Source organism: Cricetulus griseus, chromosome 6 (genome assembly GCF_003668045.3).
Source record: "Cricetulus griseus strain 17A/GY chromosome 6, alternate assembly CriGri-PICRH-1.0, whole genome shotgun sequence".
In the NCBI taxonomy this organism is placed as follows: Eukaryota; Metazoa; Chordata; class Mammalia; order Rodentia; family Cricetidae; genus Cricetulus; species Cricetulus griseus.
In genome coordinates this window covers 58,899,999-58,958,427 of record NC_048599.1, presented here as the reverse complement: position 1 = coordinate 58,958,427, position 58,429 = coordinate 58,899,999, and the positions used below count along the sequence as shown (strand labels likewise).

At 43.3% G+C, this 58,429-nt stretch overlaps 2 protein-coding genes across 5 annotated transcripts; one reads left to right on the top strand and one right to left on the bottom strand.

The window, feature by feature from the left end:
- Positions 1-464: 464 nt before the first annotated feature.
- Positions 465-30,092, bottom strand: Exd1 (exonuclease 3'-5' domain containing 1). Of its 3 annotated transcripts, XM_035446929.1 has the most exons (12): positions 29,883-30,092; positions 22,978-23,162; positions 21,024-21,092; positions 20,730-20,787; positions 20,337-20,464; positions 17,044-17,102; positions 12,860-12,946; positions 11,375-11,479; positions 11,215-11,295; positions 5,804-5,947; positions 4,257-4,448; positions 465-1,956 (listed from the first exon to the last, which is right to left on the bottom strand). In XM_035446929.1, exons 2-12 carry the CDS (start codon positions 23,153-23,155, stop codon positions 1,297-1,299), a joined length of 1,761 nt encoding a protein of 586 aa, XP_035302820.1. In that variant the 5' UTR covers positions 23,156-23,162; positions 29,883-30,092; the 3' UTR covers positions 465-1,296. The 3 variants fall into 3 exon arrangements, with proteins under 3 accessions (XP_035302820.1, XP_035302821.1, XP_027277964.1); XM_035446930.1 differs by lacking the exon at positions 20,730-20,787; XM_027422163.1 differs by lacking the exons at positions 20,730-20,787; positions 21,024-21,092; positions 22,978-23,162; positions 29,883-30,092 and adding an exon at positions 13,334-15,223 and having other exon boundaries at positions 20,337-20,416.
- On the top strand, positions 29,758-57,254 carry Chp1 (calcineurin like EF-hand protein 1). 2 transcript variants are annotated; one of them, XM_035446931.1, is made up of 8 exons: positions 29,758-29,857; positions 30,298-30,405; positions 38,856-38,928; positions 42,647-42,727; positions 48,085-48,212; positions 51,742-51,803; positions 54,587-54,709; positions 55,334-55,474. In XM_035446931.1, the coding sequence occupies exons 2-8, from the start codon at positions 30,339-30,341 to the stop codon at positions 55,385-55,387; spliced, it is 588 nt and encodes a 195-aa protein (XP_035302822.1). In that variant the 5' UTR covers positions 29,758-29,857; positions 30,298-30,338; the 3' UTR covers positions 55,388-55,474. The 2 variants fall into 2 exon arrangements, with proteins under 2 accessions (XP_035302822.1, XP_027277962.1); XM_027422161.2 differs by lacking the exon at positions 29,758-29,857 and having other exon boundaries at positions 55,334-57,254.
- Positions 57,255-58,429: the final 1,175 nt, after the last annotated feature.

Sequence of the window (58,429 nt, the reverse complement as noted above, 5' to 3'; positions counted from 1 at the left end):
TGCTCAGGCAGGCTTTGAGCTCACTATAGAGCTGAAAATGACCTTGAAGTTTGGATTGCCCAGCTTCTTCCTCCTAAGTGCTAGGATTATAGTGGTGGGCCACGACACCTGCTTTGGGTCTGGAATCTGAGAGGGAACACCATTCCTTCAGTGACACTCAAAAACAACTGGCTGTCCAGTGATGTTGCTGATCCTGGACTATCCCCACATCCCCAAGATGCGGTAACAGTCCGGTAACAGGTGGTAAACAGATTTTAGAAATTAGTGAAGCCTGGTATTCTCATGAAGCATAAGCTGGCCTCAAACTGCTACTTTCCTGCCTAAGCTCCCAAAGGCTGGGACAGAGGTATGCACCCGGTGTCTATCTAGAGTACAGATTTCTAAGTAAGACTCCAGACCTAGGAATTCAGATATTACTCTAAAACTTCCACACTCTCACACCACAAGGGAAAAAGAGAGACGACTTTATGCCAAAGCAGGTTTATTGGTTGTTTTACACAAAAGACTAATGAGTGACTCTGAGCAACACAAATACCCCCCTTTCCAGCCGTTTTTCTTTCTCTCTGTGCAGATACCATGGACTCAGATTTTACATTTACACCAAGGGGCAACAACAAAGAAACCAGCACCCCTGCTCTGCTAGGAAAATGAACAAAACCTTAAGGTTAATGAAATATAAAGAAAATTGAGAGACTGAACCCTATAATGGCATTACTTATTCTCTGCCTACAATACACAAAAATTCACAATTCAAGTAATATTTTAAGGAGAAAAGTGCTGATGAAATTGGATGATATCCATTTTTTAACCTAGAAGTAGGGTTTTTAGATTAATTTCACTCTAAAGGCCAAAAAACCAAACTGAGCCCAAACAAACAGATAAAAAATACAACTTTTGTTTTTTGGTGATACCGCAGACTGAAGCCATGACCTGTTCAGGCTGTATTAGCTCTACCATTCACAGGAGCTGTCCACAATCTCCCTACACTAAATCCTCCCAGACACTGAGCCCAAACATTTTCACTTCTTTAAATCATCTAAGCCTAAACTATGAGAATTAATTACTCAGGGAATATTTCTGCATATACTGACAGAATCAGAACTTTGACTTGGTCCATTATTTCACTTATTCCTTCCATTCTAATCCAGACACCAGGACGAAGCACTAAGCCAAAGGCTATCATTTTCCCAGAAGCCTGTGGCTGAGACCTAACCCACCCTACCCCAGGAGGAACTCACACAGACTCTGTTGGCAGAGCAGATGAGTCCCCTTCATGGCCTCAGCAAACCTAAAGTCCTAAAACAGATTGGGAGAGGGACTTATCCATGAATCTGTCTTCTCCAGGGCTGGGCAGGGTGGGAGTGTAGAAATCATAGCTTTTTCGGGAAGATGGAAGGTGTTACTTGGTGTCACCCACGTTTCCTGAGGAAGAGGAGACACCAAAGTGTCTTCATTTGGGCTTTGTAAAGCTCCCTTGTTTTCTACCATCAGCAACTGCTCTATCTCCTCTTTCAAAGAAAAATGTGATGGCAGCTCATGTGTGGGAGTCAGGGAGCAAGCTTTCTGGGTTCTCAGGTCTTCTGGCCCTGTTGACTCCCAACATACTGGTTTGTCCTCAGAATCCTCACTGGCTTTGCCTTCCTTCATGGGAGGCAGAATATGAGACTTTGCTGTGGTTTGTTTAGATGCTTTATCCAAAAAACTCTCATCTTTGAGATGAGATTCATGACATAGAAAGCGTGGAGCTTTGTCCACGCCAGAAGTTTTACAAAATAAAAAGCCATTGACTCGGTCCTCTTTCCCTGCTGTGCGAGTCCCTGGCTTCTTTGGGTGCAGCAAGGGCCTTATGAGGAGACCCTGCGCATTCACCCTGTACTCCTTGGCAGCTCTCTCTCGCCGCTGCTTCTGGAAGTCCTGGAGCTGAAGTAGCTCTTCTGGCAGCTCCATACATGCAGGCTGGGGAAGCAAACAGGCACAGGTTTACAGAGGCCAAACATGGTCCCTAAAATCCCTCCTATTACCCGAGGAGACTAGACAAGTGAGTTTATCCAAACGTGCTCCTACAGTGCCCTCTAGTGCTTCCAATATAATACTAGCTTTAAATTTTGATTGTATTGTTTTGAGTAATTTAAATATTTAAGAAAATTCAATATTTTAGTGTGTGTGTGTGTGTGTGTGTGTGTGTGTGTGTGTGTGTGTGTAAAAATAGGAAATGTAAGATTCCCAGCCTGGCTTAAATTGACTTAGAAGGTGCACTCTTAGAAGGTGCCTTTAATCCCAGCACTCACAAGGCAGGTGGGTCTCTGTGAGCTCAAGGCCAGCCTGGTCCACAGAGCTAGTTCCAGGGCAGCCAGAGCTGTTATACAGAGAAACCCCGTCTTGAAAAACAAAGCAACAACAAAAAGCACACCCTCTGAAAATCTGTAATATCCAGGTACAGTCAGTGTACATGTGATCTCAGGGGTGTGTGTGTGTGGGGGGAGTAGTGTCTAATTTATCTTTATCCTCTTCTACTCTATGTGCTGAGGCAAAATTACTGCTCACTATCCCCACCTCTATCAGGTCAGGTGCAATTTTTTAAATTTTATTTATTTATTATGTACACAGTGTTTGTATTCCTGAATGTCAGAAGAGGTCACCAGATCTCATTGTTGTGAGCCACCATGTGGTTGCTGGGAATTGAACTCAGGACCTCTGAAAGAGCAGCCATTGCATTTAACCTCTGAGCCATCTCTCCAGCCGCAGGTGCAATTTTTTTTTTCTTGAGACAGAGTTTTTCTGTAGCTTTGGGGCCTGTCCTGGAACTCACACTGTAGACCAGGCTGGCCTCAAACTCACAGAGATCCATCGGTCTCTGCCTCCTGAGTGATGGGATTAAAGGCATGTGCCACCATGCCCAGCTCCATCTTATTATTTTTAATTAAAAAAATCTGTCTTAGCCTGGAAGTAGTGGAGCACACCTTTAATCCCAACATTCGAGAGGCAGAGGCTGGTGGATCTCTGTGAGTTTGAGGCCACCCTGATCTACAGAGTGAGTTCCAGGACAGTCAGGGCTACACAGGGAAACTCTGTCTGGAAAAACCAAAGTTGGGGGTGTGGGGGAAGTAAAATGAAGAACAGCAGGAGGAAATATAAACTGATCTCTAGCCTCCATAATCTCAAATACAGGCTAGCACTCCATATGTACAAACATGGACATATCAAACAGACATGCATGCACAGGACACAGACACACACAGACAGACAGACAGACAGACAGACAGACAGACAGACAGACAGACACACAATGTATTAATCTCAACATGGTGGCAAATGCTTGTAAGGCATTCAAGATCACATACACACACACACACACACACACACACACACACACACACACACACACACACACACAGAGTTCAAGATCAGTCTTGGATATATAAAACTTTGTTGAAAAAACAAAATGAGGAGGTGGAGAAAAGGCTCACTAAGAGAAATTGCTGCTCTTCTGGAGGACCCAGGGTTTGGTTCCCAACACCCACATGATGGCTAATAACTATCCATAACTCCACTTCCTAGGGATCTGGTGCCCTCTGCTGGCCTCCATTCATACTCCCCACTCATGCATATACACATTCGGACACCTACAGACTATATATATATATATATATATGTATATGTATATGTATATGTATATGTATATATATATACATATATATTTTTTTAAGGCAAAAAGAGGAGGATCTAGGTTGTAGTTCATTGGCAGGATATTTAGTTGCCTAGAATGAATGAACCCTGAGTTTGATATGCAGCATTACAAAAACAGGACACGGTGGCACATGCCTACAACCCAGCATTGGGCAGATGAGGGCAGAAGGATCAGAAACTGAGTTACATAGCAAGTTTGAGAGAAGCAGGGAAGAAAAAAAGATTTACCAGAAGGCTACCCCATGAAAATTGCTGTATTTGTGAAGAGTAGGCATCACAGTCAAATCTGGTGTCCTAAGACTGTAATCCTAGCTGCTCAAGAAGGATGCAGGACAGAGATTAAGGCCATCCTAGACAACACAACCATATTTTTTCTTAAAACAAACAAAAAAATTAGAAAGGGCTGTGCATGTCGTTCATTAGCAGAGTGTTTGCTGAGAATTTATGAAGTCCTGTGTTTGATCTCTGACACTGCAAACACACAAGGGAGTCCCCATTCCAACAGTGGGTAGCACTATGTGAGAAAGAGACAGTAAATACAGAACACAATCTCAGAAAGCTGCACCTACCTCTGTGCCTGCAAGTCGGTCTGCAGAACCTTCTCGATAGGTGTTCAGGTACCCGTCCACCAGTGTGGTTAAGTCTGACATCATCTCATCTAAGAGTACCAAGCGGAGTGGAAGCAAGTAGGTTGTTTCCAAGGCCAGGATTTTCAATAAAGGGGGTAGAAGAGGTCTTGTCAACCATACTTCTGGATTTTCCTAGAGAAAGAAAACCATTTTTTTTTTCCAAGACAGGGTTTCTTTGTGTAAATCAGGCTGGCTTCAAACTTACAGAGATCTGCCTGCCTCTGCCTCCTGACTGAAAGTGCTGGGATTAAATGCGCAAACTACCACTGCCCAGCCATTTTTAATTAATAATCAGTAAAATTTAGCCAGGCAGTGGTGGCGCACACCTTTAATCTGAGCACTCAGGAGGCAGAGGCAGGCGGATCTCTGTAAGTTTGAGGCCAGCATGGTCTACAGAGTGAGTTCCATGACAGCCAGGGCTGCAGCCAGAGAAAACAAACTAAATTTAAAACCCTGCCATTGCTGTCTACTACTTTCTACTTTCCTATTATCAGTAGCCCCTGAGAAGGTATGTACACCCCACATATACAGTGTCTGTGAGTCAGAGACAAGCAGGGTTGGGAGGGAGGCTGGTGTATCAGGATTTCTCCCTCAAAGTTGGAGGATGCAGGCCAGTTATGTAGCTTGCCTACTATGTCTAGGAGCCTAGGTTTTATTGCCAGTACCACAAAAGTCCACAAAGTTGGAGGGAGGGTTTGGGGTATAGTATAGCTCAGTGGCAGAGCACCTGCCTACCGTATACAAAGTCCCCAGCACCACTGAAGGGGAAAGTGCTAGAGTGAACAGATTTTAGCAATGACCAACTTTATAGGAAATACATTCACAACCCAGGTTTGCATGTAAGTGTGATCGTTTGAAAGAAAATGGCCCCCAAAATGAGTGGCACTTTTAGGAGGTGTGGAGGTGTGTCACTGTGGAGGTGGGCTTTGAGGTCTCATCTATGCTCAAGCCTCACCCAGTGTCTCCGTTCACTTCTTGCTGCCTGCAAGATGTAGGAGTCTCAGCTCCTTCTCCAGCACCATGTCAGCTTGCATGCTGCCTCATCCCTCCATGATGATAATGGACTCTGAAACTGTAAGCCACCCCATCAATTGTTTTCCTTTATAAGAGTTGCTGTGGTACATGTGGTCATAGTGTCTCTTCACACCAATAGTACCCTGAGACATGCATTAAAGAAAATTTATATAGCTTTAGGAAAAGCAACTAAAATGACTTTGGTTCCAATGTCTTAGTTCAAATTTCCATATAAAATTTCCCCCTATCCCAACTTGAAAATTTATTTCAGAGTACTTTTTAATTTATAATCAACAAATCTAGCTTCTGGCTTCTATCCACTTGAAACCACAAACTGTTCCTCACTGGCACAGCTAAGATTCTGCAATGCCCATGCTTATAAGATATGGCAGCTGTCACTTTTCTACTGATTGGGCTAACAGCCCTGAGCAGAGCCCACCTGGAAGCTTACGTGACACATCTTTACCACTCACCTGAATAAGTTTTTGTCTCTCTTCTAAAAAGGAGAGGTATTTAGGCGCAACTTTAAGGTGTCTGATTAAACTTTCCTGCAAAGTACTGATACAGTTCGGAAGGAAACCACCCGTTTCCATGGAAAACTGAAGGACATCTGCTACCTGAGATATGAAACAGAAAACAATCAATCTTACAACAATAAATAAAAATGAAGCTATCTCATCCCATCCCATGTGAAGGGATGCTCTCTTGGCCTGGACACATGGGGAAGGGCCTAGGCCTGGCCCAGGATGATGTGGTGGACTTTGGGGAGCCCTTTTGAGAGCCTTACTCTGCCTGGGGAGTGGAGGGGGGATGCTAGGGGCAGGTGGGATGTTGGGGGGAGGAGAGGGAAAGGGAGAAGGGATTGACATGTGAAGCAAGCTTGTTCCTAATTTGAACTAATAAAATAAAATAAAATAAATGGCAATAGAAAAAAAAAAACTATCTCATGTCAGAAATACCTTGAGAGACGTTACCTGCAAGCATCTGGGTGTAGCTCTGCTGGTACCATGCTTACCCAGCATGTCCCAGACCCTGGGCTCCACCCAAGCAAAAACTAGACTTTCTGATACAAGCCTGAAATCTCAGTACTTGGGAGGCAGAGGCAGGAGGATTATCATCTAAGACATGGGGAAGTGGCGGCCAGCCTGGACTACATAAGATGAGAAAGACAGAAACGTACAGACAGACACAGAAAGACAGAGGGGATCTTTACCACTTCCCTGAGGCCATGCCATAGATGCCATAGGTAAATTTAAAGCAGGTCAGTCAATTTATTTTGGAAAAAAAAATAAAGCTAGGAGATAACATAGCTCTGCATTGTTTGTTTTCTTTACTTTTTGTTATTACACCTTGGTGCCTTTAGAGATTGGAAAAACAAAGAATTTAAGATTTTTTTTCTTCAGAATAGAAAAGACAAGTTTATTGAACAAGGACGAAGTATGCAGGATAAAGGCTGCAGAGCTGGCTGCTCAAAAACTAACAGCCACTCTGGCAACATGATAAAGAACATGAATAAAATGAGGAATTACTGTAGTGGGCCGGGGAGATGGCTCAGTGAGCAAAGCATGTGCCATGTGTGTAGGAGAATCTGAATCCACTTAAAGCAAGCTATGGCAGATAGGATTCTTGTCTGTAATCCCAGTGCCCCTAGGGCAAGAGAGGATCCTAGAAGGTCACAGTTGAGCTAGCCTGGTGTACGCAGTGGTGAACAGCAAGAGACTATTGCAAAGAGGAAGGCAAGGACCTATCCCTCAGGCTGTCTCCTGACCTCCACATGTGCACACAGTCCCTTTGTGCCTACACTCTCATGCAACATGTACAGGGACTTTAAAAAAAAAAAGCTGCAACAGTAATTTATCTGGATGCCACAGGCTGAATGACTCCAAGCTATCTATGTCTATGCTGGGTACGGTGGAGCTTGTCAGTATCCCAGTATTTGGGAGGTGGAGGCAGGAGAATCTGGACTTCACGGTCATCCTCAGTTTGAGGCCAGTCTGGGTGGCATGAGATCCCGTCTTTAAACAGAGAAAACCAAACCAAAGACAGTAATTTCTTAATCCCTAGATCTGATTAAGGTTCTTCAGATGAATTATCCTAAATCATTAGAGCAGGTCTAAATAAAATAAAGTGTTTTGTTCTGAGACAGAGTCTCAAAATGTAGCCCAAGCTGGCTTTTAGAACTATGTAACTGAGGCTGGCCTTGGCAGGGAGCTCCCTCACCTCCGTTTCCCCGTGTTAGAACTGCGGGCTTGTATCATCGTAACCAGCTTACCCCTGCTCTTTTAAAGACACAGATGGCGACTTCACTGTGGCCAGGTGAAGGTGACAGCAGTGGGTGACAATGTTCTGTTACTTCCCATCGAGGTGGGGCACATGCATGCCATCTTGCACTTGTGAAGGCCACAAGACAACTTGTGGGATTTTTTTCTCTCCTTTTATCATGTGAGTCATAGGAACTGTGTTCAGGATTGGCAGCAAATGCCATTACCTGGTGAAAACATCTACTTTTTCTCTCTTTTTTGTTTTGGATTTTTGAGGCGGGATTCTCTGTGTAACAGCCCCAGCTCCTACTGTTTCTTTTACCTTTATTTTCTAAAAAGTATTTATTTAGAGATGGGATCTTACTTAGTAACCCTGACTATTGTGAAACTCACTCTGTAGACCAAACTGGACTCAAACTCACAGAGATCCACCTGCCTCTGTTTCTCAAGAACTGGGATTAAGCTGGGCAGTGATGGTACACATCTCTAATTCCAGCACTTGGGAGGCAGAGGCAGGTGGATCTCTGTGAGTTTGAGGGCAGCCTAGTCTACAGTGTGAGTCCCAAGACAATCAGAGTTACATCAAGAAACCCCATATCAAAAACAAAACAAAACACCTGGGATTAAAAGCAATCACCACCCCTGGCCAGAAACTTTTTTGGTTTTTTTTGTTTGTTTGTTTGTTTGTTTTGTTTTTCAAGTCAGGGTTTCTCTGATTAACAGTCCTGACTGTCCTGGAACTTGATTTGTAGACCAGGCTGGCCTCGAACTCACAAAGATTCACCTGCCTCTGCCTTCCAAGTACTGGGTGCCACCACCACCCAGCCCTGAGATTTATTTTTAAAATTTTAAAGACGTATCTAATTTTGTTTCATATGTATGAACATTTTTCCTGCATGTATGTATGTGCAATTAAGTGTTTGCCTGTTGCCTAAGGCCAGAAGAGGATACTAGATCCTCTGGAACTGGAGTTATGGAGAGATGTAAGTCACTATGTGGTTGGTAAGAACCAAACTCGTCCTCTGCAAGGGAAGCAAGTGCTCGTAACCACTGAGCTGCCTCTCAGACTTTTTATATACATGTGTATGTGTTTATGTTAGTACATGCATATGTGTATACAGATGTTTGCATCTAGATGTGCACGTGAAGGCCAGAAGAGGACACTGGCAGGCATCCTCTATCACTCTATCCCCCTTCTCCTGAGGCAGGGTCTCTTTCTGAACCTGGGGCTGTGGTTTCTCAGCCTCAGAGAGCTTGCTGTCTCTGCCTCCCTCAGAGCTGGGGCTACAGATGCTTACGGGGACACTCAGCTTATTATGTGGCTGCTGGGATCCAAACTCCAATCCTCAATCCTCACCATTATACAGCAAGCATTTTTAACTGATGAATCATTTTCCAGTCTCCATCTCCCCCCTCTTCCCCGACCCCCCCCCCAGGGCCTTATGTAGTCCTGGCTAGCCTTGTACTCACTAGCCTTGAAATCCCGAATCCTCCTGCTTCCTACCTACAGAATGACACGCTTTGAAGAGGGAGAAAGGGACATAAACCAACAAATGTAAGTGGCTACTAGCTACTAAAAATGCAATGGAGTCAGGAGGTGAAGAATTAGTAGTTCAGGATCATCCTTGGCTACATATAGAGTTTGAGGTCAGGGCTACATGAACCCCATCTCAAAAAACAATCAAAACTCCACTAAAGATGGTAGGTTTGGTAGAGCAAGCCCACAATATCAGCACTGGGGATGCAGAAGAAGGTGGGTAGCTGCAAAGGTGAGGCCAGACTAGGCTCCAGAGCAAGTATCCAGACCTACACAGGAAAACCCAGTCCAAAGGTCTTTTTAAGCAGCCACTCCCAGATAACCTCTAAAACAATCTGTTGACGTCCTGACTCAGAAAAAGTGATGTGAACCTTCTCATCTTCAGAACTGTAAGAGAATAAAGTAAGCCTGTCACACTAAATTTGTGATCAGTTATAACGACAATTCTTAGCTTCTACGCAAGGCCCTGAACTCATTCCATAGCAAGGAAAAAAAAATATTTATGCTGAAAAAAAAAGCTGGGCAGTGGTGGTACATGCCTCTGATCCCAGCACTTGGGAGGCAGAAGCAGGTGGATCTCTGTAAATGTGAGGCCAGCCTGGTCTACAGAGTGAGTTCCAGGACAAGCTACAAAGCTACAAAGAAACCCTGTCTGGAAAACGAAAACAAAAACAAAAAAGAAATAATAATAAAATGCTGATGGTTTCATGGGAACAAGAAGACTCCTTGAAGACTCCTCTGAGACTTCTGAGTAAGCATGGCACACCGGCAGTGTCAATACTGTAGACTGAAAGACTCTAAGAGAGGCCCAAAGCAACTGCACACATAAGAAATGTACAAACTCTATAAGCACAGACATGAAAAGTAAAAGCCAGCTACATATTTAAACAAGAAATGGAACTTAGGAATTGATCCTCAAAAATAATAGTCAATCCCTGGTACCAAAAGGAAAAAAGAAAGACCAAGGAAAGGGAGGGAAGAAAGAAGTAAGAAGAGAGGGCAGGAGAGAAACCATACGGAGGCAGTGGTTTTAGCACTTTCAGAGTCAATTCAGAAACCAGATGAGTTTTAAGAGCAGAGCTAAGGCAAGGCATTTCTCATTTTCTTCAGGTCTCTTGCAGGAGTCAAATCAGATCTCATCAAGTGAGTATTTTGAGCCAGATAGTTTTTTTTTTTTTTTTTTTAAGAAATAATTTATTCACTTTTTTTTTTTTTTTTTTTTTGAGACAGGGTTTCTCTGTGTAGCTTTGGAGCCTATCCTGGCACTTGCTCTGGAGACCAGGCTGGCCTCGAATTCACAGAGATCTACCTGCCTCTGCCTCCCAAGTGCTGGGATTAAAGGCGTGTGCCACCAACGCCCGGCTATGTTTATATGCATGTATGTGTACCATGTAAGTGTGCCCGTAGAGGTCAGAAGAGGCCATCAGTCCCCTGGAACCAGTTACTGATGGATATGTGGGCACTGGGAACAAAACTCAGGTCCTTTGCAGTAGCAATAAGTGCTCTTACCCACTAATCATCTTGCTAGCCCCATAAACAGGGTTTCGTTGTTTTTAAGGGATGTAATAGCCTGAAAAACTATACCCCTGGGGTAAACACATGATGAAGGAGAGATGTGCTTATTCACTTCATCTTAAGTCTCCACATCAGACTTCTGAATGACCTTTAACATCCTTAAGTTTCTGAATGTTGTGGCATAACCAGCTTCCTTCTTACTTTTACAGTCGAACAAAAAGAGAAGACTTCCTCCTAAAAGATTCTAAGTAACTTTCTATACAATTTTTATAATTCTTACATGTTATATCCATAATTCATGTAAGAAACAGGCAGGAATGGGTACCAGTAAAAATAGGCTCAGTTATTTTTTAGGGTCTCCCTGTGTAGCACTGGAAGATGTGGAACTCTCTATGTAGACCAAGCTGGCCTTCAGCTCACAGAGATCCACAGAGATCCACTTGCCTCTGCTTCTCAAACTCTGGGAGTAAAGACATGTGCCACCACACTTGGCACAATCAGTTCTTAGACTGGAAATCTTTTCTACTAGGATCCATGTGTGCAGGCTTGACTCCAGAGTTACCCTTCATACCTGCGTATCAAAGACATTGTTCAGCATGATTCCATACTGATGTGACAGGCAATCAGAAAGCCATCGACAGTCATGGATGACCTAAGGAGTCAGAAGATGGAGACAGGTGTTAGAACCTGGCCACTACCTCATTACAGCAGGAATCAGCTTCTATACCCACCTTTAAGATTCTCTTATCTTCTAAGATCATCTGGAGTCCGTTGTTGAAAGCACGACTTCCCAGAAGGAAAATATCAAACAAGTAAACTCGGCTGTTTGTGGCCACCTACAACAGACAATACCAAGGGATGAGGAAAGATCAGAGGAGGGATCTGAGAACCAAAAGAAGACACCGATGAAAATGGTGAGCATTCTCACTGTTAAGATGGCAGCAGTCATTCAAGTGGTATTTTGGAAAAACAGCTTTAAATTGATACTAAATTTAAAAAAAAAAAAAAGACACACTGGAGCTTATGGGTGTGCCTCTGTGGTAGAGTTTGCTTAATATGAGTGAAGTTCTGGGTATCTCTGATTTGCTATTGACATCTTTGATACTGATACTGCAATTATTAAGATTAAAGAAACAATTACTAGGATTTTCAGAAGGAAAGAAAAGCATAAACAGGTAAACTTGCTATGTTGACTAGGAAAGCTTAGTAAATTTGCTATGTTGACTAGGAAAGTGGGTTTTTTTCTTTTTCTTTTTTTCAAGACAGGGTTTCTCTGTAACTTTAGAGCCTATCCTGGACCTGGCTTTGTAGACCAGGCTGTCCTCAAACTCACAGAGATCCACCTGCCTCTGCCTCCTGAGTGCTGAGACTAAAGGCATGTGCCACCACCACCTAGGTATTTTTAATTTTTAAAATATTATGTGTATGGATGCTCTGCCTCATGTATGTCTGTGTACCACATGTATGCCTGGTATCCTCAAGGTCAGAAGTGGGCAGTGCATCTCATGGAATTGAAGTTACAAGCATTTGTGAGCTGCCATGGGGGTGTTGAAAATTAACCACGTTCCTCTACAAGGACAGTAAGAGCTCTTAACCCTTGATCCATCTCTACAATACCCACTGGCCTTCTTTTTGAAAAGAATAAATGAGTAATAGAAGAATGAATATTCCAAGAGCTTGGGCTGTAGCTCAGTGAAAGATAGCTTATCTAGGATATAGGAGGCTCTAGTTCAACCCCAGTACTTCCAGCAAAAGAAAAAAAAAAACCAATAATGGACATTCTAAGTGACTTCTTGAGTGACAGAAAGAAGACTGTTAAAAAATATATACATGCATGGTCATGGATGGTGGTGGAAAATGCCTTTAATCCCAGTACTTGGAAGTCAGAGGCAGGTAGATCTCTGAGTTCAAAACCAGTCTGGGCTACAGAGTAAGTTCCAGAACAACCAATATACACGCATATATATATATATATGTATGTATGTACGTATGTATTGGTAAGTGCATATACATGTACATGTATATATACACATATCCATATATTCATGTATATAAACATATGCACACACATACAAAATATTTGGGAAGTGGATATAGGAGGAACAGCGTTCAAAGGCTAGCAGATACAGAAGTGAGTTCAAGGCCAGACTAGTCTCCATAAGACCATACCAGAAACAAAACCAAAGAAAAATTTCAGTTTAGAAAAGATTTTTCACCTGAAGCCAACAGAGTTTCCCATGGCGACACACATTAGTTCCTTCTGCAGCCACACTCAGGACACTTTGTTTCTTGATGTGGAGCATCTGTTAAGAAAAGGAGGACACTTTTAATCCCAGCACTCTGGAGGCAGAGGCAGGCAGAGCTCTGAGTTCAAGGCCAACCTGGTTTGCAGAGTTCCAGGACAGTCAGGGCCACACAGAGAAACCCTGTCTCAAAGGGACAGGTTTGGGGGAATAGATGTTGATATGGATGTCCTTCTGTATGCTGTGAATATGTGTTGCTTTTATTGGTTGATGAATAAAGCTGTTTTGGCCATGGTCAAGCTAAATAGAGCCAGGCAGGAAATCCAAGCAAAGATGTGGAAAGAAAGAAGGCAGAGTCAGGGACACGCCATGTAGCCACCGGAGAAGCAGGATGTTAGGAAAAAAGCCATGAGCTTTGTGGTAAAATATAGACTAATTTATACTTACCATTAGCCTCTGAGTTATTATTTCATAAGTGGTTGCAAAGACTAGCAGGTGGAAGAGAAACTGGTCCAGTGGAACTCGGCCAGACAGAGAAAAACGTGTAACTACATGTGGCACCCAAACATTTGGCAAGAATTTCCACATAAAACCTGACAAAAGCTTAAAAAGGGATTCTAAACATAAAACAACAGAGTTAAGCACAGCTTCTTGGTAGCAGCATTTTCTCAAGTGGGCTCTGTTTGCTAGAGGCAAGAAGAGACATGGCTCCTTTAAGAGACAGCTTTTTACTAGCAAAAAGCGCATGGCTCTTTTAAGATTCCCTGATACCAAACACTTATATGGAGCATGGACCTAAAACACCCCAAGAGGTGGGGTGATACAAATGGCTCCTGCCAGTACCTACACTATGAAACTAGACTCTCAGGAAGTCAAGGAATGGGGTGGAGTCAGCTGCTTTAGTCCTAGCCAAGCCTGTTTAGCATTTTAAAATACTCTCCTGGTCACAAAAGGATTACAGATACACAATAAGAACAGATTCAGACAAAAAAGCATCACAGTGTGTTTGATAAATGTGCCTGGGCTTGGGAGAGAGAGGACAGAGGATAGACAGTCAAGGATAAAAACAATAATTTAAGGATAATAAACTGAGGTCCTTAAAGAAGACATAAAGTAAAAAGAAATTACAATGGGCCATATAAAGATGGAAAATACACAGAGTCTGGATATGTATACTATTGTGTTTTCCTTGAATTTTTTGACTGTTAATGCACTAACTACAAAGACACATTTGATTGTAGGGGTTGCTAAGCTAAACTAACATATATTTTAAAGGTATCTTGACTTCAGAATTTGGGTCTAAGGATATGTTGCTTTGGAAAAGAGGTTCTGCTTTTGTTTCCATAGAAGATGAGAAGCTGTGGATTCCTTTCAAGCTAACATGGTTTAATCAAATAAAACCCCTTGAAATAGTGGTCCAGGTAATCCAACATCCACAACAACTTTAGGACTGCTGGGTGAGATGGACCAAGCACACAGGATACCTCAATCAGGACTTGACCATAATTCTAGATTTCATGATATTTGAGGCTACCAACCTCAAAATTTAACCTGAGTGATAAATACTGGGTTTGGGGGGCGGGTTGAGAAAGGTCACGGTGGTAGTACACACCTTTAACCCCAACAATTGGGAGGCAGAGGCAGGCAGATCTGGGTTTAAGGCCCGGGTGGTCTACAGAGCAAGCTCCAGGATAGCTGGGGCTGCACAGAGAAACCATGACTCAAAAAAAAAAAAAAAAAAAAAAGAGGGTCTTATATACCTTCAGTCTGGCATCCTACTAAGCCTCATAGCCTAAAGTAGTCTTATCCTCCTGATTGTTCTGTTTCTAATCCCCAAGTACACAGATTATAAGAATGTACCAAACACCTAGCCTAGATCACCTATGTGTATGTGTGTGTGTATGTGTGTGTGTGTGTACATGTTCACTTGTGAGTATGTGTGTACACATTCATGTGAAGGACAGAGATCCATGTCTGGTGCCCTCAGTCACTTCCCATCTTACATTTTGAGGCAGGCTCTCAGTGAACATGGCACTCATTGATACAGTTAGACTAGATGGTCAGCAGCCCCAGGAATCTGCTATCTCTGCCCCCTCAGCAGTGAGGGTACTGGCCTGCATGCTCCCTGCTTTTACCTCGGTGCTGGAGATCCAAACTCAGGCCTTCACGCTTACATAGCAAGCAGTTTGCTGATTAAGGTATCTTCCCAGCTTCTGTTTTTGTTGTTGTTTTCCTTTCTTCAAGACAGGGCTTCTGTGTAGAGGGCCCTGGCTATCCTGGAACTCACTCTGTAGACCAGGCTGGCCTCAACCTCAAAGACCCACCTGCCTCTGTATCCTGGGATTAAAGGAGTGTGCCATCACCTCCAGGCATTTTTCTCCATTGTTTTAAGTTTACAACTTTGACTAACATAAGCCAGAGTTTGTTTCACTTTTACATACAAATCATCACTGAACACATTTGCTCCTCAATTCACTTTTGGCAGAAGTATAAACACATAACTGGAAGATAAATCACTTAGACCCCAAATGTTAATGAAAAAAAAAACCTGCAAAAAGTCAGATCTCCCTTTAAAGACATGTATGACAGGCATGGTGCTGTCCATCTGTCTTCCCAGCTACTCTAGAAGCTAAGGCAGGACTGAGTTGGAAGACAGGCTGAGAAAATTATGGAGACTTTGTCTCTGAATCAATAACAAGTTAAAATGACCCATCATCCAACAGGAATGTCAGTGACCCTCCAGAAGTCCACCTGTGAACATGAGGATAGCTACTTCATTGAGATAATACCTAAACACCATCCGGAATAGTCCTTTGAAAATGTGAGTCAGCTGGGCGGTGGTGATGGTGGTGGTGGTGGTGGTGCACACCTTTAATCCCAGAACTCTGGAGGCAGAGGCAGGTGGATCTCTGTGAGTTTGAGGCCAGCCTGGTCTACACCTGGTCTAAACCCTGTCTGGGGGGGTGGGGGTGAGTCAGGAGTTGGGTGTGGTGAGGTCCTCCTGTAATGTCAGGAGACAGAAGGATCAGGAGTTCAAGATCAACCTCAGCTACAAAGAGGTTTGAGGCTGCAGAGGGTACATGAGACCCAGTCTTAAAATCAAATTGCTAGCTGGGCATGGTGGCTCATGCCTGTAATTCCAGCACTTGGGAGGCAGAGACAGGCCTGAGTTTGAGGCCATCATGGTCTGCAGAATGAGTTCCAGAACAGCCAGGACTACACAGAGAAACATCTTGAAAAGCAAAACAAAACAAAAAATATCCAATTGCTATACTTAAAACGTTGACCAGCCAGGCATGGTGGTACACCCCTGTGGTCTTACTCTGAAGGGACTGAGGTAGGAGGTAGATCTAAGTTCAAGTCCAGGATGGGCTATTTGCTAGAGTCTCTCAAAAATAGTAAATAAGGCCGGTGAGATGGCTCAGTGGGTAAAAGTGCTTGCCATACAAGCTTGATGACCTGAGCTAGTTCTAGGCTGCCCTGGACTAGCACTAACTGGGCAGACCTAAAGACCTGAGTTTGACATAAGGTTGATGCAGTAGTGCACATCTGTAATCCCGGCATTCTTACTGTGTGATGGGTGATAAGAGAGAGGAGAAGCTTTGGGTCAGCTATCCTGGAGTACACAGCACAGTAGCAGAAACCAAAGATATCCTGCCTCAAACATCATGGAAGGTGAGAACTGACTCCTGAAAGCTGTCTGCTGACCTCTACACATGCCACGACACTCATGCCTGCACATACATACACACATACATACATACACACACACACAGATAAAAGTAAACTCTAAAACCACCAAAGGGGCTGGAGAAATAGTTCAGCAGTTGAATGCTGGCTGCTCTTGCAGAGGATCTGGGCTTGATTTCTAGGACCCACATGGCAGCTCACAACCACCTGTGACTCCAGTCCCAGAGGATCTGATACCCTGTGCTGGATTCCATAGGATTCCATAGTGAATGGGAGGCACAAACATACATGCAAATGAAACATCCATACACACTACTAGAATATTTTAAAACTGTTTTTAAAAAAAATAAAACTACCAAGATACTCTGTTAATAAGGGAAAACATCAAAGACCTTAAAATCAATTTGTAAGACACAGACACAATATCTATACAGATGACCACATTGCAAATGATTGACCGTACTTACCGCAGCACCAAACTTCTGCTGGAACTGATCAATGACTGTGTATGTCACCTCCTCTTCCTCTACAAGAGAAGGATGGCATTGAATGTGTCTGTCCCTCTTGTTAACTTTAGACATTCTTCTCATAACCTTTTCAGCCCTCACACATCTCACATGCTGAGTACTAATTACCACCCTGTTTTGTCAACTGAGAGTAAACCAGAGTCCCACCAACGATACTGCAAACTGAATGGTCTGTATTTCCTGTCATAACCCAGCACTTCTTAGGTTTACATACTGAATACCTTGAGGCCTTTCTGAAAGGACTCATTTATTATTATGTATGCATGTGTATGATGTGTTGGGTGTGTGTATATATGCACACATGGATGTGGAGGTCAGAAGACAACTTTGTAGAGCTGGTTCTCTCCTTCTACCTTTATGTGGATGTTGAGGATTGAACTCAAACCACTCAGCAAGCATCTTTACCCACTGACTCATTTGGCCTACCCAAGTCAAGTACTTTATAAACATATTTCATAACAAAAAGTAAAGGTTTAAAATAAATGAGTCCTGGAAAAGGAATAATACCCACACTGTTGGAGTTTTATTTCTTGCTAATTGTTATTAGTATTATTATTATTATTTCTTTATTTGAGATAGGGTCTCACGTAGTTCAGGCTAGCCCCTAACTCATTAAGTAGCTGAAAATGCCCTTGAACTTCTGATCTTCCTGCCTCTACTGGGGATGGAACCCAGGCCATCTGTCATTAACATGAGGAAAGTATCCTATGAACTGAGCTACATCCCTAGACTGTTATGGGATTTTGATCCATTTGGCCAATGACTCTTGGGGCAGCAAGCTCTTGTCTGCATACATGACTGCTTGAGAGTCTCTCTCTCTCTCTCTCTCTCTCTCTCTCTCTCTCTCTCTCTCTCTCTCTCTCTCTCTCTTTGATCCCAGCACTTGGAAGGCAAAGGCAGGCTGATCTCTGTGAATTTGAGGTCAGCCCGATATATAGAGTTCCTGGATAGTCAGGGCTACACAAAGAAACCCTGTTTCAAAAAACTAAAATGTGTGTGTGTGTGTGTGTGTGTGTGTGTGTGTGTGTGTGTGTAGATATAGACATACATATACAGACACACATCACTGAGAAGGAAGATCAGGCATGTTGGCCCTTGCTTGTTATCTTAGGACTTGGGAGGCTGTGACAAGAAGACTGCCTTGAGTTCCAGGACTACAGTGTGAGACAGAAAAATGAAAACCAAAAAATTATAATTTCTTCACAAAGCTGTTTAGATTTCTTGTTAGATTTCTTGTAGGTTGGTTGGCTTTTTGAGAAGGGTCTCTGTAGCACAGGCTGGCCTCAGTCTCTTAGTAATGGGATTAAAGGTGTATATCACAAAGACTGTTTTTTTATTTTATTTTATTTTATTAGTTCAAATTAGGAACAAGCTTGCTTCAGATGTCAATCACTTCTCCCTCTCCCTCCCCTCCCCACCCCAACATCCCACCTGCCCCTAGCCATCCCCCCTCCACTCCCCAGGCAGGGTAAGGCCCTCAAAAGGGGCTCCCCAAAGTCTACCACATCATCCTGGGCCAGGCCTAGGCCCTATGTTTTTTGTTTTTTGTTTTATGAAAAACAAAAACCAAAAAATCCCTTTGATGCTTTGCTTCCTTTCTCTCTTCAGAGTCCTATGCCCTTTAAGGATCTATAAACTCCTCAGTGACCCAACAATCTCACCTCATCACCTATTCCTCCTCCTTTTTCTCTCCATGTTTAATGATTTCCTTGTTGATGCTTCGAGATCTTAGCATGCCCTTCCTCTAGAGTCTTTACATTTTTCTTTTCTCACTTTTAGACACATTTCTCAGCAGAGGCTATAATCTCAGCCTCTAGGGCCCAAGGCAAGACTGTTGAGAGTTTGAGGCTAGCCTGGGTTACAGAATGAATCTTGGGCTATAGGAGTGAGACTATCACAAAACAACAAAAACTAATCAATTTAAAAATTGGGCATGAGATGGGCATTGGTGGCGCACACCTTTAATCCCAGCACTCGGGAGGCAGAGGCAGGCAGATCTCTGTGAGTTCAAGACCAGCCTGGTCTACAGAGCGAGTGCCAGGACAGGCTCCAAAGCTACACAGAGAAACCCTGTCTTGAAAAACAAAGCAAACAAACAAAAAAATTGGGCATGGTGGTAGATGAATCTCTGTAAGTTCAAGGCCAGCTTGGTCTACATAGTGAATTCCAGGACAGCTAGAGCTATATACTGAAACCCTATTTAATAAAATAAAATAAAATAAAAATAAAAGAGCCTGGAGTGGTGGCTCTTTTTTTTTTTTTTTTTTTTTTTTTTGAGACAGGTTGTAGCTTTGGACCCTGTCCTAGAACTCATGCTGTAGACCAGGCTGGCCTGGAACTGGAACTCACAGAGACCTACCTGCTTCTTCCTCCTGAGTGCTGGGATTAAAGGTGTGTGCCACCATGGCCTGGCTGTGGCACTTGGGAAATTGATGCTCACCTGGACTACATAAGGAATATCACAGCAGTCAGAACTATTGGTGGCGCAAAACAAAACAACAAAGAGCATTTCTCATGATATCCAAGTAGCTCAATGCCTCCCCTCCTTTAGGCCTTTATGGGAATGTTACTACTTTAACAAGATCTGCTCTAGACACTCAAAAACTTTGAAAGCACACAATCCACATGCTTACTGTCCTGCTATTTCTCTTTCTCAGCATTTGGTAATAGAGTACTACCATTCTATATATTTTACTCATTTTTTTTTTTTGAGACAGGGTCTCATATACCCTAAGTTGTCTTCAAACTTGCTATGCAGCCAATTCTATCTCTGAACTCTTTTTTTTTTTTTAAAGATTTTACTTATTTATTATGTATACAACATTCTGTCTCCATGTATGCCTGTGCACCAGAAGAGGGCACCAGATCTCATTAGGGATGGTTGCGAGCCACCATGTGGGTGCTGGGAATTGAACTCAGGACCTCTGGAAGAGCAGCCAGTGCTCTTAACCTCTGAGCCATCTCTCCAGCCCCTATCTCTGAACTCTTGATCCTCTTCTTCTACCTCTTAGTGATGGGATTACAGGTGCAGCACCACACATATTTCCTATTCCTTCATCTTACCTAGCATCTTTTGCATCAGAGCTCAATGAGGGCAGCATCCCCAATCCTGGCACACAGTATGCATCCCCATGTCAACTAAACACGTAATTTATAATATTTACCTTAATTCACAAATTTTATTGTGAAGCACAATAAAAATAGCCTAGCAAATTCAGAGTTCCAGTACTCACCTGATGGGCAGTATTTGAGGTCATTGAGTAGAGAGCTGCTTGGTGCCTCTGGTGCAGGTAAAGCAGGCTCACATACAGTTAGGTCTTCATCTTTCATTTTCTCCATTCCAGCTCTTTCTGTGTTTATGCTATCCTTACAAAAAATCACAGTCAGGTGAATTTGTCCTTTGTTACTAATGCCATGTGCAGATCTCCCTACTCATTAACAGCGAAGGCTGTAGCCCATTTCTACACTGCTCACATCCACACTGGAAGTGCCATTTAGAGGCAGCCACACTGGCCTGCTTGTTTTTACTGAGAAGTAAGCAGCTAGTGGGTTAGAGTTAATTAAGTTTTTTTCCTCTACTGTGCTCATTTAGAAAATCCCATAGTGAAGAAGCTATCTCGTAATACCTAACAGAAGACGCCCTTTCTCCCGATGCACCTTGCTCTGCTTCATCCATTAGTTCCACTGAAAAACAAACAGGGTTTCAACAGTTTCCGAATGGAAAGCTACTAGCTACTCCACCCCCACAGAGTCCCCAACTGCATACTATAAACAGGGTTTGAAAGGAGTAAAAAACCAAGTTCATATATACAGCACTAAAGACAAGACAAATTCTACTTTCTTTCAAATGCCTGAACAAGGCAGAGAAGTGAGTTTTACATGGCAGATTCCAATTAGTGATCAGGGAATACAAAACTTACCATTCAAAATCTCATGCCCAAAAAACATTTTCACTCCTGGAACACTTCGGCCTGTCTCTATATTCTTCACTGTGATAGAAAATAACCCTCTGGTTAATAATGCATATTATCTCCCCCAAACTGCAAGAAACTGTGAAGTCTCTTAAAATTACTGAAATTACTTTTATAAAATCCTTTCTTTATGGGCTAGAGAGATGGCTCAACAGTTAAGAGCACTGGCTGCTCTTCCAGAGGTCTTGAGTTCAATTTCCAGCAACCACATGGTGGCTCACAACCATCTGTAATGAGATCTGGTGCCCTCTCCTGGCGTGCAGGCATACATGCAGACAGAACACTGTCTACATAATAAATAAATCTTTTAAAAAATCCTTTCTTCCCCAAAGAAATGTAGAGTCAGTTAAATTACAGAGCAACACCCTACAAATGAGTAATAAAGAGTAAACCGGGCTGGAGAGGTTGCTCAGCCGTTGAGAGCACTGCCTGCTCTTCCAAAGGTCCTGAGTTCAATTCCCAGCAATCACATGGTGGCTCATGACCATCTGTAATGAGATTTGGTGCCCTCTTCTGGCCTACATGCAGACAGAACACTGTACACATAATAAATAAATAAATCTTAAAAAAAAAAAAAAAAGAAAAAAAAAAAAAAAGAGTAAACCTCAGAATGTTCTCAAAACAAAAACAACAAAACAACAGAAAACTTTTAAAGACCCAGGTGTAATGGTTGCAGGCCTTTAAACTCCCAGAACTTGGGAGGCAGAGTCAGGCAGATCTCTTGAGTTCCAGGCCAGCCTAACCTACATAGTGAGTTCCAGCCAGCCAAGGCTACATAATGAGACCCTGTCAAAAGGGGAAAAAAAAAGAAAAAAAGAAAGAAACTTAAAGAATCCCCAATTTCTGGGGTTAAAGACATGTGCCAGTAGGGCAGCGGTGATATCCACCTTCAATCCTAGGACTCCAGAGGCAGAGGCAGACAGATTTTCTGTGAATTTTAGGCCAGCCTGGTCTACAGATTGAGTTCTAGGTCAGCCAGAGCTTTTACACAGAGAAACCCTGTCTTGAAAAAAACAAAAAAACAAAACAAAAAAACAAGAGAGAGAGAGAGAGAGAGAGAGAGAGAGAGAGAGAGAGAGAGAGAGAGAAAAGAAAAGAAAAAAACCCTGTCTCAAAAACAAAGGACACGCGCCACTACACCTGTCCTATGTGGGGTAGGGGTTTGGACTTCAGGCTTTCTGTGTGTTAGCCAAGAACTCTACCAACTGAGCTACAACCCCAGCCCTGGTTTGGGTTTTTGACACAGGTTCTCAGATATTCCAGGCTGACTGCAAACTTATTATGTAGTTGAGACTGGCCCTGAACTCCTGACTTCTGATTTTCTTTTTGTCTGGGACAAATTAATTCTTTACATCTCTGTTTTTTTTCCTCTGTTGAAGCCCAAAGTAATTCCAATAACAAGATTTCAATATTCATATAAACAATAATTAACAGAAGTTCCCAATTCTTAAAACTATATATTGAAAATTACCACCCTAAGGGCCAGACTGATGGCTCAGCAGTTCAGAGCACTGGCTGCTCTTTCAGACGACCAGGATTTGATTCCCAGCACCCATACAACTCACAACCAACTGTAACTCTAGGGGTCCTGTCTTCTTTGGCCTCTGTGGACACCAGGCATACATATGTCACACAGACACACATGTAGACAAAACACTCACACAGTAAATAAATAATAAAAAAGAAATTTCTACTATAATGCCTGTGAGAGTACACAAGTGAGGACCAACCAACACAGGTAGCCATGTTGCTCCGCTAGGGAATAGTATTCTAATATTTTTCTCAAACCTTTTTAAAAATAGGAACAACACTTTCCCATCTACTAATGCTGCCCACAACCACCACCAACACACAGCTGCTAATCTCTTAAGGAGGCAGAGGAATATGACTAGTAGACTCAAACCGTTTTTCAGGACAACAATCTTGTTAGGATCCACATGCTGGAGCACGCCCTCAAAGATGCCAGAAACCAATGTGAGCTTCACTCTTCTCCACAAAATGTGGTTAAGGAAATGGTAGTCACTGCTTGGATCCATGCTCTTGACTCCAAAAGCAGACTTCAAAGAATCTTCATTAAGCATCCAAACACTTGAAAAATTAACAAAGAGATCATTATTTTGAAAATCTATTTTGATCTGGGTATGGTGGTGCACTTCTTCAATCCCAGAAGACGCAGGTCAAGGTGATTTCTGACTTCAACAGCACTGTCTACATAGCAAGTTTCAGGCCAACCAGGGAGACCTTGTCTCAAAAACAGTTTTGAAAGTTTGCTTGTTTATCATTTCTCCATTTTTTTTGTTTTTTTAAGAGATTTTATTTATTTGGTATAAAGAGTTCTGCCTGCATGTATGCCTGTACATCAGAAGAGGGCACCAGATCTCATTATAGACAGTTGTGAACCACCATGTGGTTGCTGGGAATTGAACTCAGGACCTCAGGAAGAATAGTCAGGGCTCTTAACCTCTGAGCCATCTCTTCAGCCCCGTTGGATTTTTGTTGTTGTTGTTTTTTAAAGATTTATTTATTTATTTATCATGTATACAGTGCATGCCAGAAGAGGGCACCAGATCACATTACAGATGGTTGTGAGCCACCATGTGGGTGCTGGGAATTGAACTCAGAACCTCTGGAAGAACAGTAAGTGCTCTTAATCCCTGAGCCATCTCTCCAGCCCTGCTGTTGTTGTTTTTTGAGACAGCTTTTTTCTATGTAACAGCCCTGGCTGTCCTGGAACTCATTCTGTAGACCAGGCTGGCCTGGAACTCACAGATCCACCTTGCCTCTGCCTCCTGAGTGCTGGGATTAAAGGTGTGTGCCACCACTGTCCAGTGGTGCATTTCTCCAAATTTCAAAGGCAGTGGTTCTCAACCTATGAGTTTCAACCCCTTTGGGTGGGGGAGGGGGTCAAATGACCCTTTTACAGGGGTTGCATATCAGATATTGTACGTATCAGATATTTGTTACAATTCATGACAGCAAAATTAGTTGTGAAGTAGCAACAAAAATAATTTTATGGTTGGGGTCACAACATGAAGAACTGTATTAAAGGGACGTGGCATTGGGAATGTTGAGAACCACTGTTCTAAGGGATAAGAATAACAGTTTTGTTCATTATTTTAGAATGCTAAGAAGAACCACAGAAAGTACAACTTTATTTATTTTTACTTTATGTATGAAGGTGATTTGCCTCTATCTAAGTCTCTGCACCTTAGTTTAGCGCCCGAGGAAGCCAGAAGAGTGTGCCAGATCCCCTGTAACTGGAGTTACTGATGGTTGCTGGGAACTAAAGCTGTGTCCTCTGCAAGAGATCTTAAGCACTGATCTCTCCAGCCCCACAACTTTAATTCACATGTGGGAAACTCAAAATTGCAGGGCTATGGGCAAGATAAGGTTAGCTTTTTTCTTTAAAAAATGGGCATGGTCAGTGAATTATGTGAAAGAGAGGAGGTTGAAAGATTTTAAGAGCCAGAAGTGATGGATGACATCAAGGAAACTGTCTTCTAGACACAAGGGGACTCAGGAACATATGAACTCACAGACTATGGCAGCATGCACAGAGCCTGCACAGGTCCAAGCTGGATGGGGTCCCATCACTGAGAAGGGAAATGAACATGAGCTCCTATCTCTGAGAATCTATCTCCAACTGACAACTGCTTACAATGGAAAAATCAACTTTTTCAATAGAGCTTCATTGGGAATGCAAACCACATTTGAGGGCAGACCCTGTGTCCAGCAGTACATGGCCTACAAAAAAGGAACCCAGTGGTATTTTTGCAAATACTTTCTTATATTGCTTTGTCTGGGAATTTTTTTTTTACCTTACTGGACCTTTTTCTCCGTCCCCCCCTCAAGACAGGGTTTCTCTGTGTAACTTTGTAGCCTGTCCTGGAACTCTCTTTGTAGATCAGGCTAGCCTCTACCTCACAAGAGATCTGCCTGTCTCTGCCTCCTGAGTGCTGGGAATAAAGGCGTGCACTACCATTGCTCAGCCTCCTTACTGGACTTTTGCTTGCCTATTATGGTTTCCAATTTTGCTTTTATGGACTTCGCATGTTTCTTGTGCTTTTTTGTTTGTTTTATTCTGGTTTATTTATTTACCTTTTTTGTTTTGTATTCGTATTTTTGAGATAGGGTCTCACTATGTAGCTCTGGCTGTCCTGAAATTCACTATGTAGACCAGGCTAGCCTCAATCTCACTGAGATCTGCCTGCCTCTGCCTCCCAAGTGCTGAGATTAAAGGGCTGTTTGTTTTCTACAGAGAGGGAAAGAAGGGATGAAATTGGAAATGTGGAAAGGTGGGGAAGATCTAGGAGGAGATGAGGGAGGGGAAATCATGATCAGAATATATTGTGTGAAAAAATATTTTCAATTTAAAAAATGGGCATGGTACACCCTTTCTCATCAAAGCTAAATAGAGGCTTTTTACTTATTTTATTGAGATAAAGTCTTAATGTGTAGCCCTGGCATGCATAGGATTTGCTATAAAGACCAGCCTGGTATGCACCTGCCTCTGGATCATGGATGCTGCAATTAAAGATATATGCTATGTCTGGTTCTCACTGAGCTGACTTCCCAGCTCCCAAGTGTTTTTGTCTGTTTATACTGGTGATGCTGGGTCTTGAACACACACTAAGCAAGCATTCTACCACTGAGAAACATCCCTAGCCCCAGTATTGTGTTTTTTATTTTAGTTTTTTTTTTAAAGATTTATTTATTTATTATGTATACAGTGTTCTGCCTGCATGCCAGAAGAGGATACAAGATCTCCTAACAGATGGTTGTGAGCCACCATGTGGTTCCTGGGAATTGAACTCAGGACCTCTGGAAGAGCAGTCAGTGCTCTTAACCTCTGAGCCATGACTCCAGCCATAATTTTAAAAGTTTTCATTTATTATTATTATTATAGAAGTATTTTTGAAACAGGGTCTCACTGTGTAGCCCTGGAACTCTTTGTATACTAGGTAGCCTACAGAGAATGCTTTAGAATGCTGGGATTAAATAAACCATCACACTGGGCTTTTATTATTATTTTGTATGTATGGGTGCTTTGTTTGCATGTATGTCTGTGAACCACATGTATGCAGAGCCCTTGGAGGCCAAAAGGAGCTGGAGTTATAGATGGTATGAGCCAACAAATGAGTACTGGGAGCTGAACACAAGTTCTCTACAAGAGTAGTCTCTAGCACCAGTATTCTTTTGTGTACGTGATTTTTCGAGACAAGGTTTCTCTGTGTAACAGTTCTGGCTGTCCTGGAACTCTCTTTGTAGAGCAGGCTGGCCTTGAACTCAGAGAAATCCTCCTGCCTCTGCCTCCCAACTGCTGGGATTAAAGGCGGGCACCACCATAGCCAGCTATATTTTTATACTTTAAGGAGGGGCTCTCAATAATATTGATATTTGTGCAACCAGAACCTCATGAGAAAACAGAGGCTCGCTCAGTCACCCCCCATTTTATTCCTTTGAGAGAGGGTTTCTCACTGAGGATGGAGTCTTCTTGTCTCTATTCTCCACAGCACTGGGGTTTCCAGGTTTGTGTGTAGCCACACCAGCTTTCTAGGTGGGTGCTGGGAACTTAATTCAGGTTTCAGCCTGAGCGGCATGCTCTCTTACTCACTGAGCCATTTCTGCAGCCCTGGGACATAGACAGTACACATACTAATAAGGCTAGGATGTTCAAAATTGAAAAGTTATGAAATCCTTAGGAAGGAAGAAAATTAAAGACAGGCCAAATGGGGCGTCAGAAAACTGCTCAGCAGTTAAGAGTGCTTTGTGTTTTCCAGATGATCTAAGTGAGGGGTTTCCCAGCATCTACATTTGGTGGCTCACAACCCCTCTAACTCCAGCTCCAGGGGTTAGGATGCCCTCTTGTAGTCTCCCTCTTCCACACCCCCTCCCACACCCCTCTCCCACAAATACCACTTTTTTTTTTTTTTTTTTAGTTTTGTTTTTTCAAGACAGGGTTTCTCTGTGTACCCTTAGCTATCCTGGAACTCACTATGTAGACCAGGCTGGCCTCCAACTCAGATCTGCCTACCTCTGCCCCCTGAGTGCTGGGATTAGAGGTGTGCACCCCCACTGCCCAGCACACAAATGTAGGGAGACACGTAACCACGCCTCCTAAGGGCTGGCTACAGGTGTGCCTGACCATGCCTGTCAAGGTGAGGTCAGGTGATTCCGGATGGGCTCTTAAGCGACCACCAGCACATGGAATGCTCTTTTCTCCTTCTGCTGCCCCTTCTCCCTGGCCTCGCTGCTCTGGCTTGCATTTGGCTGGTATTTATCTGAATAAAGGTATCTTAAACCAACAACCTCGCCTTTCACACAAACACCATTTTTAAAGGTTAAAAGAAATCAGAGGAAAAAAAACCCATATAGCAAGGAAATTTTTGTTATTCTTTTTTGTTTTGAGACAGGATCTTCTGTCTAAACACAGTAGTTCTGGCTGGCCCAAATGCCCTATCTAGACCATGGTTGACCTTGAACTTCTGCCTCTGCTTCCTCAGTGCTGTGATTATAGACATCAGCCACCAGACCTAACACAAAGGGTTGTTTGGACACAGCCATCAAAACTTATATACAAAATTAGGAAGAAAAAAAGGTCAAGATGAAGAGATGAGCTTCTAGGCTTACTGAGAAAGGGATTATGTATGTGTCAGAGATCAAGACTGCCACAGCACAAGGCTTCTTAGACTGCCAAATACAAAATGTTACTATCAGCAAGGAAGGCTGATGTCAGATGGGGTAAGACAAGAGGGGTTAATTAGGAAAACAGCTGAGTCACACTAGAAATTCAGTTGTCAGGGAAGCCGTAGGGACTCAGGCTGAGCTGCAACGGCCTAAGTAACTTTGAAGCTAGGAGCCTAAGGTGATTTGAGAAAGATGCTAAGATATTTCAGTACTAATAGTGATGAGAATTCCTTCCATCTCTCAGTCTGGTTCTAAACAAAGGGGTGAAGGGGCAAGACAGATGATGCCACAGGAAAACTACTGCTTCACTTGTGAGGGCGTACACTAACACTCGGCTTTTAACTGTTTCATTTGAGCACACAAAAAATTCCCTAAGAATAAAAGGGAAACTGGCCAGTGGCAGTGCATGTCTTGAATCCCAGCATTCGGGAGTCAGAGGCAGACAAATAGGAGTTCGAGGTCAGCCTGGTCTACATAGCGAATTCCAGGGCAGTCAGGGGTACACAGAGAAACCTTGTCTCAAAAAAAAAAAAAAAAAAAACAAAACGAGAGAGGGGGGAGAGGAGAGAGGAGAGGGGAAAGAGGGGAGAGAGAGAGAGAGAGAGGAAGGGGGGGAGAATGCAAGACCATCATGGAGGTTCAAGTGTGTAATCCCAGCCATTTAAAAGGCTAACACCAGTCAGGGCTCCTCTGGGGAAAAAAATTTCCTCGCTCCTAGTTAGGGTTTTATGGGCCCAGGCTGGCCTCGAATTCGCTATGCTGCAGCATAAACTCCTAATCCTGCAGCCTCCACCTCCTGGGATTACAAGCATGGTATCCATGAGTGGCAAAACAAAACAAAACAAACAAAAAAACAAAAAAACCTCCTTGGAGCCAGGTGGTGGCGGCCCCCGCCATTAATCCCAGGCCTCGGGAGGCAGAGGCCAGCCTGGTCTACATAGTTGAATTCCCCGATAGCTAGTACTGTTATACAGAGAAATCCTGTCGAAAGCGTCCCCGCCCCCCAAACAAACCCCAAACCTCTTTGAACAGGATTTCCCAGTATTTCTTGGGCTTTGCACACAATTTACAACTTTCCTGCTTCCACTTAACAAGGGCTGGCTCAGTTTAAAAGTCTTCATTTTTAAAACTAGATAAATTTCAAATAAATAAATGGCAGTACCTGCTCAAGGTTTTCACTCTCCCTCACCTTCTCACCTTTAGGGTCCTCTACCACCCACACCCACCCCACCCGCACACCCACACCCACACCTGGGCAAAGAGGTTTGGGAAATCAGGACCTTAATTTCAGTCAGATGGTGAGTTCCTTGAATTGAAGAGGGACTACTGTTAAGGAAGAGATCTGGGCGTTAATCTTGGCACAGCCTTGACACAAACCGCACCAAAGTTGGCAACGCCAGCTGCTGAAGCCACAGCGCCTACTACGCCGCCCGCGGAGCGAACGATTTGCGGCTTTCCGGTGGAGCCAATCAGCTTGCTGCCCTGAGCCTGCGCCCAGCGGCCCGAAAGACGCAGCCAATCGGCGTGAGGGCCCTGGCGCCCTCCAGCGGTCATGGGAGAGAGTGCCGGAAAGACGCAGCCAATCGGCGTGCGGGCCCTGGCGCCCTCCAGCGGTCAGGGGAGAGAGTGCCGGAAAGACGCAGCCAATCGGCGTGCGGGCCCTGGCGCCCTCCAGCGGTCAGGGGAGAGAGTGCCGGAAAGACGCAGCCAATCGGCGTGCGGGCCCTGGCGCCCTCCAGCGGTCAGGGGAGAGAGTGCCGGAAAGACGCAGCCAATCGGCGTGCGGGCCCTGGCGCCCTCCAGCGGTCAGGGGAGAGAGTGCCGGAAAGACGCAGCCAATCGGCGTGCGGGCCCTGGCGCCCTCCAGCGGTCAGGGGAGAGAGTGCCGGAAAGACGCAGCCAATCGGCGTGCGGGCCCTGGCGCCCTCCAGCGGTCAGGGGAGAGAGTGCCGGAAAGAGGCAGCCAATCGGCGTGCGGCCCCCAGCCCAACACTCAGTGGCCAGAGGAGGTGCGGTGGGAATGGGAGAAGGAGCGGAAAAAGAAGGGAGAGACAGAGAGGGCCTGCGCTAGGCCCAGTCTGGGGATCCATCCTAGGGTTTGTTCCTCTCAATTCCTGTCACCTGTGGGGTGGGGTTCCTTGGTGTTAGAGTCCTCGGAGAAACCTGTGGGCTACGCCGCGAGTCTGCCTCTGGTTTGCCGGAAACCGGTGGCTCGGCAGCACTGCCCTTTTAATCGTGCTCGCTAGCGCCACAGTGGCATCGCCGTTTTAAGGCCGGCGGCAGCGGCGGTTCCGGGGGCGGGGTCCGTCTCCCTTTGGACTCCCGCAGCCGCCGGGCTGATTCATTCCGGGCTCGATCGCCAAGCTTTGACGTTGGCGCCTGCGCAGGGCGCGGCCTCGCTCCCGATTGGCTGGTATCGGGCCGCCCTCCCCCGCGCGCCACCCCTGGTTTCCCTCCCCGGGCGGCAAGAGAAACAGTGCCCTCTCCCTTCTTGACCCCTGGTCCTTCCCTCCCTCCTTCCCTCTTGCCGCCGTAGCTTCTGGCGCTGCCGCTCCCGGAGGAGCTCCCGCCGCGGTGATGGGGTCTCGGGCCTCCACGTTACTGCGGGACGAAGAGCTCGAGGAGATCAAGAAGGAGACTGGCTGTGAGTTGGGGTTGGGGGTGGGAAGGCGGCCCGGCGCCTCCAGCTGGCCTCAGTACCTTTAAGGGCAGTCGCCGCTGAGGTCTTGATCTGGGTGCGGTGACTTTGTTGGGAGGGTCCCGTGCAGCCTCCGGTGCTTTGGATAACCGAAAGCTAGAGTACCTGTGCGTTCATCTGTAGCTTCCCGGGGCCGGGCTGTGGCCGTCTTGCCTCCGAAGCTCGGAATCTCGATCCAGCCACGGAGCACAGGCACCACCACTCCACTCTTGCCCACGAAAGTACGCGAATTTTCTTTATCCTTCCTCATACACAGGCATCCTGAACAGTAGGTAAAGCAGAAGCCAATCCAGGAACCATTCAGGTTCCTGGAGGAGACGTAATACATTCCAATGAAGTTTCTCAGCACGGACCTCAAACTATTAAAATCACACCCAGGGAAGAATAGACTCAGAAAAGAAGATGGTATAGTAAGGCTTGTGACCGGGGACTGGAGACCTGAACGCAATCAGGAGTCCGAAAACCTGAGACTTTTTAATCTGAACTGTTGGAGAAAAAGTACGGGTATAGTGACCAGGTTTTTAAAGATACAATGAGGACACTTGTCCTATTTTCATATATATTGACTTCTGCTGTATTGCTGTATCATATGCAGTAGTCCAAAATCTGTGAGCTATTATAACAAGGAACAGATTTTTTTCTTTTATTTAGTATATACTCTGGGTTCTTCCTTGTTAACCTGAACGAAGGGGCAACAGGGCTCTAGGAACTCAGAAGCAATGAAAACACCACCATACCTTTGAGAAGCACTTGGTTGTGTGTGATCCAACTGTATTGCTACCCTTCTCAGTGATCCTTTGTAAGCTGTGTCTTCGTGATACCTGTCTTTGATAATACTTTGAGCAGCAAGTTAACACAATGGCCAATAGTACTGAGGGATTACTGGGTGAACTACAGAAATCTCCAGGAATGGAGTCCTTGGGTAAACTAAAAGTTTGTCCTGGCTGTCTGACAAGTTCAAGTTGGAAGAGATGTTATCTAGCCCCACCTCCTGTGGAGTTGGTTTGCTTCCTTTACCATACTCGATAACACATATGGCTAAGTTTTGCCAAGATATTTAACCATGCTGACCTACCTGCTTAACCAAGGTGATGCTTTTCACAACCTTCAATGATGACAGAGATTACTTAGCTTTTTCTAGCTTTTGTTTGGCGACTCACCTTTTTGGATATTTCATGTCTTATTCTGATTCCATGAGTAGAAATATAGGAAATGGATTCAGCAAGCATTTTACTACATTTTGTGACCATGACCTCTGACTACACTTGTAAACACAGTGACCGCTTTACATCTAGGGTGACAAACAAATTAAAGCATCTGTGTTTAAAGCACACAAGTCACATCATGAGGAGGTGTAGTGTATATGGGACAAGCTATTGTTTTATTTTCTTTTGTTTTTTGGAACAAGGTTTTATTCTGAGCACAGACTTGCTCAGAATTTACTATGTAAATGGGGCCTGGAGATGCACACCTTTAGTCCCTGGAGAAGCAGTTGGACCTCTGAGTTTGAGGCCAGCCTGATCTACATAACAAGCTCCAAAATAGCTAGGACTGCACCGGGAAACCCTGTCTTTAAAAACAAAACAAAAAGTTTCACAACGTAGCCTAGGCTAATTTCAAATTCATGTCAGTCCTCCTGCCTCAGCTTCCCGGGTTCTGGGATTATAAATATGAGCCATTACGCCCAACTAGGGAAATGCTGTTTTTGCTTCAGAGTGAATAGGACAGTAATGTCATTCCATTTTCTTTTCATAAGTTCTGGGTGTAGGACTAAGTTATTTTATCTTGTGACTCATGGACAAACCTAAGTATTATCATGGAAGAACTGTTATCCTGGTTACCCAAGAGTGATTCAAATATGAGAAAGATTGCCACTAAAACCAGTGTATATATTGATTGGGAAAGCCTAATGGAACAAGTACTTACTGAAATTTTGCAGTTTCTGTTTAATAATTATGTTAGGTATTCAGAGCAGATGGTGGAAAAAAAGACACCCACAACCTGGTTGGGGAGATAAGCCAAAGAGAGTTATGATTAGCATCAGGACATAAGGAAGCTGAAATCCTGCGACACCCACCTTCAGGATTTAGGGAAGAGATGTGAGCTGGTGGTGTGGAGTGCAGGAATTGGATCTTGATGAGTAAATGGATTCATTTTTGATAATTAACTTAGGGTGGCTTGGTGTCCCAGCAACTGTTAGCCCAGTTGGCTACAGGGTCAGTCCTCTACCCTAGAGATGGAGTGTGAGTTTATCTGTTAGCTCCCTTAGCAAAGGCATGTCTCTTCTTTTTCTTTTTTTCCTTTACAGGTTCTGTGTAGCCCAGACTGGCCTCAAATTTGAGATCCTGTTGCTTCAGCCTCCCGAGTACTGGGATTACGGTTGTATCAACGCCACAAAACACCTTTAATCCAGCACTGGGGAGGCAGAGGCCAGTGGCTCTCTGATTTCAAGGCCAGCCAGGGGAACATAGTGAGACCCTGTCTCAAAAAGAAAAGAAACAGCCGGGCGTTGGTGGCACACATCTTTAATCCCAGCACTCAGGAGGCAGAGGCAGGTGGATCTCTGTGAGTTCGAGGCCAGCCTGGTCTCTAGAGAGAGTGCCAGAACAGGCTCCAAAGCTACACAAAGAAACCCTGTCTCAGAGGAAAAAAAAAAAAAAAAAGAAAAGAAAAAGAAAACAAGAAACACTTCGCTGTTAGCCTTTGTTCTGCCACTTTCTTTCACATTTCTACATTTTTATAAGTCAGTACATCTGAATGAAACGTGATTGGAGGAAGGTTGCAGTGTCTTAGAAATTTCTGTAATGACCCTTAGTTCACTTAACCATAGGAATAGCCTGTCTGTGGATTGCCAGAAACCTAAACTTTGAGCAAAGGTTCATGCCAACTAAGTAGTGGTGAATGCAGATTGGTTTATTTTAGTTTCTGCCCTCTTGTGTGTTCGTGTGGGTATGGGCCGGGTGTTGAGCAGGGCTAGGAGTTAAGTTGTGCAGACCAGTGAGGTTTTGTTTGTTTGGGGAAGGGTGTAGTGATGACATGAAGGCTGTGCATCTCTCTAGTTCCAACAGAGTGCAGCCCTGACAAAGGCAGCTGCTTGAGAACCGTGTCATGAGACGGAGCCTTCTAGGCCCCTTCCTATCCTCTCCCTGTCACAATATGGAGGGTTCCGAGTACAGAGGACCCTCTTGTCAGTTCTGTTTCTTTGTCTCCTTTTGAATCGGAAATGCACAGGTTTAGCAGGTTTGGAGTAATTTGCAAAGCTCTGTACCCTTCTAGTTTTCTCCCCGAGTCCCCTTTCTGACTAGAAAGGGTAAGGAGGACTATGTCAAGGTAGAGAATTCTGAAGGAGTGGAACCTTAGGCATGAGGAAGGGGGTTCAGAGCATAGACTACTTGAAGTTTAATAGAAATTCACTGCCGCTAGGAACAGCTGCAGGGATAGAAGCTGTCTTCTGAGTTTAAGCAGAAAAACATCAAGGTACTAAACAATGTAACATGCAATAAACACGATTATGGAAGAGCAGGAGTACATATTTTAGGTTGTATGTGGTAAAAGGCAAATTTGTAACCTGGCCTGAATGTATTAGATTCAAAAGATTAGAATTCATACCAGCTGTAAATGTGATAGCTTATTTTATGCCTGTCACCCCAGCACTCTAAGATCAGAGGGTTATGAGTTCAAGGCCAGACTAGATTGCATAGCATGATGCCATCTTTTGCTGGCCAGAGGGCTCCTCGAGTAAAGGTGCTTGACACCAAACCTGATGTCCCAAGTTTGATTCCCAGGACCCACATGATGGAAAGAGAATTGTGTCTCTTAACTTTCACATGTGGGCTGTGGCACAAACACAAGTGAACATGTGTGTGCACACACATGACTACAATTTCTCAGCAGTTAAGAGTGCTTGCTGTTCTTACGGAGGACCCAAGTTGATTCTCTCTGTGCACCCACTTGTCAGTCACTGTTATTTGTAACTCCCTTTTTTGGCCTCTGCCAGCACTAAGTACACACATACTACACATATATACATTCTGGCAAAACACTTAAAAATAAATCTTACAGTCTTAAAAAACAAACAAACAAACAGCAGGAGCAACAACCACCTGAATGAAACAAAAACCTCAAGAGTTCAGATTTTGTGGCTGGGCTGGTGGCGCACGCCTTTAATCCCAGCACTCGGGAGGCAGAGGCAGGCAGATCTCTGTGAGTTCGAAACCAGCCTGGTCTACAAGAGCTAGTTCCAGGACAGGCTCCAAAGCCACAGAGAAACCCTGTCTCAAAAAAAAAACAAAAAAAAAGAGTGCAGATTTTGTACTGTAAACTTTCAAATATACAGAAAGGTTGACAATAAAGCTTCACCAATACCCATTCCTATTTAACACATATGTTGTTATAGTTTTGCCGTACTTGTTTTACATGTTTATTTTCTGTTCATTAATCTGTTTATTTTGGTGTAAGGAATTGAACCTAGAGTCTGGCATTTATGCATGCTTAGAAAGGTATGTACCATTGAGCTCCATCTCCAGTCCTAGTTTTTTAGTTTTTGTTTTTGCTGTACTTTGTAACCCTGGTTAACCTGGTACTCACTAGCCAAGCTGACATCGAACTCATAGTACTTTACCCTCAATGACGTTCATGTGTTATATAGGAAGAGGGAAACATGTAGCTTGATAACTGCAGTACTGTCATCGTTCCTAAGGAAGTTGATAGTGATTTTTCTGTTACCTACTGGTCAGTAGTACTGAAGTTTGCCCTATTCTGAGAAGAAGATGCATTTTGTTTGTTTGTTTTTTGTTGTTGTTGTTGGGCTGGGGTTGGAAGCCTTTCCTTGAGGTCCATCCCCTGCTTGTTTTAGGAAATACCTTTTTGGTCTCTTTTTGTTGTTTTTTGAGATAGGGTTTCTCTGTGTAGCCCTGATTGTCTTGGAGTTCGCTCTGTAGATCAGGTTGGCCTCAAACTCAGATTTGCCAGCCTCTTCCTCCCCAGTGCTGGGATTAAAGGCATGTGCCACCACTACCCACTGTTTTTGTTTTGTTTTGTTTTAATTCTCAAAAAAAAACAAAAAAGAAAAAGAAAAACAAAACAAAAAATATGGAACGTAATGACACAAATACACAAGAAATTTCTAGTAAGGATCATGGTAAACTATATCATGGTTCTGGTATGGGAGATTGGGGACTTGGGTGTTAGAAAAACTACATTGTGTATTGTTTTGTTCAGTTTACATGTTATCATGTGTATAAAGTTAAGATAATAAATACAGGGGCTGGAGAGATGGCTCAGAGATTAAGAGCACCAGCTGCTCTTCCAGAGGTCCTGAGTTCAATTCCCAGCAACCACATGGTGGCTCACAACCATTCGTAATGAGATCTGATGCCCTCTTCTGGTGTGCAGATATATATGGAAGCAGAATGTTGTATACATAATAAATAAATAAAATCTTTTTTTAAAAAAGATAATAAATACAAAGTACTCTAAACTGATTTGTTAAGTTAATACAAAAAGAAATATAATTTGATCATTCTTCATCTTACCCAATAATCTGAAATGTGAGGCTCTGAACACTAAAAACTTACCTAGCGAACTAAACACTATAGTTACTTAAAACTCCTTCTGAGGCTAGAGAAGGGCCCAGTGGGTAAGAGCACTTGCTCTGCAAGCAGGACCTCAATTCAAATCCCCAGCCTCAGAGAGGCAGGCATGCCTGTAACTTCAGCACTGGAACATAGAGATAGTCAGATCCCTAGAGCACACTAGTCAGCCAGCCAGTCTTTGTATAGCGATGGGCCTCCAGTTCAGTGAGAGGCACCATTTGAAGGCAGCCAGTTGGAGGGTGATAGGGGAAGACACCTGAAATCCCACTCTGGCTTCTGCATGGGTGTGCACATGCACTCTCACACTACACATGCTGTACAAACTACACACAGAGAGAATAATGTAAAAATACTCAGAAACAGAGTAGAAAAGATGGCTCAGTTGTTGAATGCATCCTGCTCTTCCAGAAGGCCTGAATTTGGTTCCTGGCACAACCACCTGCAGTTCCAGTTCTGGGCATCCGATTCCTCTGGCTTCTGAGAGCATCAGCACTCATTTGCATGGACCCAGAAACACAATAGAAAATAAACATTTTTAAAATACTCAACACCAGAATGAAAGATTATGAACTGCTAATTGAAAATTAAGCTATTAGGAACCTGGAGAGGTGGCTCAGCAATTAAGAGTACTGGCTGCTCTTCCAGAGGTCCCAATTTCAATTCCCAGCACCCACATGGCAGCTCACAAGTGTCTGTAACTCCTGTTTTGATTTACATACAGACAACACCACCAAAATGTACATAAAATAAAAATAAACACATTATTTAAAAAAGAAAATTCAGCTATTGGATTAAAGTACACAAATGAATGATATTAGATGGTATATTAAAGAAATGGGAAAATGTTGAGATGGTAAACATAGATTATTTTTCAAAACTTTTTGGGAAATGTAGGATTTTATTACAAGAGTAGCCTTTGAGGCCAGATGCCAGGCCTGGATAAATTGATCAGATTCCTAAAGAAAGCAGCTGGGACAGCATGGTCAAGAAAGTGTCGAGAAGTTAGCATAGCAGTGTGAACTGTCCCCTCAGGCTGTCCTGAAGGATGCTGAGGTGATGCTATCAGTTCACTTGGTGTGCTTTCCAAACTCCAGGGCTTTGCCAAGCCATTCCTTTCATCAGCATTCACATTCCCACTCTCTCACCTCTGCGGTACCCTGAATGGAATTAGAATCTGTTTACCTGGCTGTCCTAAGTGTCCTAAAGCTCCTTTACAGAGAGCTGCTCAAACCTGCCTGGGTGGCAACAGAGTGCCCACTTGAGGCCTTTAACAGCCCTGCCCCTGCTTGCTCTGCCTGATGGGAGCGGTTGTGCCTCCTTCTCTTCTGTTCTCTGCACACCTTAGTTCTTAGAGCTCCACCTCAAAGATGAAGCTGATGGCAAAGCCGTCATGGCTGCCCTGGATGTCTGTCCTCCCTTCCCTGTCCCATCATTCACCTCCTGCCTTGTTTACTTTGTTTCATTGTTCCTAATACAGCAAGTCCAGTCTTGTTGCTCGAGCTTCAGGAGGACAAACGCCAGAACCACACTTGCATTAACCCCTCGTGCCTAACAGGTGCAGCAGAGACAAAGTCTGAACCTGTTTCCTGCTTTGGGGCTGGAATCTTTTCTCCTGCAGTCACTCTTTTTTCTTCTTGCCTCCAATCTACAGAAGACTAAACTGTTTCCTAAAAATGCCTTTTGCACTTTCACTGTTACAGTGTTGTACACCTGCAGTTATAAACTGCTTTTAGCTGCGCTTGTGCTTGAGGTCATGGAGTAACCCTAAATGAGGAGCAGTTAGCTTCTCTTATAGATGTAATCTGGTCAGAGCATGGCCACTTTGTCATAGCAAGCAAGCCGATTCCAGGCTGTGGTCTGCCACCTGATGAAGAGGTGACGTCACAGTGAGACTTCAAAAATGGAATTGTGTACCCCAGTATTTAGCTCAGCATTATAATTTAGAAATTCTAGTCTGAAGAGCCAAACTAACAGGTTTGAGTTGGATTTTTTTTTTCCCCCTTTAACTTTATTTCATTTGGAGTATGCCTGCATGCTAGGGATCAAAGCAAGAGCCTTGCTCATACTACTGAGCAGGTACTCTACAACTGACCTGTAGTCTTTGCTCCCAACACTGTTTTTTGTTTGTTTGTTTGTTTGTAAGAAGTTCTGTGATTCTTATTGTTTCTTCTTTTTTTTTTTTGGTGTGTGTGGGGTGGGGAGGTGGGAGAGGTTTTGAGAGAGAGTTTTTCTTTGTAGCCTTGGCTGTCCTGGAACTAACTCTGTAGAGCAGGCTGGCCTTGGACTCACAGAGATCCACCTGCCTCTGCCTCCCGAGTGGGATTAAAGGCGTATACCACCTGACAATTTTTAGAAGACTATTTTTGTGTTTTTATAGTGTGTGTGTGTGTGTGTGTGTGTGTGTGTGTGTGTGTGTGTGTGTGTTGGAAATGGTAAGCCTACACTTCGTTTTGGACAGGGTTTCTCTCTGTGTAGTTCTGGAACTCATTCTGAAGACTAGGCTGTCCTTGAACTCACAGAAATCCACCTGCCTCTGTCTCCCAAGTGCTAGGATTAAAGTCCTTCACCACTACAGCCTGGCTGCCTACTTTTTATTTTCAGAGCCAATTTTCATTGCTTTTGATTTAGTTTCCTTTTCAGCTTCTCCTACTCTTTAGTTTTGTTTTTTAATTTGCTGTTTTGACGTTCTAGAAGAAGTTGCACAGCTCCCCATCTCCCCCACACTGAAGCATGTGATGGGCTGTGGGTGTAGTGTGAATGCATGTCTCCTTCTTCAGTTGGAACTAATTGTGTGCTCTTTAGTTTCTCACAGTCAGATCACTCGCCTGTACAGCCGGTTCACCAGCCTGGACAAAGGAGAGAATGGGACTCTCAGGTGAGCACTTCCTTTCCTTCCCAGAAACCAGGATCTCCCTAGCAGCTGTCTTTATTCCAAGGGTAGGCACACTAAGTGTCTGGCATTTGGAGGACAGCCACCATTTTGGCCATGGTGTCTATGGATCATTGGTCCACCAAGGAATTAAATAAGCAGAGAGTAGTGATGCTAATTCATGGCTGGGCTTTTGCTGCTTTATACCAACTCCCTCTATGTTTCAGTGGCTACTGTTCTAGTCCTAGAAATTTTTTGTTGTTGTATTTTTGAGGCAGGGTTTCTCTGTGTAGCACTGGCTGTCCTAGAACTCTGTAGATCAGGCTGGCCTTAAACTCAGAGAGATCCACCTGCCTCTGCCTCCTAAGTGCTGGGATTAAAAGCTTGTACCACTGCTTCCTGGCTGAACTTTTTTTTTTTTTTTTTTTTTTTAAGATTCTTGCTCTCTTCACAAACGTTTTCCCGTGGCCCTTCCAAACACATTGTTTTGTTTTGTTTTTCAACTTTACTTATTTTTATTTTATGTACATTGGTGTTTTGCCGTGTTGTCAGGTCCCCTGGAGCTGGAATTATAGACAGTTGTGAGCTGTCATGTGGGTGTTGGAAATTGAACCCTGGTCCTCTGGAAGAGCAATCACTGCTCTTAACCACTGAACCATCTCTCCAACCCAACACACTGGTTTCTGTAAAGCTGATCCATACATGGCCTAGGTTACTCTGCTGTCTATCATGTTCCAACCCATAACTTTAGGGAACAACACTTTATATTAATGCTAGATTGTCTAGATCGTTGTTTCCCATCTGAAGGCTTATTTGCCATCCAGGAACAAATTTTCTAGAAGCACTTTTGATGGTCATGAGTGGGAAATGTTGCTAAGATTTAGCCAGCTATCCTTTAGTAGCACTTTGACCAAGAATTGTGCTACACTAGGGCTGTAGCAATAGCTCAGGGGTTAAGAGCACATAATGTTTTTGCAGAGAACCTGAGTTCCGTTCCAGCACCCACATAAGGCTGCTTACAACTGCCTGTATCTATAGCTGCAGAGAATCCAATACCCTCCATACCTCTGTGACCATCTGTGTATTAAGACTAGAGATGAGCTGGTTGGTGGTGGCACAGGCCTTTAATCACATCACTTGTGAGGCAGAGGTAGGCAGATCTCTGTGAGTTCAAGGCCAGCCTGGCCTACAAAGCAAGTTCCAGGACAGGGTCCAAAGCTACACAGAGAAACCCTGTCATGAAAAACAAAAAAGACTAGAGATGAGCCAGGCTTGGTGTTGAACATCTGTAATTCTAGCTTGGGAGGTTGAGGCAGCCTGGGGTTCACTGTGTAGCTATTACATAGTAAGGCTCTAGCTTTAAAAACAAACAAAAACAAAAATTGGTATTGAAAGACAGGACTTAGGGCCTTCTGACGTTGGAAATCCATGTTTAGTTCCCATCATAGAGTCTGAACTGATATGGCTGGATTGTACACCCACTACTTGATACTTGTAATTTATAGGTATGTGCTATTTAATGTTCATTGGTGTTTTGCTTGCATGTATGTCTGTGTGAGGGTGTCAGAGCCCTGGAACCGGAGTTACAGACAGGTGTGAGCTACCATGTGGGTGCTGGGAATTGAACCTGGGTCTTCTGGAAGAGGAATCAGTGCTTTTAACTGCTAAGCCATCTCTCCAGACCCAAGGATTGTTTTCTACCCTCCTGTTAGACAAGAGGAACTGCATTTTGTTGAGCAGGTAGACTTTTGTATTATAGGACAAATTATGTAATAATTTTTGCTGAATAAACAGTCCCTAGTAATCGTCTTTATCATCTTAATCAGTTATGAATGGCTATTTTTGTTCATTCATTGGTAACAAAATTCTGTTTCCTAAATGATCAAGGAAGGTTAAATCCAATACTGTCCCAGGGCTCTACACTCAGTCCACTGGGTCAGTTTCTGCCCGTTACCAGATGTGGTGGAGAGGAGTTAGCTCAGTTAATTAGCACCAGGTAAAGATTAAACCACCACTGGAAGAGTATGAAGACTCCTGAGTGGAACAGGAATGTTTCATATTCTATCATTAGCATTTACTGTTAGGAGAGTAGAAAAATGTGCCTGTTGTTTTCTGTTCATATACTTCTTGGAGGCAGGCATGAGATGCATTCAAGTTTCTGCAGTTTTTAACTTATTTCTTTACATGTATTTATTGTGTATGTGGGTAGTAGGTGTTGGAGGGGACATGTAGTGGAGTTATAGGCCGACTTGTGGGAGTCTTGTTCTCTTTTTCTACCATGTGGGTTCCGAGGATTGAAGTGGCAGTATAAGTCTAGGTGGTAAGCCAGTTGTGACCTGCCATGTTGGTGCTGGGAATTGAACGTAGGTTCTATGCTGGGCCATCTATGCATATTTCCTATAACAAAGACTTAAATCAACATGGGAGAAATAAGGGCTGAGAATATAGCCTAGTTGGTAGGATATTTGCTTAGCACCCATAAAGCCCCGGTTTAATCCCCAGTATCTCACAATTGGGTCTGGTCATACTTAGCAGATAGAGCCAAAAGGATTAGAAGTTTATCCTTGGCTACATAGCAAGTTCAAGGCCAGCCAGTGGTATCTGACATGCCATTTCTATATAAATAAATAAATAAATAAATAGGGTCTGGAGAGAGGGTTGGGAGCACTGGCTGCTCTTCCAGAGGACTTGGATTTAATTCCTAGCACCCACATGAGAACTCACAACTATCTGTAACCCAAGTTCCAGGGGATCTGACACCTCGCACAGATATACATGCAGGCAAAACACTAATGCATGCTAAAAAAAAATAATTGAAAACTTTATTTTGTGGGGTATGGTGGCGACAACCTGTAATTCTAGCACATGTGAAGTAGATTCAGGAAGATCAAGAATTTGAGGGCAGCACATGCCTTTAATCTGGAGGCAGAGGCAGGCAGATCTCTGAGTTTGAGGCCATCCTGGTCTACATAGCGAGTTCTAGGATAGCTAGGGCTACATAGAGAGAGCCCCCAACAAAAAATTGGACAGAAAAGGAAAAGAAAGAGGAAAGGGCTGGTAAAATGGTTCGGTGGTTAAGAGCACTGACTACACTTCCAGAGGATGTAGACTCCACTCCCAGCACCCACAGGGTATTTCACAGTCAGCTGTAGCAGCAGTTTCATGGCATCTGACTCCCTCTTCTGGCCTCCTCAGGCCCTAGGTACACACATGGTACACAGACATACATGCAGGCAAAACACCAATGTATATAATATAAAATAAGAATAAATAACTACAAAATAAGCCAGGCAGTGGTGGTGCGCACCTTTAGTCCTAGCACTTGGGAGGCAGAGGCAGGAGGATCTCTATGAGTTCAAGGCCAGCCTGGTCTACAAAGCTACACAGAGAAACCCTGTCTCAAAAAATAAAAATTAAAAAAAAAACCAAAGAACTATAAAGTAGTAATATTCAAAAAATCATTTACTAAGGAATAGCTTACTATTTGCCCCATTGTTTGGTTTATTGACGTGACCTGTTTGCTGAATTTACTGGAAACATAACAAGATTAAATTTTGCTTCAGTCACACCTGAGTTGGTACAAAACACACTTGGCAGATATTCTAGTTACTTGTATAATTTGTCACAGAAGTAATTCCAGGAAGCAATATTCTTACTGGGTTGTGCTCTATTGGATTTAAAGGAGTTCATGCCAAAGGTCTCTAGCTTAAGCTTCTCTTTGCAGCCGGGAAGATTTCCAAAGGATCCCAGAGCTTGCCATCAACCCACTGGGGGACCGGATCATCAATGCCTTCTTTTCAGAGGGGTGAGTGGGGCCTGTGGTTTGGGGCGGCCTTTGGTTTTGGCTCCTTTCTTTGTTGTCTAGCCTACATTAATTGCTAATGTAGAATAGCAGCATAATAATTATAGTAGTAATAACAACAGTAATGTAGAGTAGAATAATGATAGTTGTCATCTCAGATCATGGTTGCCCCTAATGATCTCGTGTCCCACTCTCCTTGATTTTTCTATTTACTTTTCTGTCTGTATGTGCACCACCAGTCTGGTGCCATCAGAGAGGATTAGATCTGCTGGAAAGGGGATTGTGGGTGATTGTGAGCTTCCATGTTGGTGCTAGAAGTCAAACTCTACAAGAAACGCACATGCTCTTAACCACTTAGTTCTCTATATAGCTTCCTATTTTACATTTTTTGATGTTAAAAATTGAAGTCTAGCACAGACTTTACAGCACACAACACATTACTGGCTATTAAAGTGTTGGGCAATGCAGTCTGCATTTGTGGTTACTTGCTTCTCCCTTGATACCTCCTCCCCTCCAAGCTGTTTCTGTTTTGTTTTTTCCCTTTGTTTTTGAGATAGGAGCTCTTACTGTATAGTCCTAGCTGACCTGGAACTCATTATATAGACCAGGCTGGCCTTAAACTCACAGAGTTCTACACCTCTGCCTCCTGAGTTCTGATATTAAAGGTATGCCCTTCCATATACCTGCTTTTCTTTTTTTTTTCTTTCTTTTTTTCTTTTTGTGGGGCTAAGGATCAAGTATATGTATTGATGTATGCTAGGCAAAGGCTTTACCACTGAGCCATTTCCCTAGCCCCCACCCACACACTCATGAACACCCCCTTCTTTCTTCTCTCTCTCTCCCCCCTTCCTTGGTTCTCTCCCTCTCGTATATACAAGTTATATCTACATATACACAGACATATTATACATGCACACACGTACACACACACACACACACACACACACACACACACACACACACATATATTTGTTTGTTTTTCGAGACAGGCTTTCTCTGTGTAGCTTGAGCCTATCCTGGCACTCACTCTAGAGACCAGGCTGGCCTCGAACTCACAGAGATCCGCCTGCCTCTGTCTCCTGAGTGCTGGGATTTTAAAGGTGTGCGCCACCAACTCCCAGCTCTTTTTTCACATTATATATTACATAAATGTGTGCCTGTTCACATAATCATATTTTTTAACTGTTTGAGGTTAAATTGTATTCATTTACCTCTGAGTGTTTAATATACGTTTGTTTAGAAGTTATCCTTTCTAAAACTTAATATTGATCCCTTACAGAGCTGGGTGATAGTGCATGCCTATAATCCAAGTATTTGGGAGGCTGACACAGTAGAGGCCTCCAGTTTGAAGGTAGCCTGGGATGGGGAACAAGAGTTTGTCTCAAAAACAAGGAGGAGGAGGAGGAGGAGGAGGAGGAGGAGGAGGAGGAGGAGGAGGAGGAGGAGGAAGAAGAGGAAGAAGAAGAAGAAGAAGAAGAAGAAGAAGAAGAAGAAGAAGAAGAAGAAGAAGATACTGCTAGCACTATCAGATAAAATGCTTGGATAGGAAATTTTAGGACTGTGAATTGAGAGCAAAGGAATTTGTTGTTGAGATGGTGGTGGTTGTCTTAGTTACTGTTTCTATTGCTGTGATAAAGTACTATCACCAAAAGCAACTGAGGGAGGAAAGGGTTTATTACAGCTTACAGTTCTAAATCACAGTCCATCATTGAGGGAAGTCAGGAGAGGAACTGAAGGTTGGAACCTGAATGCAGGGACTGAAGTAGAACTGTGGAGGAATTCTGCTTGCTAGCTTGCTCCCATGGCTTACTCAGCCTGTCCCCACTCTCTACCCCAAGACAGGATTTCTCTGTGTGTCCCTGCTGTCCTGGAACTCTGTATGTAGACCAGACTGTCCTTGAACTCAGAGATCTGCCTGCCTCTGCCTCCAAAGGCGTGAGCCACCACTGAGGCTTTAGCCTATTTTCTTATACTATCCAGGACCATGGGCCCAGGGGTAGCACAACCCACTATGTGCTGGACCCTCACACATCAGTCACTAATTTTAAAAATACCTCAAAAGCATGACTATAGGCCAGTCTAGGTTCCTTCTTCCCAAATGATTCTAGGCTATGACACACACACACACACACACACACACACACACACACACACACACACACACTCCACAGTTACACATGCCACCAAAACAGCCATACACAGAAAAGGTTTTTTTTTAATTGAATAACAAAACTCAGGGGCAGTTAGATCAGGAAGGGTGTCAGGAATCCAGTCAGACCAAAACACACTCAATTGAGAGTCTGTTGAACCTGGGTGATTGTGCTCCTTCCCTTTGGCCTCTCTTTATCCTGAACCACTGTTATATGTGCTTTGAGAGCCAGCAGAGTGCTGCACTATGTCCAGACAGTTTCCACAGATGTGCTTTATACACAAACCATCTGCATTTTGTCAGCTGCTTTTTCAGAGCTCCTTAGTTACCATCAATTGTTTGGAGAAACATCTTTTGGAAGTCTTTTTCTTGTTTTTATTTTTAACATTTGTGTGGATGTAAATTAGAGGACAATTTTCAGGGGGTCAGTTCTCCTCTGCACTAGTTGGATTCTGGGGAATGAACTCAGCTCATCAAGCTTGGCAAGAGCCTGTCCCCACTGAGTCGTCTTGCTAGCCCTGGAAGTCTGTTTTGAAAGCCAAAGCTGTATTTCCTCTGACTCTGGTGACCTACCATCATCTCTGGTCTGCAGCTGAGAGTGTCATGGCCTCTGTGGCCAGTCTTAGGCAACCTGTGCCACTGCTTCCTGTTCTTACCAGACACGGCCACTTGGCTCCCAGGCTTTTATTTTTCCTCTGTCTTTTTTTTTTTTTTTTTTTTTTGGTTTTTTGAGGCAGGGTTTCTCTGTGGCTTTGGAGACTGTCCTGGAACTAGCTCTTATAGACAAGGCTGGTCTCGAACTCACAGAGATCCGCCTGCCTCTTATTTTTTCTCTGTCTTAAAGAGGGCAAGATTTTCTGTTCTTTTTTGTTTTCTTTTCAGATTGAAATTTGATAATAGAACATAGGTGTTTCATTCTCTGTTACATGTACATAGTGCTAATAACATTATCCCCAGACCCCCATCCCAGGTACATGGTTCAAGTGTTACTCCATATTGCTTGGTTTCTCAGAGCTTACATTTTGTTTCAGATACTATCCTACTCCATGAGGAGTGTGCCTCCATGAAGGAATCAAAGGTCACCCTTTTGAGCTAGCCTTCCCTTGATCTCTCCCAATAGTAGGTCTCTGAATTGTGTCTACCTGTCGAATCTATACTAAGAGACCAGGGCTTTTTGTTTTTTTGTTTGTTTGTTTTTTAATTCTATTTTATTTTTGAAACCTGGTCCCTTTGCAGTACATAATGAACTCAAATTCAGAATCTTCCTACTGCTGTCTCCTAAATGCTGGGGTTACCCAGCTAAGGTTGGGCTTTTGTTTTTTGACACAGGTTCTCACACTGTATAGATTTGGGTGACCTGGAACTGTGTAGACCAAGCTAGACTTGAATTTATAGAGATCTACCTGTCTCTGTCTCCAAGAGCTAAGATTAAAGGCATGTGCTACTATGCCTGGCAGGATTTTTTTAGGTAGTTCTGGGAAGCAGGCCACATGAGACTGATATGATTGTCTAAAGTAAACAAGTCACATGGGTTACCCTTTAAGTGTTAAAAATTCATTTATTCAGTTTTAGGATTATTTCCTGTGTGTGTGTGTGTGTGTGTGTGTGTGTGTGTGTGTGTGTGTGTGTGTGTATCGTAGGCATGCATTCATAGAAGTCAGACTTCCAGGAGCCAGTTCTCTTTTTCCACTGTGTAGGTTCTGAGGATTAAACTCAGTCATCAGACTCAGCAGCAAATGCTAAGTCAATTTTATGTGGTACTGGGGTTTAAGCATCGGGTCTCATGAATGTTAGGCAAATATTCTACCAACTAAGCTACGTGCCCAGCCCTTTCTTGTTGTTGCTGTTTTTTTTATTTGTTTGTTTGTTTTGTATTTTTTAAGACAAGGTATTGCTTGATTCCTTGGCTGGCCTAGTACTCTTATGTGCCCTAAACCAGACTTAAACACAAAGCGGTCCTCTTGTCTCCGCCTCCTGGGTGCTGGGATTACAGGTTCCATCGCCATGCCTTACTGCAATATTGATCTTTACTGCAGCTTTTTATTTTTTTAAGATTAAAAAAGCCAGGCAGTGGTATGTATGCCTGTAATTTCATGTATGCCTGCTCTTTTCTGAGGATCCTCAGAACCTACACAGGTACCAGGCATGCAAATGGTGCACAGACAGATATGCAGGCATACACATAAAATACAAGTTTTTTGTTTGTTTGTTTTGTTTTTTTTTTTGTTTTTTTTTTTTTAGGAAGGAAAGCTGGATCTATAGCTCAGTGGTATAGTGCTTGCCTAGTATAGCCGAAGACCTGTGTTTGATCCCCAGCACTAGAGGAGGAAGAGGAGGAGGGAAGCATAGCAAAGTTACTGGGTATGGTTCCTTATACCTATTACCCTATCACTTGGGAAGCCAAAGCAGGACTGCTGAGAATTCAAAGCCAGGCTGGCTACAGTGTCAGACTCTTTCAGAGCAAGTAAACAAAACAGCATGGTTTCTTAGAATATCTTTAGGTATACCTTATTGTAATAACATTTTGGTGTTCCAGAGTTCAAAGCAGAAAGAGATTATTCTTGGTGGTACTAGTCCTTTTCTACATCCAATTTTTGGAAAAGATCTATAAGTAAATTCAGTTGATAACTCTGACCATAGCTAATTGCTTTCCTTCTTTCAGCCTAGTTAATCATTTAATAAATACTACTTCACACAATTGGGGTGAGGCTTTTAGGGTGCAGATATTGTTTTCTTTTTTTGTTTGTTTGTTTGTTTGTTTGTTTGGGTGCAGATATAATATAAGTCCTGAGGTACAATGCATGCATATGGAAAGAAAGCTTGTAAATAGACTTTCAGGCTACACAGGCTTTGGGTGTTGACCATTTCTTTTTGAGTTCATAAGAAACAGTCACTGCCAGGCGTTGGTAGCGCACGCCTTTAATCCCAGCACTGGGGAGGCAGAAGCAGGTTGACCTCTGTGAGTTCGAGACCAGCCTGGTCTACAAGAGCTAGTTCCAGGACAGCCTCCGAAGCCACAGAGAAACCCTGTCTCGAAAAAACCAAAAAAAAGAAAGAAACAGTCACCATGAGTCAGTATAGTTAAGTGGTAGAGTGCTTACCTAGCTGTGGAAGACCTTGAGTTTGATCCCTAAACACTGCAAAAAGACAAAACATACAACCAGAATAGCCCACCCTGATTAACACGGTGTTCTGTTTGTTTCCTAATCAGAGAGGACCAGGTAAACTTCCGAGGATTCATGAGAACATTGGCTCATTTCCGACCCATTGAGGATAACGAAAAGAGCAAAGATGTGAATGGACCTGAACCACTCAACAGCCGAAGCAACAAACTGCACTGTAAGGAGCGTCAGTTGTGTGGCCTAACATAGTTCCTCCTCTCCCCGATCATCTGTGTGCTCATCTACTCTTTCAGCATTTATAAAAGCAGAGTGCCAAGCGGTCAGACCATGGAGCTAAGCTGAATTGGAATTCCCAATTTGCTATTTTTTGCCCATGACACTTTGGACAAGTTACCTGAGATCTTTGGATTGCAGTTTTCTCTTATGCAAAATGAGATATTAAGGGATTTTATAGATCATCTCCATGGCTCATTATGGGATTTTGGTTGTTGTTAGAGACAGTGTCACATATTTCCTAGGCTAGCCTCACATCCACTATGTAGCTAAGGCTTGCTTGAATTCCTGATTCCATTGTCTACACCTCCCTAGTGCTGCCACCACACCTTATTTTTGATGTGCTTGGGGTAGTGCCCAGGACATAAAGTGTGCCAGACAAGCACTCTTACTACTGAGCCACATCTGTCGTCCTCACTAAGAGATTCTTCCTGTTTTAAGAATTAATATACGTCAAGTTCTTCAAGCAGTACCTTGTATGTACTGGTACTGTATATACTCATAAGTGTTACCTGCTATTTATAATTCATTATCTCTTGTAGGCCAGGCACTGTAGAAGGACTAGAGTGACAACTGGGAGCAAGGCCCCGGGCCTTGCCAATGAGAGATAATATTGGTCTTCCATGTGTTCTAGAGTCTGGTAGATTATGGATTTGACTAAAGTTCCAGTAAGAGAGAGGCAATGTTTAATTTTCTGTGCCTGTTGCCTCCTTTCTTTAAATACTTACTAGATTTCCTTCTGCCCTTGTTGGTTCATGGACTATTGCCCAATCCCTTACAACACTTTTCCAGGAAGTTGAAGTTGAAATTCTACTTTTCTTTCAACACAAGTTGATATTGAAATTGTATGAAACTGATTTAGCCCAACCCTGCCTTGAAAGAGTGCATGGTGGTACCCAGGAGTTTGTGAGGCCTCAGATTAAATGGATGATTTAAAGATACTAGAAGGTTTTAAAATATATTTGACAAATACATCAAGAAGTTTCAGTTTGTGGCTGTTGGCCTTTGCTAATCTTGTTGGGAGGGGTGTGAGTCCTCTTTTTGTTGATATTTATGGTATAGTTTGAGAATCACTGAAGTGAATCTTGTTATTTAGGCCAGAGAAGATTTTTGAACAAAAGTATTAAAATACTGTTGAGCTCTATAACAGCATTATGATGCTTGACAAATAGAAAATTTCAATAGAAAAAAGATGACTACAGACCACAGAATTCTGTGAATTATCCTCATGTTTATTATAGACTGCACTAGTGAGCCACATTTTCTTCAACACCAAGTACTGTTTGCTTCATGCAAAGCCTTCTGTCTGTGGTTTGTTAGCGTTTTTATATATTAAGTTATTTTTAGTTGTTTTCTAGACAGAGTCTTACATTGTAGTCTAGGCATGGTCTGGAACTCAATGTGTAATCCAGGCAAGTGTCAAACGTGGTCCTCCCCTCCACCTCCTGAGTGCCACCACATCCAGCTTTGATAGTGTTTTAACATATTTCTACTATTTGCCTATCGGGTCTTGATACTGTATAGTAAAAATTTATTTGCCAGACTTGAGACAAGGAGTTAATGAATAATTGGAAAAAATCAATTGTAGCATAGAATCCTAGAAAAGTACACATGGTTTAACATTTTCTTTTACTTTAAACTACTTAAGCAATCATTCTTTTTGTAGTCAATTATGATGGTGAGCCAGTAGTTTTCTTTTTCTTTCTCTCTCTTTCTTCTTCCTTTCTTTTTGTTTGTTTCTTTCTTTCTCTCTTCTCTCTCTCCTCTCTCTCTTTCAATCCACCTACCTCTGCCTCCCTAGTGCTGGGACTAAAGGTATGTGCCACCATAACCCAACAGTAGTGTGAGCCTCCCAATATGTGTTCAGTTCTCTGGAAGAACAGTAAGTTTAAAGCCAGTCTGGGTTACATAAGATCCTGTCTCACTTAAAAAGAAAAAAAAAAAAAAGTGTGTGTGTGGTGGGGTTGAGATTGTAGGAGAATTCTCATCTCATTTGCCCAGTCAAGAAATTAAGAGCTGGGCATGATGGAACATGACTTTAATCCCAGCATTTGAGAGGCAGAGGCAAAAGATTTCTGTTAGTTCAAAGTTCAAGGCCAGCCTAGGCAACAGGGAGACCCTGTCTCAAAAACAAAACAACAACAACAAAACTACAGAGGTAGTTCAGCAGTTAAGAGAACTTGCTGTTCTTTCAGAGGACCTGGGTTCGGCTCCCATTTTATTTATTTTTGCTTTTGAGACAGGGTTTCATGTAGCCTAGGTTGCCCTAGAACACCCTGTGTAACTAAGGTTGACCTTACATTCCTGATCCTCTTGTCTCTATCTCTCAAATTCTGGAGTTATAGCTTGGCAGTTCCCTTTTGAAAAGCAAAAATTGAACCCAGGCATGGTAGGTCAAACCCGTAGACTGAAGCAGGAGAATTGCTGTGTATCTGAGGCTAGCCTGGGTCACATAGTTCCAGGCCAGTGTAGGCTCTAGGGCAAGACCCTAACTCAGAGGGCATAATAAATAACCAGAGATCACAGTGGCTTACTTGAATGAAGTAGTTTAAAACCAACCTGAATTCAGTTATGTAACAGTCACTTTTTCAATAAGTTCACCTTTTATTTCTACAAAATCACCTCCTGTTCTCAAAGCAGTATTCACACAGGTCTTAGACAACATGGCAAAAAACTGAATAGGTTTTACTCTTCTGAATTGTCTCTTATATTGACATAAGTAAAGTTTTTGTATAACCTGCTTTCTAAAAGGCTTATGTATTGTTAAAGAGACAAACATGAGATGGCTCAGAGGTTAGGAGCACTGACTATTCTTCCAGAAGTCCTCGGTTCAATTCCGAGCAACCACATGGTAGCTCACAACCATCTGTAATGAGACCAGGTGCCCTCTCTGGCACGCAGGCATACATGCAGGCAGAACACTGTATACATAATAAATAAATAAATCTTTTTTTTTTTTTTTTTCAAGAGAGAAACATAAGAAAGGCAGGGCAGGAACTGAGAGATGACACGGGGTATGGGGGCACTTGCTGCTCATCCTGAGTACTGGAGTTTAGGTGTCCCACTTGAATGACAAGTCAGGTGTATGTGCACAGCCATAATCCTAGCTCTGGGCGGTGGGGGAGGATATATAGACATCAGAGTTTTGTTGATTTTATTTGAAACTCCAATCCTTGCTGGGCACTGTGATGCCTATAATCTCAGCACTTAGGAGATAGAAAGATGGTAAAGAGTTCAAGACCAGCTGTAGCTAAGTATCGAGCTCCAGGCCAGCTTCAGCTGCATACGAATTCTGTCTCAAAAAGGAAAGGAAATCCCAGTTCTTTACTAAGGAAGAGTAGGATTTGAACTCTGACATAAGGTCTATATATTAGGTATTAGTTTTCTGTCTACTGTCCTTTGTGTGCTCAGCTCCTTGAAAAAAGAACAAAGCACTGCAAATTGCCCACTGACTTCTTGTGTTTTCCTACCAGTTGCTTTCAGGCTATATGATTTGGATAAAGATGACAAGATCTCCCGTGATGAGCTGCTACAGGTATGTGGGAAAGTCTCGGAACAGAGTGTATTTGGGGCCCTGACTTTGTTTTTATGGGCAGCAGTTGTTCTTCCTTTTCAGTAAATACTCATTGAATCCCTGCCTTGGAAAGAGTCCTGATGCAGTTAAAAGGCAGAGAAGACCTGGAAACACTTGAAACAGGTCACTAAGTCTTCACGGATGGGCGATCACCACCACTTATAAGCCGCGGTCTCTGCGGTGCTGAGTGACAAAGGGGAATACATGATGAGGCAGGGTCAGGTAGCTCAGTTACTGACAGGTCAGCTTGTTAGCAGTCATTTTATTCCAAAGACTCTGAAGTCAATTCTGGTGTCTGTTAGAGCCACCATCTGCCCAGCTAACCACTCCAGTAGTCAGTAGTTCCAGCCCACGTGTCCCTGTTTCCCAGCTATGTCTGACCGTTGCATGATTTGCATTGTTTGCTATCTCTTTCTTTTTTTGTAAATTTAGTGCAGTAGGGAACTGTCCTTTTTGTTGTTGAATCTGGAAGACCCCAGGTAGCTAGCACATTGAGGAATTTAAATGGGGCAAGACGTTTCAAGGTATATACCTAAAAGGGAAAGTGCTTTCTGCTCTAAACTAAACCAGAACTAATTCTTTGTTTTTAAAAAAACTTACAAGTTGCCAAGCGTGGTGGTGTACACCTTTAATCTAATCAGAGGCAGATAGGTCTTTGAGTTCAAAGTCATCCTGATCTACAGATAAGTTCTAGGACAGCCAGGATTACTCAAAGAAACTCTATCTCCAAATAAATAAATAACAAAAAACTTCACAAATTGAAGCCTACTCAGAGCAGATTAAGGACCAACCCAGTTTCCTACATTTCCAATGAGAGAACTGGAAACAGGAGGCTAATGGTAGTGTCCCTTGGCCCTGGCTTTAAAAAATACACACAACATTTACTATTTATTACATCCCCAGCACTCTTTTCAGGAGAGGGTATTCTGCCCACAAGCCTCTCCACAGCCTAAGCGCTTATCATTCTCCAAGCAAAACACCCCAGAGACTAATTGACATGAGATCTTAGGAGGCCACCATTTGGGGATCAATTTATCTGCTTGGTTACTTGGTTTGAGAGAGGTGGAAATGGCTGGATGATCTGAACTAGAGTACAGTTAAATAACAGTAAATTTCCCCTTGCTAATAAACTTCCAGCCAGATTAGTAAGTTGTAAGGTAGACAAATGGAAGCAGTATTGACCTGGGAATGGAGGCCTGGAGAGACAGCGCCTGTCAACCGGTTCATAGCACCAGGGTCAAACCACTTCTGGACTTCTCACCCTCATTAAGGACAAGATAAAGGTATTTTACTATATGCCATGCTTGTCTACCTCCCGGCACGAACACATACACATATATATACTAACTCTGTAATTCTTTTTTTGTGTGTGTAATGTTGGGAATGGCGTCCAGGGCCTCACACATGTGAGGCAGTATTCTGCCCACAAGCCTCTCCACAGCCTAAGCGCTTATCATTCTCCAAGCAAAACACCCCAGAGACTAATTGACATGAGATCTTAGGAGGCCACCATTTGGGGATCAATTTATCTGCTTGGTTACTTGGTTTGAGAGAGGTGGAAATGGCTTTGCTGAAATGATATATTAATCACTGAGCCACCAGGTCTAGGTTTGTTTGTTTGTTTGTTTGAGACAGGGTTTCTCTGTGTAGTCTTGGCTGTTCTGGAACTTGCTCTGTAGATCAGATTGGTCTTGAACTCACAGAGATCTATCTGCCTCTGCTCTGCCTCTGCCTCTTGAGTGCTGGTATTAAAGACGTGCACCACAACCACCTGGCACAACTTTTGGTTTTTAAGAATTGTTTGATTGCCCCATCTCAAAAAAACAAAAGAATTGGTTGACAGCTATGTAAGGTAGTATATGTAACTGGTAAGAGCTACTTGACAGGAAAGATAATTAGAGTCTAGGCAGTTAAGGCCAGTGCCAACCCGAGCAGCATAGTAAGTCTGTCTAAAAAATAGTCCTCTTTTGTTCACCCCCACCCCAACAAAAATAGTTGGTAAAAAATAGAAACCCACTGCTGATGCAATTTAGTATTTCCAGAAGCATGCAAAAGAGTGCAGAAAGGAAGGCCTGTGAGCCATTAGGCAAGAGGACATTGAAGTTACTCATTTTGTTTAAGGTGCCATGTTTGTGTGTGGGGTACTAGGGCCTTGTGTTTGCTATGTGGACACTTGTCCCAGACACCCCATGTTGTAAAAATGTCTTCACTAAATTCACCTAAACTGGACTCAGCTTGTTACCTACCACATAGGCCGCCCACGTAGTCTTTAAGGAGGTTTATGTGGGCTGTAATAAAGGCTGAGCGTCCCCCACCTCCCAACGGAGGACTGCTTTTGTATTGTATTTCAGAACAGCCCACCAAACTGACTTAAATCAGTAAAGAACTACTTCGCCCCATGCAACAGGACACCCGGGATTGGCTGTCTGGGTTCACAGTACCTGAGTATCCCAGCTTCTGCTCTGTTCTTGTATGGAATTCCTGATATGTATGATGTACCTCACAGCCCCAGTATGACTGCTGTGCCAGCAGACATGCCTGTAGTCTGAGCAGAAAGAACTGTTTCTGTCCATATGGAGAAGACACTTCGTGACTTTGCTGGAATTCCATTCACTTCCTTTTTTAGAATGGCCTAGATAAGAAGCCAAGGATTTCACCTCTCGCTGGTGAATCAAAGGAATCAAAAGGAAGGGGAGTTGAGGTGGCTTTTTCTCAAGTCTCCTCTAAGGCTTTTGGTCTTACAGGTACTACGAATGATGGTTGGCGTGAACATCTCAGATGAGCAGCTGGGCAGCATTGCAGACAGGACCATTCAGGAGGCTGACCAGGACGGGGATAGTGCCATATCCTTTACGGAATTTGTTAAGGTCTGTCCACTAACTTTTGATTTTTGCCCCCTTTCCATTTTTTATTAGCATATATTTACAATGGGTTTTAGTGTAACATTTTTATTCATCTATTTATTTTGATTATATTCACCCTGTCTCCCTCTCACTTGCTGATTCCCTTATTTTCCTCATCTAATCTTTTATGTTCATGCCCTTTTGGAGGGGTGAAGAGTTAATTGGGGTTGCGCTGGGCGCTGGTGGCGCACCCCTTTAATCCCAGCACTTGGGAGGCAGAGGCAGGCGGATCTCTGTGAGTTTGAGGCCAGCCTGGTCTCCAGAGCGAGTGCCAAGATAAGCTCCAAAGCTACACAGAGAAACCCTGTCTTGGGGAAAAAAAAAAAAAAAGAGCTAATTGGGGTTATTTACAGGGCATGGGAGAACTTATGAAGGTCTACACAACTGAAGGAAATATCTCTTCCCCAGCATCCATTAGCTCCCCGTGGATCCTCAGGGAGGGTTGTGCCCTTATGAGCCTTTTCCCCTTACCTTTTAATTTTAAGTTCAATTCTGTTGCATAGGAGGAAGAAGAGAACACCCATTATTTAGAAAGGTGCTCAGAATGGTCATAATCTTAATGATACATTGTTTGTTTTTCAACTCCAGGTTTTGGAGAAGGTGGATGTAGAACAGAAAATGAGCATCCGGTTTCTTCACTAAAGGACAGGGACCAAATTATTCTTGCTTCCTAGTATTTAAGAACTGGAACTTCCTTCTGTCCTCCAGCCCCACCCTATCCTGTCATCCCCCTTTCCCAGAATACTACTGCTCTTGCATGACAACCTGAAGTCTCTCCTGTCCACACTGACTTGCCTTTGGTGTATAAACAGGGCGTTACAGAATGGTACCCTCAGTCTATTTCTGTTCAGTGTGCACCCACCGGGTCTCTATTTGTAAGTACCATCTTCCCCTGATTTGCTGCTGAATGCCGTGCATCCATCCTGTCTGAGGAAATGAGATAGGGACTCATGTCAAGAACCAGCCAGCAAAGCTCCCACTGGATGGAGACCATATCCATGCTGCCTTCCCTTCATCAAGCCTCCGTCATGTTCCTATGTCCTTCTTGTGTCCTTTACTTCCTACCTCCCTGTCAGCCAACCGTGTATCCATTTGGTCTTTCAGTCTCCATCCTTTTCATTAAGATTCCCTATATTCTCCTTGACTCCGGGCTCTGCTGTCAAGCTTGTCTCCAATGTGACAGGATAGTGAGTGGTCCGGTGGTTTATATCTACCTAATCCTGGACGTGTCTCTGGGACATTGCCTATCCAGGAGCTGTTTTCAGCAACCAGTACAACTCTTAGAAGCATGTGACTCTCTTGATCCCCTGCTCTCATCACAGGGCTTATGAACAGAGATATTCTAGAAAGGTGGTCATGGTGAGGCTTGTAGAGCCATGTCTCCTAGGTGGTTTCCCCAGGTCTCTCTACCTCTGGCTTTTTATTTTCAACATATTTATGTGGCTTCTTTTCTGAGTACAGTGTTGACATTCAGAAAATAGTCTTATGCCTGCCAGTTTGTTTCTCTTTGGGACACATTGTCACCAATAGAGTAGCTGTTTTGACAACATGGTAGGGGTCCTTCTTGTAGTTTTCTGAAGAGTCTAGGCACCCTGGAGAGCTGCCCACATTTACTCTGCAGCATGGGATATGCCTCAGTGGAAGATCTTCAAATTTCCAAACAAAAAGACTAGTGTTATGGAAGTGCCTGACTTATCTTAGTCCTCAAGAATTAAATTGTCCTTGGTGTCTTAAAGTTTTGCACAAAATTCTGAATGAATTTTATGCGTGGCAAATTTTAATGCTGGAAGCCCTGTAGTCAGTTCATAATCCTGGTCCCGGTGTTGAATGTATTGTCTCATGAGCTTCCTAATCACATGACCTTCCTAGCTCCTTGTGTAGAGTGTAGACCACTGCACATCCTTTAGAAGCATAGGGCCTGGCACTGGTGACACCAACTGAAGTGATAGTAGAGGTCTTTGAATGACCCAGCTCAACTTTTGGGCCAAGGTCAGCTTGGTTTAAACCTCCCTGAATCAGGCTGCTTCTATTCCGTGTCTGTGTAAATCTGCTCTTGGCTGGCTTTCTCTGGTGTTTGCTTACTTGCTTGCTTGCTTCTTTGCTTTGGAAGGCTATCCAAGATGTGTAAACAATTCTTTAGAAAAGAAATTGCTATTAAAAACCCAAACAAACAAAAACACTGCAAAAGGGAAGGGTAAAGGTGAGGATCGGGGGAGTGGCCAGGATGGATGGATGGAGTCTACATGAATTGGGGAATTCTTTATGAAATATCTGTCTGACTTTGTGATCAAATGATGTAATATAAGAATTGTATAAAAGGGAAGAATTGTCTGATACTGATCTGTTTGAGAAGTACTTCAGAGGCTTCTTGATTTACATATTTAAAGTTTCTAAGATTATGCCTCCCCTTGGCTGTATAGCAAACTGTTTTAATCCACAGTTGTGCCTTATTGTCCCATTAAAATTGTATTCCTCAGTCCATCAATAAATTAATTGTCATTAAAAAAGAGTTTGGTTGATTTTTATCTGCATGTTAAAGCTGTGTCCTAAGTTTGAAATAATATAGTGTCTCCCTTGCATAGACTTATACTTATAGTATCAATTGTAGGTATAAATCACTGCTATGTGGGCCTGTGACATAGAGACATTCATCTAGGGGCTCAGTCTGCCAAGAGCCATGGTGTTTCATCTCTGGCCCCTTCATTCTAATTCCAAATAAGATCCAATATATTTTCCTTCTTTCCTTCCTTCCTTCCTTCCTTCCTTCCTTCCTTCCTTCCTTCCTTCCTTCCTTCCTTCTGGGAGGTGGGGTACTGGGGTGGATTTTTGCTTGGTTATTTTGTTTTTTGAGGCAGAGTCTTGTTTGCCTGACTGGCTTACAATTTGCCAGGTAGATCTGGCGGGCCTCAAACTTGCAGCAGTCCTTCCACCTTAGCTTCCCAAGTGCAAAGATTACAAATGTGTGCCCCAAACACCCAGCTAAAATCTCTCTCAATCTCTCTCTCTCTCCTCTCTCTCTCTCTCTCTTTCTCTCTCTGTCTCTCTCTCTCTCTCTCTCTCTCTCTCTCTCTCTCTCTCTCTCTCTGTGTGTGTGTGTGTGTGTGTGTGAGTGAGTGAGTGAGTGAGTAAGTGAGTGAGTGAGTGATCTGTGGGATTCAGGTAGGGCCTTACGCTTGCTAGGCAAGTGCTATACAACTGAGCCGTGTCTCCATCCCTCAGTTTCTCTTCTCTAGTCTCTAAATCTAAGAAGCATTGCTTACAAAGGAGGAGGTGTTATAAGAGAATAAATAGCAAGGTTGAATGTGTGCATACCTACAACCCAAGTACTCTGGAGGTGGAGACATAGGATCAGGGGGTTCAAGTTTAGGTACATCAAGTTTGAAACCTTGTCTTAAAGAAAAAAAATGAGGCTGAAGAGATAGCTCAGCAGTTAAGAGCACCTGCTGTTCTTGCAGAGGACCAGGGATGGGTTCCCAGCACCTATACTATACAGTGGCTTTACATCTGTTCTTTAACTCCAGTTCCAGCGTATCTGTACCTTCTTCTGGCCTCTGGTGGCACCAAGCACACACATCCACATAGATACAACAGGCAAAAGATTCATCACACACACATATATATCTTATTTTTAAAAACAAGAAAACAAAAAACCCAGCACTATAGACATTCTAGTATAAATCAATA

Bases quoted from the DNA above. Each gene is read 5' to 3' on its own strand.
- Chp1 (XM_027422161.2), top strand. From the start codon at position 30,339: ATGGGGTCTCGGGCCTCCACGTTACTGCGGGACGAAGAGCTCGAGGAG. The intron at 38,929-42,646 runs GTGAGCACTTCC...TTCTCTTTGCAG, and splicing joins GGAGAGAATGGGACTCTCAG to CCGGGAAGATTTCCAAAGGA. The intron at 51,804-54,586 runs GTATGTGGGAAA...TTGGTCTTACAG, and splicing joins CCCGTGATGAGCTGCTACAG to GTACTACGAATGATGGTTGG.
- Exd1 (XM_035446929.1), bottom strand. From the start codon at position 23,155: ATGCTTAATGAAGATTCTTTGAAGTCTGCTTTTGGAGTCAAGAGCATG. The intron at 12,947-17,043 runs GTAAGTACGGTC...TTTTCTTAACAG, and splicing joins AGCAGAAGTTTGGTGCTGCG to ATGCTCCACATCAAGAAACA. The intron at 1,957-4,256 runs GTAGGTGCAGCT...TTGCTTCCCCAG, and splicing joins ACCGACTTGCAGGCACAGAG to CCTGCATGTATGGAGCTGCC.